Source organism: Amphiura filiformis, chromosome 1 (assembly GCF_039555335.1).
Source record: "Amphiura filiformis chromosome 1, Afil_fr2py, whole genome shotgun sequence".
Lineage (NCBI taxonomy): Eukaryota > Metazoa > Echinodermata > Ophiuroidea > Amphilepidida > Amphiuridae > Amphiura > Amphiura filiformis.
The window spans coordinates 53,690,803-53,746,249 of record NC_092628.1 but is presented as its reverse complement, the minus strand read 5'-3'; the positions used below and the strand labels follow the sequence as shown (position 1 = coordinate 53,746,249).

Genomic DNA, 55,447 nt, shown 5'->3' with positions numbered 1-55,447 from the left:
ACAAAGGTGGAATAAATGCGCGCGAAGCGAGCAAAAATTGGGTTCTTTTTTATGTATGCCAGTATATCGTTGGATTCGTCTATAGACGAATCCAACGAACCAAGTCATGGTCAGGATTTGGTCGGCCATTACTGGGTCCCCACAGCACCAAACTGGTGTTGTGACTGCCCAATCGAGTGGATTTAAGCCGCTTAAAAATCGATGTTAGATTATGTTGTGTTGTAAACTGTCATTCTTTTGTCTACGCGTAACACGGGTGATAGAATGCAGTTTAAAATACCCTTCAAGGCCGCATCATTTCACATTTTAGGTGAGATGGAGCCGACGGGGACGTGAACCAGCTATGGCTGCCATTGAGGTGTAGGAATGCGTGAAATTGGATTCGTCTATACAAAATAATCATTTACCTAGTTAAGGGTACTTGCCCATCAATTTCATTCAGGGGCGTGTTTGAAAAACGGCACAGCGCATTAGTAAAAAGAATAAAAAATACTAAAATTTACACCAGGGTTCGAACCCGGGTTCGAACCACTGCCAAGGCACTATGAATGCTAAAGATGCCTACTGTGACACGGTGACTGTGGTTAACATTCGGCGATTTTCAAAGATATACATATCAACACGTTTCTAGTGTATTGAAAATCAGATTTTGGTAGGAATACAGTCATAGAAAGACATTTGACTCTACTTGTCTGTTTGTTTTTCATTTAATACAAATTAATTTTGATGAATTGAACTGGTATGACTCGTGATAAACGACGATTAATTTTGTAATAATAAAATAATAATGCTGGGTCATTCACGACGCCATTTGTAATTCTTGTCAAAACCTGGGGAGTGACCACACTACAATACACACATATTGCACATGGAAAACACTGTGACAATACGTAGTGTATTGTCACGGTGAAGACCGTGCTTGGAAGAGTATGCTGTGTGCTAGCATACGTATGGTCACGGTGTATAACGTTGTCAAAATACCACGTACTTTAGTACAGTAATAGCGCCCTCTGTTAGTCATAATTCACTTTAAGGGGGCGCAACACTAAATCACTACGCATTTTATGTAAGAACGAAATTCGGCTAATATAGTCCATAGTGATTATGAGATTGTAGCGACCATATCTACCGACATGTTCACTTTAAATCACTCAATATCAGCTCATATGAATTCGACAAGTGTCTTCAATGATAACATGCAGAAAAAACCGGACATTTTATCTCAATAGCAATTCTCTGTGGCGGATGAAGACAACTTCCGATTTTGAAATATGAGTGGTGAATTTAGTATATTTTTAGGCCATATTTTTTGCACCGCGAAATAGCGGAAAAAGTCAACGGTCATCGATATATGTCGACAAAAGTTTAGGAATCTACAGAAACAGAGCTTTAATTTGATACCAAATTTATTTTGTCAAGTATTGCAGGGACGCCAGGAATGGCGCTCGAAGTAGGTCAAAATCACACGTTATCCTATGGGACGCTTATTTAGTGTTGCGCCCCCTTGTAACGGCCGTCGCTATGAACGCGTTCTTTTTACATTCTTCGCGTAAAATAAGAAATGCGCGTCATGAAATGTGTTCTATTTCAATCATGATGATAAACAAGGATTACGAAAAGTCACCCTGATGAATTATTATCGGGAAAAATGCTTTATTGGCCGAGCAGGCGCCTGCAAAGTCTAAAAATTGTATCCAAAAATCTTCAAAAAAAAAAAAAAATGGGTTTTAAAGTTAATAGACATTGTTAATCTGCATGAAGCCGTTTTGCTGCATATTCAGTAGGCCTATGCAAAAGACCATAATTGTTACTACTGAAACGGGGGGGGGGGGGGTTTGTACTTCACACTCATTAACAAGTGCTTTCCAAAACAAAATGGCAAGACAGATAATCTAGAAAAGAAAATAAACTTGGTTCAAAGACGTGCTTAAATTGTTGTCTGTCACTAGTTTTAGTGAGTTTTGTGCAAACTCTCGCATATTGGAGGAAAAGTCGAAATATGCGATTTTCCGCGTTTCGGCACTGATCTTTAAAACAACATTTCTCTTGAACGAAATGTCGCAGAGACATGAAATTTTCGGTGTTGAGCTGCAAATTGTCTCTAATTTAATTAATAAGTGACAAATGTGGATTTTGACAAATTTTAAATCCTTATAAGGGGGCGCAACACTAAATCACTACGCATTTTATGTAAGAACGAAATTCGGCTAATATAGTCCATAGTGAGTATAAGATTGTAGCGACCATATCTACCGACATGTTCACTTTAAATCACTCAATATCAGCTCATATGAATTCGACAAGTGTCTTCAATGATAACATGCAGAAACAACCGGACATTTGATCTCAATAGCAATTCTCTGTGGCGGATGAAGACAACTTTGAAATGTGAGTGGTGAATTTAGTATATTTTTAGGCCATATTTTTTGCACCGGTCATCGATATATGCCGACAAAAGTTTTGGAATCTACAGAAACAGAGCTTTAATTTGATACCAAATTTATTTTGTCAAGTATTGCAGGGACGCCAGGAATGGCGCTCGAAGTAGGTCAAAATCACACGTTATCCTATGGGACGCTTATTTAGTGTTGCGCCCCCTTAAGGCCAAAGTAATGGAAGACAAATGTGGTGTAAACAAAACAAAAATTTGCAGTCAAAATGCCACTTAGATTTTTTAATTATTTTGAATTTTGGCGCACTGAAAGCAGACATTATAGATTCATTGGTGCAAAAAGATGCATATTTAGACCATGCACCAGATACAGCTTTTACAAACGTGAAAGTCTTACCGTTTTAAAATGTAAGGACGTTTTGTGCATAATTTTGACATTTTTTTACTAAAACGTCGATTTCTCAGAGTTCACCTTCGACAATATTGCACGATTTTCGAAAAATATGCAAGCAAAAGGTAAACTTTTGCACTATCGTTTAGAGTACATCAAAGTCTAGGGAAGGTTTTCTCATTTTTTCAAAATATTTGTTTTAAACAAAAATATACACCATTACGTGCAATTTTTAGCTTAAGGGGGGCTGTTAGCTAAGAAGGCATTTTTGGCTATTTTGGACTTTTTGGATAAACAATCATCACTGGTGTATACCTATAGCAATTCTAAACACAAAAATCTATTTTTTTTTTGGTCGCCGCATACACCGTTGCCATGGTAACGGCGGTCATATTGGATTTTTATACACTTAGTTATTCAAGTTTTTCAGAAAAATTAAAACAACATTGAGTCTGAAACCACCAATATTTAAATGTTTGAAGCATAATAAAGAGAAGTACAGAGCCCTTTTTCACAAAATTTGCTCCGTTTTTGCTTTTGAGACGTTTTAAGATTGTGTTTATGCGAAACGTTCAAAATTTGGCCATTTTTGGGAAAAAATCACCATATTTCAAATTTGGAGGGGTTTTGTTAAAAAAGGGCTCTGTACTTCTCTAGATCTACTTAAAATACACCTTTCTGCCAAGTTTCAAGTCATTTGGACTTATAATGGCTGAAAAAAACTTGAATTACTGATAAAATTACCATTTTGAAATAAACGCATTTTAAAAATGACTAATAATAGCCAGGTGAGGAATTATGAAATATAGTATAAATATACTAGAATATAAATTTGTTGAAGCAAAAATAATAATAAAGTATATATAAATAATAATAAAGTAAATAAATGTTAAATTATGATTGCAATTGCCAGGTAAATATTTTTGTTAGTAATTCTTTCACATATCGCACCTTGAAAAACAATAAAATACATTAAAATTCAAATGCATGGATAAGAATAGGAAACGAACAAATGTTACCATATTTCTCGACACCTTGTTCACTTCAAATAGCCGAAACTTGGCAATGCAACATCCGATTTTAATGGGGTAAAAAATATTTTAAAGCTAAAACTCTGCTGAATTTAATAAGTAGCAAAACTCAAATTACACATATATGCTCATTTTAGTCATTTTCTTAGGTAACAGCCCCCTTAATAGAGTGACAAAATGGCTTTTTTCACATGTTTTTTTCAATATTTCGAAAAAGGAGACGAATTTCAAAAAAATAAAAAAACCTTCCCTAAGTTCATATCTTTCTTCATGAAAAGCGAACTGCATTTATTTTACTCCGAACGGATTTTTTTCTAAATTGTCACAAAAAAAATGGGGTAAAAAAGTGATGGAAAGGTCCATGTTCTCTCCCATTACTCTGCCCTTAAAACGTATTTTCAACGTAGTGAAGAAATATTTTAGGTAATATAACACTATAGAATATAAAAACTAGTATTTTTAGATGTTACATTTCAAGGTCGTTACATTAAGGTTATTCAAGGTTTTAACATTAAGGTTAATTTATTTTTATTTTGTTTTAATTAGAGACAGCCTGTCACCCTTAAGGTTACTTGTTGTTGTTTGTTGATGCTGGGGCCCAGTATCAACCAAAAACATCAAGGCCGCAGAACCAGCAGGCCAGGCCAGAGACTCCCATACGACGACTAAACCCTCCAAGTGGGACCCCAACATAAGGGCCCCGCAGGGCAAGAAAGCAAGAGTAACCTTAAGGATGACGAACTGATAACGAAAATTATGTTATATTACGGACAGCTCGTCACCCATTTCATAGGCCTACTTTTACATTTTTTTACTCTTTACCCCATAATTTCCCTCATTCTTCAGGCCCTGCCCTCTATCGGGGCTAATTTATAGTTTAAGCTTGTTTGCTATTGTTTTTGGAGCAACATTGTTTCTTTATAAGCCTGCGGCGCAACCTTGAACAATATTGTCTTAGCAATATTGTCTTTTGAGCATACAGCATACTCTTCCAAGCACGGTCTTCACCGTGACAATACACTACGTATTGTCACGTTTTCCATGTACATACGTGAGGATCAGGTGACCACACACATCCGTGTATACGTACGTGCGCAATCGATACTCAATGATCCAGACAATACCATTTGAATATACCGCCCTTATGTATGCACCTGCTTGGCACATCTTGTCACTTGCGGGAAGATATACTATACCCTATAGCTTACAATAGATACCCCACCGTAAATAGCTCTCTTCATTACCTCGTTTCGCAGTATATACGCGTAGTATACGTACTTTTGAACCATATTTTTTTCAAAAATGATAGGAAGGGACTGTTTTCAGCTAAAATGTTGGCTATCAGCGGAAGTGCTGCAGAAAGATAAGCGTACTCATTATTTATTTCAAATTTGGAGGGGTTTTGTTAAAAAAAGGGCTCTGTACTTCTCTAGATCTACTTAAAATACACCTTTCTGCCAAGTTTCAAGTCATTTGGACTTATAATGGCTGAAAAAAAACTTGAATTACTGATAAAATTACCATTTTGAAATAAACGCATTTTAAAAATGACTAATAATAGCCAGGTGAGGAATTATGAAATATAGTATAAATATACTAGAATATAAATTTGTTGAAGCAAAAATAATAATAAAGTATATATAAATAATAATAAAGTAAATAAATGTTAAATTATGATTGCAATTGCCAGGTAAATATTTTTGTTAGTAATTCTTTCACATATCGCACCTTGAAAAACAATAAAATACATTAAAATTCAAATGCATGGATAAGAATAGGAAACGAACAAATGTTACCATATTTCTCGACACCTTGTTCACTTCAAATAGCCGAAACTTGGCAATGCAACATCCGATTTTAATGGGGTAAAAAATATTTTAAAGCTAAAACTCTGCTGAATTTAATAAGTAGCAAAACTCAAATTACACATATATGCTCATTTTAGTCATTTTCTTAGGTAACAGCCCCCTTAATAGAGTGACAAAATGGCTTTTTTCACATGTTTTTTCAATATTTCGAAAAAGGAGACGAATTTCAAAAAATAAAAAACCTTCCCTAAGTTCATATCTTTCTTCATGAAAAGCGAACTGCATTTATTTTACTCCGAACGGATTTTTTTCTAAATTGTCACAAAAAAAATGGGGTAAAAAAGTGATGGAAAGGTCCATGTTCTCTCCCATTACTCTGCCCTTAAAACGTATTTTCAACGTAGTGAAGAAATATTTTAGGTAATATAACACTATAGAATATAAAAACTAGTATTTTTAGATGTTACATTTCAAGGTCGTTACATTAAGGTTATTCAAGGTTTTAACATTAAGGTTAATTTATTTTTATTTTTTTAATTAGAGACAGCCTGTCACCCTTAAGGTTACTTGTTGTTGTTTGTTGATGCTGGGGCCCAGTATCAACCAAAAACATCAAGGCCGCAGGGCCGGCAGGCCCGAGGCCGGAGACTCCCATACGACGACTAAACCCTCCAAGTGGGACCCCAACATAAGGGCCCCGCAGGGCAAGAAAGCAAGAGTAACCTTAAGGATGACGAACTGATAACGAAAATTATGTTATATTACGGACAGCTCGTCACCCATTTCATAGGCCTACTTTTACATTTTTTTACTCTTTACCCCATAATTTCCCTCATTCTTCAGGCCCTGCCCTCTATCGGGGGCTAATTTATAGTTTAAGCTTGTTTGCTATTGTTTTTGGAGCAACATTGTTTCTTTATAAGCCTGCGGCGCAACCTTGAACAATATTGTCTTAGCAATATTGTCTTTTGAGCATACAGCATACTCTTCCAAGCACGGTCTTCACCGTGACAATACACTACGTATTGTCACGTTTTCCATCTACATACGTGAGGATCAGGTGACCACACATCCGTGTATACGTACGTGCGCAATCGATACTCAATGATCCAGACAATACCATTTGAATATACCGCCCTTATGTATGCACCTGCTTGGCACATCTTGTCACTTGCGGGAAGATATACTATACCCTATAGCTTACAATAGATACCCCACCGTAAATAGCTCTCTTCATTACCTCGTTTCGCAGTATATACGCGTAGTATACGTACTTTTGAACCATATTTTTTTCAAAAATGATAGGAAGGGACTGTTTTCAGCTAAAATGTTGGCTATCAGCGGAAGTGCTGCAGAAAGATAAGCGTACTCATTATTTATTCAAAATGTATTTATTTATTAAATCCGAATGGGAAATCCGAAAAAAAAATGTCAGGTCAAAATTCTCACCCTAGAAATATTGTGAAATAGAATGGAATCAAATTTAGGCTCCCCAAACAACGTCCAAATATTCCCAAAAATACACCGAGTGCACCTTTTTTGACCAAAAACCTCGACAATTCAACACTCTGTAAAAACAAGTCAAGAATTATCTGGGATAATTGCAACTAAGTATAAGAACGTTATGATCTAAGCTACCAGATGCATCATTAATTTCATGACTATGATATTTAGTTGTGGAAAAAAATATTTGGCGGGATTATTTCCCGCCAAAAAATTCAACCAAAAAGAGAAAGTAACCTTAAGACGGTGTGTGTAGTGCCCACATGTGTTGGGATGTGCAATAATTACACGGGTGGAGAAATGGAGGGGGATTTGATTTTTGGCCAGTCAAAGGAGGGGTGGTCAAGCAATTTTTGTCACACGTTATCATATACTCACTTGTTTTTTCTCTCAAGGCCCCTGTTCTCACAATGAGTTTTTGGTTTTATCCTTTTTGATACCGGAAGAGAGTTTTGCAACTATAGCTTGGATGAGAGACACTCAAGTTGGACTAGCTGGGATCTGAGGGGTAAAGGAACCAAGTGGACTACCTGGTATCTGTGGTGTAATGACATTATCAAATGTATACTTAGGAGAAAAGTAAATAACCAGATTGTACAAAGGTCATAAATAAAATTACTCTGATTTGCATAAAATGATGAAAATTGCTCTTCTTCCTAACAGGAAAAGAAAGACATTTGGTTCATTTAAGCTTCGTGATCTAAATGTTAAATGAGAGGCAATGGCTAATTGATCTTTGTCACTTCATATTCTGGTAACTTAATATTGCAGATAATAGAGCTAACTACTTTTCTAACTTAATTCTGATATAGACGAAATATGTGTAGCCATTTGTAAGACAAATTTGGAACACTTTTATTTTTTACTCTTGACAATAACCATATTGTGACAGTGACATTAGAGGACTTCTGATTTTTGTAAACATGTGGAGTCGCTTTTTGAGCCATACCATATAAAGTGATATTATCACTTGGATTCTTTGACAAACAAGAGAACTGAAAGAAGGCAAAACAATTGTGCTTTGTTTGCACAGGATATTATGTTCTTGTAGATTGTGTGTTATTTTATGTGAATTAAATCGTAAATGGAGTAGAATACAATAGCTGCCATTTGCAACATTTCAATCAATATACTTACTTTTAACCAATAACACTAGAAAAAACACCCAACTACATGTAAAGGTGATATCTTGGGGTTAGCTTAGTGGCTATCAGGATTTACAAAAGGCAGCTATTACATTCCATTGCACTTACGATAGTTTTGCACTCTACCGACGAAATGGTAACAACACAAAGTTACATGAATCTTTATAACATTCTTTTGAAGTGAGCCATAGAGTAGAGATTTTAAAAAACGACTTTTTACTCAACATGGAAGGACCTGCAGCTATTAGTAAACATTTTGACCAGCATACATCCATTGTATTACTCAATATCAGTTGAGTCAACTTCTTGTTGCTCAACAGTTGGGCAAACAGTCTGCTGAATATCGGTTGAGTCAAATACATGTTGCTCAACAGTTGAGCCAAAATTTTACTCAAATACAGAGCAAATAATACTCCTTATGGATTGAGTATTAAAGGTTTTACCATCGTGTTGAATAAACAAGGTCACAGCTCAACTGTTGAATAAGGTTGAGTAACAGTTAACTCAACAAATGTTCAGTCATTTATTGACCCCTTTACTGAGTAAAATGTTTACTCAAAGGCAGTAAGGTTGTAAGGTTGAGTAAAATAATTTTTAGAGTGTAATAAAAGACTACACTCATAGAAATTGTTCGTTGGCATTACTCAGTAAGTTGATGTAAGTCGTTGCGTCAACTTTCCGAGTAATGCCAACGCGTACAATGTTGAGTCTTGAGTCTTGAGATGATTACTCCATAAGTAAGCTGACGCTTGTCCTTGGAGAATGTGCTGTGCAGAAGTGCCTCGGGTGCTCAAAAATTACATTGGTGCAAGTAAAAAACCATGGCTGCCTACAGCTTCTGGTGGGTGGAGGTGGGTTGCATCTCCCTCAGCACTGGAAGGGCCAGCGTCTGAAACTGCTTTATAGAAGATGCTTGAACCACTGTTGTTGGTAGACGGTTCCAGATGGGTATGGTTCGAACAAAAAACGAATACTTGTACGTGTTCACACGAGATTGGATGTTATTGTAGCTCAAGATATTGTTTGCTCTTCCTTGTCGGGTAGCTGGTATGACACAAGATGGGAATGGTATGTTCACCAGGCTAAAATGGATCTTATAGAACATCGAGCACTGGTTGAGCAGCCTCCGTGTGGCGAGGGATTCCCACTCCAGGATTGTTAGCATATCAGTGACGCTGGCTGTTCTTTCATAGTTGTTACTGACGAATCTCGCCGCTTGCCTCTGAATAGCTTCAATCCTGTTCACCTGATCTTGTTGGTGGGGGTTCCAGGCAGCTGAAGAGTATTCGAGTTTTGGTCGAACTAAGGCTTGGTAGGCCCGTGACTTGACATCAGACGGGCAGGAGGAAATATTTCTTCTAAGGATGGCTAGGGTACTCCGAGCACTGGAGGTGATGTTTTGAATGTGTTGTTTCCAGTCCAAGTTACTGTTGATGTTTACTCCCGAGTAACGCTGACTCGATATCATTATGTTGGTCGCACTCATTTGCACTTACTCTATTGAGTTGTTATAACTCAGAAAATGAAACTAGCATAGGTTAGCATAATTTTCTAGAGGTGTGCTATAGTATACAAAATTTTGCACTGATTAAAAATATAAATATTTGAATACTGCTAATTGTGCAGAAAATGATCCAATTACGTGAATTAAGTAACAAAGTACCAAATTGGAATAACTCAAAACAATAAGTACCAGTAACTTATAAACGAGTTACATCAACTTACATGTTGAGTTACAATAACTCAACTAATTGGTTCTTTGAACCTTGTTTATTTTTCTAAGTTCCCTGAACTTGAATTCAGAAGTTGGCATTACTTAAAAAGTTGACGCAACGACTTACATCAACTTTTTAAGTAATGCCAACAAAGTTGATTAGTTGACGGAACTTTTTGAGCTTTTTCAGCATTTCTTAAGTTCGGATAACTAAAATGAATTTTGTTTTGGCAACTTTTACACTATTTTTGAGTTGTCCAAACTTACTCCTTTTGAATTGCGCCAACAAGGCGAACAAGTCATTTCTATGAGTGTATGAAAGTTCTACTGACTAGATAAACTAATATTAACCGTACAACTACGAAGAGGAAGTTGTACCAACATCTCCCCCACCCTAAGATTTTTTATCCGTCATAAAAAAAATGCACGCCTGTATGCCCAAACGACCTAAGCTAATCGTAGAGTCATCCTTTCCGCTCATTTTAGTGATAAAATTGTTACCCCAACTCCTTACCGGGAGGTAGGACCGGCCATCAAAGTTGACCATACAGGGGTGTTGGTGAGGCCCTAATGCTTTTCATCTCGCCCTTGTGAAATTATTCGAAGAGCTACTGACTTTTTACTTCTTAGTTAGGTGAAAATCGTGATTTCCTTTTGTATTTGGGAGAAAATTTGGTGAGAATCAAATTTTTGTAGAATTTTTAGCCAAAATCAAGTTTGCCTGTAATTTTGTACATAGCCATAATTTCTGAAATTTGCATGGGTGCCCTCACATTATGACGTCATAGCAACTGTGTGTGGGGAATATTTCAGGCGGCGAGAGCCAGGATGGTCGGAGAGATCCGGCAAAACCGCTTGGCCGTATGGCATTTTGTGGGGTTTTAGCTTGTATTTATATTATTTAACATTAAAATGTCGGGTTATATAAAGGTCGAGAAATCGTTTTAAAACGTTTTGTATGAAAACACACCACAACAATATTTTAAAAATGTTTTCGAAATGTCATTGTAAACTATTTTTGCAAACATTTTTGGCCAAATATTTTGTCAACACTTAAATAACATTATGTTAAAATATTTGCACCAAGCAAACACAGAAATGTTCTTAAAATGTTTTTTACAAAACGTTATTGTAAATATTTTGGGCAAACATTTTTTGCAAAATGTTTTTTCAACCCCAAAATAACATTCTGTTTAGAATGATTTGTTTCCAAGTTTTCACAAATGTTTTTGGAATGTTATTAAAACGTTTTTATACCCTTTATATAACCCGACATTTAAATGTTTTCTGTAAAACATTTGTGTTTGCTGTGCAGTAAATTACCAACAAATGTTATTTCATGTTATAAATACGTTTTATACCATTAATGTACCCTTTATATAACCCGACATTTAAACGTTTTCTGGCAACATTTTATAACCTTTTGCGAATGATGTCGAAAACGTTTTGTGTTTGCTGGGTTGTTTGTGATATTTCATGCGTTTTAAAATTTCAAAATAATCCCATTCAATTACACCCATAGCTGTAGCCTAGTACCAAATATAACGGTATATGACGTTTATAATTGAAAATTAGTGGGGGTTGCCACAATAATATTAATAATAATAATAATAATAATAATAATAATAATAATAATAATAATAATAATAATAATAATAATAATGAAACTTGGTAATAATATAATATAATATAATATAATACAATATAATATAATATAATATAATATAATATAATATAATATAATATAATCCTAATAAATATATAATTTTGATAATAACAATACTTACAACGTTTGTATTCAATTATCAGTAAGATTTTGATTTTTATATTACTTTTTAAAGAAAAAATCAACAATTATGATTAATGTTATCAATATTTGCAGATACACATTAGCAGGTTTAGTCATCAAAATATTGCTTATATTATTTCAAAACACTTCACCGAATGTATACACCAAGTTAGCTCAGTCAGGGCATCAGACGTCAAACCTGAAAGTCCCGGTTCGAATCTCGGTAGGTACATTAAGGTAAGTGACTTGTATAAATGATTCGTTGTAAAATAAAGCGTCATATAGGCGTCAGTATAAACTGATAATTACTATGTTTAATGTTGGGCTGATTGGGTTTATTTGCCAATGGTTGTATCAACGATGGCTCATGGTTGGGTATTATAACGTAGTAATCCACACGTTAAATTAATGTGCATTTGCAACCATGGGACAATGTCAACCAGACGTCAACATAGGATTCAATGCTGACGTAAATATTTCAATATAACTGCAACGTCAAAGACTATGTTGTTATAACATTGTAATCCACACTTTCAATTAATTTGCATTTGTAACCATATGAGAACGTTAATATAACCTTAGTAAATGACGTCTTTGACATTATACCAACCATTTGTGTACACTACTGGGTAATTAAAGGAAATAATAATAGTTTGATTTGAAATGAATACAAACAATTCCATCTAAAATTATAACCTTAATTGCCGACATCATAAAACGTTTTCAAATAATATTCTTATTTCCTGTTTATTTATTGTACACTTACCTGCTGCATTTGCCAGTAAATTCAACAGCAAAATAAGGTTGATGAAACCGGTCGACATATTTTACGTGCATTATAGCAAATTTAACACGCTAAGATTATATACATGCTACCAGGAAGTAAGAAGTTGGTGACCCGTATCAAAATTAATTTTGACAACAAGTTCACGTATCAGAAACGTAACTATAGATTGCAAATAAATTCTCAAATGAAGTTGCCTAACATTGCGGTGACCTGATGGCTACACGACAGTACTTCTCTAGCTGTGCGCATTGCCAACTATTGAGTTAAACATTCTTTTGTTATTCAGCATTTTTTTAATATTCAAAATAAAGTGACCTCCACAAGGTTATCTACAGTTAGGGGTGGTGCAATAATTATGTGTACCCTGGGGTGAATTATAGGGGGGCAAAGATTTTTGGCAGGCCAAAAGGGGGGGGCAAGCATTTTTGGCAGGTCGAAAGGGGGGTCAAGCGATTTTGGCAGGTCGAAAGGGGGGCAAGCAATTTTGGCACAGATATTTTGGGCACCGTTTCTATATTACGCCCTAAAAAGGCATAGGAAAACGTTACGAACACGTTCAAATATGCAAAATTTCCTGCTCGCTGCGCTCGCATTATATGTTAAGACAATTTAAGGTTTTAAATTCGGGTTCCCCAAAATCTTGCATGGGTAAGGGAGGTGCAAAGATTTTTGGCACGTCAAAAGGGGGGGGCAAGCGATTTTGGCAGACCATTTTGAGAATTCACCCCGGGGTACACATAATTATTGCACCACCCCTTATATTAAAGGGGCATTTCGTGATCCACAGCCCCCCACTTTTCCCAAAAAAAGTTGAGATTTTTACACCACTGGATACCTCTGGCTACATAATGTTTATGTACCAAATGTTTCTTGCAGATTTATTCGTTTAGCAAAAATATCGTTAATTTGAATTTCGTTCTGGTGCACCAGAACGAAATTACAACACATTGTCTATGGAGCAGTGTAATACACATAATCATGCATAACTCGCAAACGCAAAATCGGAATCAACTGAAATTTTGGAAATAAGCTTTTTCGTGGATATCTACTGAAAAATGTCATAAAAAGAGGATGCTAGGATCACGAAATCCTCCTTTAATGTGTAACATTGACGCAATATTATTTCATATTATAGAATCAACGATATAAGCAAATGGGGTTGTTAAAAAAGTTCTTCTTTAAATAGTAGCCCTCATATATTTAAAAAATAAAGGGTAATGCAGTATCCTTTACACCCAAATGTGTCCGAGGCAGTAAAAACGTAAATAATGGGTGAGGCGCAGCCAAACCCATTATTTAAACGTTTTAAACGATTTAAAGAGAAAATATCACATTTTTGCCCAAATATTTTAGATTGTTTACTTCAAGGTGGATCGCGTATGCGTACTGACGGCGCGTATCGCGGAAATATTGTACGCGTAACCAAGCGTAACGCTATGCGTAGAATGTGTTACGGCGCTTGACCCATTATTGCGACCCATTATTTTGATGACTTATTCCATATTACAGACAAATACAGAACTCATTTTTTTGAATAAAAAAATATTATCCTGTATTGCCAAATGAAACATAGCTAAATCCTAATCATTTCATAATTTAGTAAGTCATAACTAGCAAAAAAAGTCAAATTTTAATATTTAGCCAGTTGTTGGAAATAAGGGCCAAAACATGTGCTTTAGGGTGTTTTTTGTATGCTGTGACAATCAAGCCCAAAGACTTGTACTAAGGCTAATTTCAGTTTATACATTCTAATTATTGGAAAAGACATGTTTCATTCTTATAACCAACCATTTAATTCGTTATGAACACGGCAGAGTGCCCAATACGCAAAATTGCTGTTCTGATTGTGGGATAGGCTTTTACGACGGGAATTCATAACAATTAGTGGGTTTTAGCGGGTTCGCCGTCGGACAAGTTTAGAACTGTCAAGCTTTCGTCAGGAGTAGCTCTGACTTCTTCAGGACAAAGTACCTAAGAATGAGACATGTAGACCGCCCCTTGTCTACTGATGACTCTGACAATAGTCGTTCACTGAAGATTGCCCCTTGTCTACAGAGAACTAGCAGATCTCGCCTATCTGCTAATATAAAGGGTTTTGGTGGCTCTGAAAAGAGCCGTTTGCTGAAGACTGCCCCTTGACTGCAGATCTCGCCTATCTGCTAACATGAAGGTTTTGGTGGCTCTGAAAAGAGCCGTTCACTGAAGACTGCCCCTTGTCTATTGCTGTTCTGAGTAGACGGCGTTTGAAATCTTGGTACCATTCCATTGGTCCTCCTAAAAATTTAGAACATTCATGAGCACTCATTTGAAATGTATATTATAGAAGTGAATATGATACGAATTATATGCAATACTTGCATGTTCTAAAACAATCGATATATCCCTCAAAACGTATTTTAACAGCTATTCGGCTTTATGCTGTATCCAAAATGTCTATGCTACTGCACAGAGAGTCGTATTCGCACATCCTTGATTTGGGGGCTTTTATGTAGAAATTACTGGTTGTCCTAAGGCTATGTAGACTTAACTTGGTATTATAAGTTCTAAATAGTCATCCCTGTGATATTTAGCAAAAACTCGAGGATTTTAAAGCAGAAATAGTAATATTGGCCTATATTTTGCGTATGATTTTCTGGGATTTTCCAATTTCACGGGGTCGCACTCACATTATAAAGCCATAGCTATATCATGTGGGGAATGTTTGTACTTATTTTGGTACCAATGGATAGAAGATGCCTACAGCTACTACGTTGGTTCACACACAGTCGGATTTATGTCACTTAATACCGGTAATAAGTCACTAATACCAATTATAAGTCGCTTATTACCGGTAATAACTCACTTATATCCGACTGTGTGAACACGACTTACATTTAATATAGAAAATTCGGGGTTACCAGCTGTACAATACCATAGATCAACCTGATTTGTACAGCTAAGTATACGATTCGTCTCTTTGCCGAATTCAATTATTCAAGTCGAGTGTCTTGGGCGACACTCTTCTTCAGAGTGAGCTAGTGTCCACACACCTCCGGCAAATTTCGGCCTGTAGAGGGCGCACTACTCGCGAAGATGATTGGGTCATAGAATGTGACTAGAATTAGACTTTGTATTCTGAATTTCTTTGTATTCTGAACTTTGTATTCTGAATTTCTGCAAACCTGATGAATTTATTTACGGAGTCACGATATCTTTGCTAAACAAATTAATCTGCAAGAAATGTTTTGTATAATTATAAACATTATGTAGCCAGAGGTTTCCAGTGATATAAAAATCTCAACTTTTTTGAGAAAAGTGGGGGATGATGCTGTGGATCACAAAATGCCCTTTTAAAATGCGATATCCTTCGAATGCTTAAATAGTTTCTGCTCCAACCGAAGACTAAAACAATGTAGCCAGGATAACTTGTCTAGCATGTCTAGGATAGAAATTACAAAAGTATGACACCCCCTTAGACTCATCAACTCTTACTTATCGGGGGACCAGGACTGCAGTTTTTCTGCCGCTGAACTTAAACGCTCAAATAAGACCGAAAATAAGCGACCAAATGACTCGGACTTATTTTAGGACACCATTTCTTGACCACCAACATTTGCTGTTATAAATAAACATGACAAAAGCGATATTGAATTCAAACTTGATATTTAGATTCGATTGGTGATTTTCCTTCATATTTTAGTAAAAGTTCTTGATAATCGCATGTTTGTACGATTTTGTAGCCAAAATAAATAATGTTGGTCCATGTTTGCTTAGCTAGAATTTCTCAATTTTGCACGGGCGCACTAAAATTGTGATATCAAAATGACATCATATGGTTAGTGTTGGTACTTGTTTGGCATCACTGGTCAAAAGAGTCCTTTCGCTATTTTGGTACCAAATAGAACATTATAGTTTGGTGTAGAAGATCAGAGTGGACTGTTCTAACCCAGCGCGTATAACCAAAAACAAAATACCTTATTCATACACTTATGTGCGTTTTATGAACACATGGATTTTGGTAACTTTGTCATGTTTATGTACACAAAATGCGTTCGGGATTCGGCAAATTCAGTAAGCTTTTCAATTCTATATTGCTCTATCATATACGTTATTGTTTATCTATTCATTCTTAGTTTATAGCCTATACGTGCTAGGAATAACTACCAGTTTCTTGATTGAAAAAACAAATGTCGATGAAGCATACTTCACCAACGAAAATGCAGATTAGTGAGATTGTGTAAATTGTGGTAGCCAAATACTTGTGAGTTTTGATTAGCACAATTATACTGATATGTTTGCAATTTATTTATCCACCAACATCTTCAGCATGTTCACTAACAAATCATCACATTCTCGTTCTAGTTAATCCGATCGTTATGTACATGGTATGTGGCCATAATAATTACGCATTAAGCTATTTAACTGTGTCTGTAATTTTAAATTGTACAATACAGGGTGAGTCATAAAAAGTGCAATAATACAAAGATGTCATTTTTATTTAAGAACGAACAAATGTAGCAATTTTAAAAAGTTTGGAAAATTGAAATATTTAACTTCGAAGCTTCGTTCTCAAATAAAAGTGACTTTATTGCACTTTTTTGACTTACTCTGTATTAAACTTTTTAAACCGTAGTTCATTAAAACCGTACTACTCTACCATTACTTCAATATTACTTATAATTTTAGAATTTTTGATTCCTATAATAGGTTTGATGCCTTCAAGACTATACACATCCATGCATATCATGGATTGAAATTCTCATAGATACTGTATTCCTCCAAATTGGCCTGCACAGCTTCGTACAACATCTTATACTGTCCCTGTAATAAAATTAGATAATTTAAAGATATTTGAAATTCGGTTTATATAATTTAACATAATAAAATAATAGTATACTGATTTTAAACACTGCACTGATTCAAGTCATATAAAATGATAGCAAGGCAACGTGGGAGAGAGTGACTCAGTGGTTAGATCTGCAGATAAAATTCAGATTCCCGCTCTCCACATAATTTGTGCATTTATAGTAGGGTGTATCCAGAAGAGACACACCTACATTGGGCTATTCCATTTAAAATCCATACTACCCATGTGAAAGATTTTGGACATATCTTCCACAGGGGGAGTATGAATTTCAATTGTAATGAACACATTAGCTGTTCCATTTGTAACTCATCCTTTCTCATTGGAAGATTCAGGTTGAATCTTTCTCAGAGTGTATGAAATTCAAATGGAGCTTTCTAATGTGTTCATTCCATTTGCAATTTATACTCCCTCTGTGAACGATATTTCCCAAATCTTCCACATGGGTAGTGTGGATTTGAAATGGAATAGCCCATTGTCATGATTGTAGCGCGCAGTCAGTCAATTTCGAGAGGAGTAGGTATATGTTATAATTGAAGACAAAGATAAAAAGACTAGTTTGCGTCTGACGTCACTGTCAATGAAATTCTCTACGATCCTTGATTGGTTAATTAGCGCGTAAAAGGAAGGTCGATTTATCTGGTGCTGATCGGAGAAAAGGAATAGCAGTGAATGGCGAAAAATTACGTACTTTTACAAGGCAAAAAGCAACTTTTCTAGGCATTGTTGACATGGTGCCTTCGCGAAAGAAAGTTTCCTAGTATAAAGACCTAACTTTTGAGATGGTTTGTATGTTTGAAGGTTCAAAATTAACAATATGGCGCCCGGTTTTACCGCCGTGTTCAGCAACTCATATCGATCATCACGACACTGACTTGTAAACAATCCGTGCTCGACTTTGATTGACAGATGACGTCAGACGCAAACTAGTCTTTTTATCTTTGTCTTTCATTATAACCCCTGAATGTCCCAACCCCTCCCCGTGTTCTAATAGACCCAAAAGGAAATAGGATTCGCAAGATGTTTTCTTGGGTTTAATATCCAGTGTTGTCAAACCCGAACAAATTAAAATAAAATAAAAGTATAGTTCTTTGTCCCATTTTGTTTTCGAATGATATAACAATATACCTACCAATGTTTCCACCATGCCAGGTCGACACTTTCTCATTCCTCTGACTGACTGAAACACATCTATCATCTTCTCTTCATTTATTCTATCCAGCTCTGACATCAGAGCACAGAATGTCCCAGATCTGCCTACACCGTCCCTGTGGTTGAAATATGATCTTACAAATGAAGCATGCTATTTGTTCATTGTAATTAATTTGGTATATTTATTACAATTTAAATTATATAATATTCGCTAACTCTAAAGTCAAATATTATGTCACCAGAAACGATACGTGTTTCAGCCAAATGTGTACTTTTTTACAGACAAGACAAGCAGGTTGATGGTCTTTAAAAAATTATCAGCATGCTATCTTTCAAATTGTCTCATCAAAGCAATATCTCTTTGCCAAGGTCTTCAGACAAGTACGCGAATATAAAGTCCAGCATAAAGCACTAAAATCATTGCACATTATATCATGACTTGCGATTAATATGTCATTTGTCTTTTGCAGAAAGTTATTCGTTAATAAGGTGGGTCGAATTGGAGTATGACCTTGTTTGCACTCAAATATGGAGACAAATAAAGCTGACACACAAAAGAAATTGTATGGGTTACGAGGTATGATTTCCGCCCCATATGGATGATTTTTCATGGGGAGACGCCCAAAACTTTAATTTTGATATATTACTGGTCTTATGAACCGCAAGATGAATGGAAATATATATGTGATTAATGGCTTTCTTGACTCTATTAGATCGGTGTATTAATATTAAGAAGTACGCTGCAGTTTTTGAGATAAATGGCTAAAACTGGACAGATATGCCTCTTGCTATCCCACTGGCCTTTTATTTTCTGAATAAACTATTTTAAAAACACATTTTGAGTAATTATAATTGTTAAAACAAAAAGGGAATAAACAAGCTTTCAACATACAGGCAGTGTACCGTGATTGGGCCATCCTTGTGCTTCTCCTGTACCAGGTTTGCCAGTACAACTAATGACTCCACCTTGTCAGGTACATCATCACCTGACGCCCAACCTAAGAACTGCAACTGTTCAACGGTCATCTACACATTGGAAATAAACTTATGAGATATAAACTGTCATTTTATAAACGAGTTCACAAGACTCTACTAAAAAAATGTCGACTATATGTAGTGCGCTTTATTTCGTAAAATATACAATGTGAAGGCCCGGTGTCCCGAATTGCTCCCAGTTGTTAATCATGTTTAAATCTACTCATTCATGTCAGGTTTGAGTGGATTAGATTAAAATTAGTTTCAAAATCAGGAGACCGAAAACTGAGATTAATATTCACACAACTTTTTTCTTACTTGGACAGATATTCATAGAGCATTCGTCCCCTATGGTATACTATTAGGCTACTATTAGAATTGCTAGCGGTCACCCGTCTTTACAATTATGATTAACTACCTTCGACTACATATTAAATACGTATTTATAAATACGCACGTGACCAATGGGTACGACATACCAAGACCAACAAGCGTGACCAAATCCTCATGCCATTGAAAAGGATAGGAACTCTTTAGATAAATGTCATCAAATTTAAGTATTAATTGAATAGCAAAATTATTACATATGGGAATTCCGTATATATAATATGTTATTAACAACATTTTGAAAGTATTTGCCAACGGAAAATATCTATCGACGAAAACGTTAACAATAGTCACAAAGTTGAACAAAATAGATTACTGTGCTGCACAGTAGTCTCGTGTTGTTTACCACCTCGCGCCTTTACATTCAAATATACCACCCGCTACGTTGAACTTACGTAGACTTACTGTGTACCAACTGTTATAGCGCGGAGGTCGTCGCATGCGTTTTTATTAATACGTATTTATAAATATAGTCGAAGCATACTGATTGCGGTAAACAATGGTATAAAGTAAACTTATCACCTTTTCATTTGATATAATGGTACAACATGACACCGTTTTCCAGGTAAGATTTTTAAAACGTCCATATAGAATGAAAATAAATTGAGCATATGGGTCCATTGGTTCACCCTCTAATATACAATTAATATTTATTATGTTGTATTTTATGTTTGAGTATGAAAGCATACTTACGGTAGAATCACAAAATTGAACATCAAATGTCCTGCCAATAATATCGTCTTGATATGTCGTTGTAGATTTCAATGTGACCTTGATTTCTCCCATCATTTGACTACCTGATTCTGGCCAATACTGAGCAACGGTCTTGAATCACAAATAAGATCATTATTCAACATTTAGATGCGAATTCCATTTTTATTTTATTGTTCAAAGAGTCTGCCGCTTTTAAAAACCCGATTATATAATTTCTATAATTATTGGGTTCTAATCATATGATTTAGTGCGACATTGTCAAGTTAAAACTAGGAACATCCTAAGAAATTCAAACTTTGTGAATGCACCTTCACATTAAATTACAACGGCATCAGTTTATGAAAATACCTGAAATACGCTCGTAGTTGTTAAATATCCAACAGGGTCAAGTATCTGAATTGCAACGAGCCATGATCAGAGATGATCAGAGACATGACTCAACTTATTTTTTGTTACGTTTTGTGAAGTACGTGACTTTGGATTTTTCAATAAAGCGCTGTCATAGTATGTCTGTTATATCTTTTGAGGTAATTAAATTTACCGGATCACTATGACTTGCAGCATTCAGCATGACTATCGTGGTAGATTCGTAGTCATAAACCAATCTCCAAATATCATCCACTGTATTCGGGAGTGGCATCTGAGTGCCCAGATACATGGCCTTACCCTTGTAACCCTGTTGGTAAAAATAGTAGTATCATAGGTTTTACATCATTTGGGAATGTTTATATAGTAATATCGTGAATATCGTGAATACTTTTAAAAAACATTATGAAGGATCGGATTTATTCATTAGCATTTTTGAAGGCATAACTATAAAGTGTAACTTTGGGTTGGGGCATGTTTGAGCATCGTAAACATCTTTGTAATCCTGAGGATATGTTTCAAGTTTCGTTTCCTCAACAAAAAAGCGCCAAGACAATGGGTGGGTGGTGGGTTATGTGTAGGTGGTGCGTATTTATGTGTGATGTAGGTTGGATGTATGGGCGTGTGGGGTGGGCGTGGATATTATATTCAGATAAACAGTGGAAACACAGTCAACCGTGGACGTCCACGTTCTAGAGTAAATAGAGTAAACGTAAATTTAAAAGTGAGTTCTCTATTGCTGTATGCATACACATAGTCCACGGTTGACTGGTATAAACCGATTGAGTCCACGGTTTAATATTAAATTTCTGTCCTCGCTTTCCTGTGAGCTTTATTAGTCGGCGGTTGACAGGTCATGTATGCCATCGGGTGCGTGTCATCGGGAATATGTCTACATTTGAGTGGCACACTATGCTATGAGAATGTTAAGTTTACCTCTACGTTGGAAAAATTGTCATTAATTATAATAAACAAAATACTATTTTGACTAAGAAAAAAAATTCGGAAATGAATCGCGTCAAAAGAACATATCAAAATGTCTTACATCGATAAAAGCTGCGTTGATGTAGTTAGTGCTTCCAGCCTTTCCCGGTGACATTAGGTAGGGGCGAAAGCGATCAGCTAAAAATGGGCAAAAAGTGATAAGAACCAAACAAAAGTCATTTTCTCTGAAAGCAATGTTTGGACGGGTTTTTTGGTGGGGCATGAGAGCACATCAGACATATCGTCTGATCAAATTTTAATAATTTGTCATAAAATTTGTATTGTATCGCGAAAAAAATCAAAATTATTTGATATCAGAAGGACATTCCTCGTATTCAGAATACAATTCGATATGTCGGATGTACCTCAGCTCCTACAAAAATACTGTGCACATGTTAGGTATAATATCCTCAAACTGTATACCTAAATTGGGCAATTCCTTACAAAATAATGGCACAGTCGCTGTATTCTTTAATCATTATTTGAAAAATATGTTTGGATGTGATCACCACGCGTGACGGTGACCGTAATAAATTCCAAAACATGTTTTCTCACCGAACTTTCTCCAGAAATATCCATGAATTTGATAAATAGCCATAATAACTAAAGTGCGTAATTGTTGCATCTGATATGAAATGACTTTGTCAATAATTCTTACCTGGTATTTTGTCTTGGTATCTAGTCTTGTCAACATTTTCATCTGCTTTTCCACCTTTGCATGCACTGGGTGGGAGAGCATCAGTCAACAGGTCAAGGGTCTGTAAATAAAAGGAAGCACTGAATATATAACATATTATGTATTCGTTTATTTATTTGATTGTTTATTTGTTAATTTAGGTTAATAAATAAATAAATAAATATATAAATTAATAAATAAATAAATAAATAAATAAATAAATAAATAAATAAATAAATAAATAAATAAATACACGGGAGAAATGTGATACGACGAACGTAGCAGTAACTTAAATGCTATTGATAATTGCTAGCTTTTCGACTATGTCTTCATCAGGCAAGTCAACTACAAAGAAAATTGATAAGTGAACTAAATTTGTAGTTGAGTTGCCTGATAAAGACATAGTCGAAAGCTAGCAATTATCAATATCAATAAAGTTACTGTTACGTCCGTTATATCACATTTCTCCTGTGTATTTATTATTTTCGATATGACAACCTCAGCGTGTATACATATCATTAAATTTATAATAAATAAATAAATAAATAAATAAATAAATAAATAAATAAATAAATAAATAAATAAATAAATAAATAAATAAATAAATAAATGGAAATATTGAATCTACGAGTATATAACATAATTGCAATAGTTTTGTCTTAGTAATCGCATTTTATAATTAAATATAGAAAATACATAGAGAATCATGTGTGAAGTGTCTTGCCTGGAAATACAAACTATTGCCTAGACATCACAAGAAGGTCAGTGGCGTAGCAAGGGGAACCGGGGATTGCCCCCAAAAAAAAAAAAAAACTTTCAGGGAGAAAAGGTTGACGGCAAAGACTGATGAGGATTATTATTTCGTGTTTTTGCTGATCATTATATACTTATGTCAAAACTTATACTTGCCTCAAATTGTTCCTCTAGTCGTGATTTGCCAGTTTTCTTATTCTTTGTCAGGAGTGATGCCAATTTGCTTCTTATATCTGTGATCATGATAGACGTGTCTCCACAAAATATAGATTCTACAACGGCATCAAAAATAAACTCATATTGGACCTGTAAGGAAAGAAAGTATGCAATAGTATCGCATTACAATGGTCTTTTGGACCTTAGAAATTCGGTATATATTTTGGTGCTCTATGAAGTTAATAAGCAAAAAGCTTACAAAGAGCAGTTTTACATTACATTTGGAAATGTAATGTAAAAGTGAACATGGTTGAGAAAAATATTTTTAAACGCGGTCTACAAATGTATCAGTGCTTTTAAGAGTATTTGAAATTGCAAGGTTTCCATCCTATCTCTCATACTTCGTTTGCATAAAAAAATAAACGTGAGGGTGTCTATTTCATTACTTGCTTGAATTTTCAAATTTCTTATCTATTCTTTTACATGGTGAGGTGGAAATGTAGGCTCGTTTTGTCAGTTACTCACTGTATTATATATTGATCAGTGAAGAATAAACTGAGAATTCATTCAAGAGTATTCAATCTTTTGTTTTATCCAAAGTGATGCTTTGTTGGTGAGATATGTCATTTGATAAGGTCTCGATAAAAAATGCGACTTTGGTCAAATGTTAATGCAAAGTAACAAAGACAATTATGCATGTATTGTGAACACCTATTGCAAGACAGTATTTGTGAAATATTTTGGACGATTTCATGTAATTCGACATAAGGGAGCGATCGTTATTTATGACAGAGGGGGAATGGGAAAATTTAGGGGAACACGAAATTTTTTGGGGTCTTTAGGGGAGCCTGAAATTTTAGTTGAACCAGGAGGGGGGGATTGTTAAATTTTAAATGGAGAAAATTGGGAAAACGAAATTTTTTGTCGATATTTTTTCCAAAACGCCCATTTCCCCCCCCTGCCGTAAATAACGATCGGCCCCTAATCTCGCGTAATGCAACACCAAATTGGATGTATAATCACCTGCATAATTTTATGATGATATAAACAAAATTTGCATCACTGTGATACAATGTAGTTGTACATTTTGATAAACTTTCAGTTGTGTAGAATGTTGGGTACACCTAAACAATGACACTTCCGATTCCCCCCCCCCCCCGCACACGTACACAATAAATTAAAATATTTAAATGAAAAGTTATCACAAGTATGCAAAGTGGACATAACGTAATGTAATAAGTTACAGGCAATGCTAACACAAAAGAAATGTTTAGTCAAGTTGATTTGGATTAAAATAAGTAAATATAACCGAATCACTAATAATTATCATTACGCTTTATTCATACTTCAAAATGGTAAATAAATTGTATTTTAAACAGCCATACACATTGATCTATAAATGGCCATTATAGCCAAAAAAGGGTTACTAAGTATTATTTCGAGTTCACGGATTCCAAAATAGTTCACAATAATGTTTACTTATAACGACAAAACAAATGGAATATAGCAGTACCTATTCATGCAATTATAAGCTGGAATTAGTCATTGGTAATAAGTAGAATACCAACCATGCCAATACAATTTAGTAATATACTTTGAGGAAGTTATGAGTAAATAAAAGTCAAAGGTTGAAGCACTGTTAACTATACCTATTTTTTAACATTACTTCCTTTTTCTATACAGATAATTACATGGGAAAGAAAATAATTACAAATAATATGTATTTCAAAATAGGCAACATAAACACACTAGGAATTTTAAGGAAGTTTGATTTTTAACAATAATTCTTTCTTGTTATAATTGCATACTATAGTATGTCAAATTAATATTATTTTCTTTTTAGAAGTAAAAGATCATTTTTTGTAAATTTTTGCGGTTTCAAATAACTGGTTTAAATAATTTTATCCATAATAGTCTTTGTCAGAGCTCCCTCTTTCACGCTGTAGAGTTGACAGAATGTATTATTGGTTTCAATAGAGGGTATATTGTATAGTTCAATTATATTATTTGGTTGCTATCCAGAGGGTGTCGACAACCCTATAACTTTAGGGATGAAATCAAAACTTAACCGGCGGTTGACCGAGTTTTGATTTCATCCCTTACCCAGTTTATAGATCTGCCTCTTTCACACTGTACAGTTGAATGATTGTATTGTTAGTTTCAATAAAGGTATTGTACAATTCAATTAGCTCATTTGCCTGCTATTCAGAAAGTGTCAATTGACCGAGTCTGTGGATGACATTCCAAACTTGAAGCAGCAGTGTTTTTGAGAGACAAAAGAAAATGATGTTATGGAAAACAAAATAATGACGTGATTATAATTTTTGAGGTCATCAAAGTGTATATCGTAGATTCATTGCTGATTATGAGACGGGTTAACATTAAACGAGAATTAAGAGGGGCCGATCTTTTGTCAAGGAAAGAAAAAGGGGTTAGCATGACAGAAAAGGGGACTTTGGCGAAAAGGTCTTCTGCATCATTTCCTTTCCTAAAGTGATCCTAATAGCATATTACCTCAGTTTGAACCATCTGAATCCTATCTTTTCTCAGCTGCGATACCATAGCATGGACGTCGACCTTCTTCTCCTCCTTTGCCATTTCTAACATTGCCTCAATTACGATATAGGTACCAGTACGTCCTACACCGGCACTAAAATACATTCGAGGAATATTAAGAAATTGAAAACATTTTATAACTCATGTATTTCTTTCCATAAAAAGAAGCATATATCTGAACGTTAAACAATTACTAAGATAATGGGACAGAAAAATGAAGAATGCTTATAAGTTTTTGGTCGCCGTCTACGGAGGGGGGTTCGTTATTAAGAGTATACGCTGGCGAAGTTACGTAATAAATCGGATTAACTACCATAGCAATAGGTTAAAACAATTTTTAATATATTGCGCTGCACTATAAGCAGGTTACACGCATCACCTGTGTATGTCTGCAATCATAGATTGAATACAATACGGTCTTTTCAAAGATACTAATCTTACAGGTGCAAGTGATCAGCATTATATGGTTCAATGCAGCGGTACCGTGTGAACGTACCAGTGCAACCCGGTATATTCAGAAATTGTTTAAACCTATTGCTATGGTAGTTAATCCGATTATTACATAACTTCACCAGCTTATAGATAGGCCCTACCTGCAGTGTACAATATCTGGTCCAGCGCCCTCTTGTGGGTAAGCCTGAGCTACTTTCATAAAGGTCAGTAGCGGGGTGGCGTACTGTGGTACCCCCATGTCAGGCCAGGTGGTGTAGTGAAACTGTTTGAAATCACGTACGGGAATATCGTCACCCTATAGCAAATTAAAACAAAGGCATAGAAGAGGCTATGATATCACAATAATATCACAAACAAAACAATACAGAGAACGCCATCATGACCGTACACAACTGGAAATAAATAGTGTTACTTTTACAGGGTGTATCAAAATATAGTATACAGTTTGAAAAAATGCCACTACATGTATATTAAATAAGTATGAGGCATTTTGTCAAAATGCTATAGTTGACAGCTGAATCAACATCTTGTCCTCCCATAACTGTAAAATCACTGGCGCGTGACCATTAATAAGGACAGGTTAAGTGGCTACTCTTACGAGCCTAGTAAGAATGCAGTTGCGCGAAGTCAATTAAAATCAAAGCAACATGAAAATCACATGTTTAGCCACTTTCTTGACAGTAATTGACAGTCTTAGTCTTTCGAATGGCCACCAGGGTATAGCCACAATTCCTCTGTATGCAGATATCAGCTCTCCTCAACATGGCATGTACACCACGTCGTATGAGAGACCCCCTGTCTAGGGATGTCAATTTGAGCAATTGTGTGTCTCTGGAGTTCATCAAGGTCTGCAGGAGGACATGTGAAATCCTTTGATTTCAGATAACCCCACAAGAAGAAACCCATATGTGTAAAACCAGGAAATCTTAAATCAGGATCCACTTGGTGCTTCAAAGCAATCACACCGTGACGATTACCAAACAATTCTGCAAGGCGTTCTGTCAATTACTGTAACGAAAGTGGTGAAACTGCTCGTTTGCACATTCTCAGATTTTAATTTAGACTATGCCATAGTCGATTTTTGATAAATAAAAATGTTATTAATCATGATGAACGCATTCAGTTGAACTCGAAATTATACTGATATTTAGTACATCAAAATACTAGTATAAAATGGTTATGAAAAAGTTTAGGCTATATAATTATATTTGTGACAGTAAAAGTAAAGTATAGGCCCTACGTAGGCTTATATTATTGAATGCAACATATCATAATGGCATAATTATAATGACACTTCAATACTGAACAATTCTAATTTTAGAATCTGCCAGTTTATTATCCGAAAAACCGACTATGGACTTTCACTTTTAAGCAGAACTTTACCCTGGGACTCACACACTGTCAATCATACTTGTTTATCAATAAAATCTAACCACAAGACTAAGCATGGTGGTACAATACGCGCTAGATGCATACGTTCATCCACCAGCACAAAAGCGCCGCATTCCCAAGATAGTTGTGTACCATGTATAGTTATAATGGTACCAGTACGCGTCGGGAGGATTTAAACAATAACGAGATCTGGGCGACCAATCACAAGCCAGATTAATTTTTAAAGATGCATTACATCATCACCAATTTTAGTTAGGCCAGAAATTGGCCTAACTCTCAAGGCAAAGTCAGTAGTCCACTTGGGAAGCTAACAAACAGAGGGCGTACGGTGACTGAAAAGATCAGTTGTGAAAATCTATCAATTGTGCACTCATTAATTAAATCAGAGTTTTAAGCTTAAATGTAATAGCCAGAGTAGTGCACAATTGGCAAGTGGACTACGGAGAAGTCTAATTTTAATTAGGCTAAGAGTATAAAAAAGAAAACATTTGTTCACAATAAAACGTGGATTATTCGACGACACCGCACTGTAATACCGTAAAGAATCGCCCAATGGCGCTTATTGGTACCTTTACATAACTGGAAGTTTGGGTAGGAACCAAAAGTGCCCTACCGTACAAATTCCAACAGCAAATAAGGGCATTGTTGTTGTTACTTCAGAGGAGGGAGCTCTCTATTTGTACGCGAAATTTACCCTAACGCAAAGGAGCCCATATGCGCCATTAGGCAAATCTTACGGTAAGTAATGATGAAAATGCAAGTAGAAAATTAAACTGATAAAAGTGGACCTTTACCTTGCGTATTTTGAAGGTGCGAATTATATAACTTCCATAGCATTCTTCTTGTATCAATTTCACTCCTATGTCACCATGCATGTCTTCCTTGTTCAATACTCCAGGCCAGTACTGCTCACATTTCAACTAGAAGCAGACACATTGAACACCATAGTATTGTAATATCAAAACGATGTACTTAATCATGGGGGCAATTAATGCTCATTATTCGCACGAAGCAGGTTCTACAATACTGAGAAGTCTTAATCTATCTTGTAAAACAAACCTTTCCCTTCTCTTTGAGGTTGGTCAGCATGATCACTTTTGCCGAATTCTGCTCCCAAATCATTCTCCACATATCCGCAATTGTCGTCGGAAGTGGTCCTTTATAGGAAATTGAAAAAAAGCACGTTATACTAATTATGGGGGGACAACCGTCACTCAGAAGACCCGTTACTCAGAATGCCCACTATTAAAATGACCCGCTAACCAGAAGACCCGCTAATCAGAAACCCGTTAATCAAATCGCTAAAACGGGCCTTCTGATTAATGGGCCTTCTCTATTCAGACAACCCGCTACTCAGAAAACCCAGTTCTCAGGGTTAGGGTCAGGGTTATGGTTAGGGTTAGGGCTAACTCAGTTCTATCAAATGATTAAAACAGCCCACTAGTCAGAATTCTGAATAGTGGACATTCTGAGTAGTGGTTCTTCTGGGTAACGGATACAGCCAGCTAGCCAGAAAACCCGCTAGTCAGAAAAAATTCAGAGTAGCGGGACTTAAACAACAAAAACCCACTATTAAGAAAGTCCGTTATTCACAAGGCCCTCTTCCCAGAAAATTCTGACTAGCGGGCATTCTCAATATCGGGTCTTCTGACTACCAGGTCTTCTGACGGGCTGCGCCCATTGAAATGCATCAGCTTGCGCTGGGCAGGAATAATCTCATCTATTCATATGTGCACAATAGCTCACAATGGGTCCAGTTTCAAAACATCGTGTGTGTACAATTACATTTAGTATCAAAACTGCTTGAAACAAAGAATCATTGTGTTTTGAACATTTGGATGTGAATTTTTGCTTTAAGAAATGTCTCCGTTATAATACTTTGGTTTAAATAAATTTGAATTATGAGTGAATAGAGCGTTTTGCTGTGGGACCGTAAATTGCACGTAGGAGGTTTTAAAACGGCCGCCTACGTTTACAAAGCATGTTTGATTTCAAAGGCCATATAATGAGGTTATTCCTATACAGCGACGTAATGTATAATATGAAAATGGTAAAACAAGGACTTTTACATTTGATATCTAATAATTTCTCTTGAAATATTAAAGTATAATAAAAACTTAAAATGCTGATGTTGTTACGTGGTCCCAGTGTGCTGGACAGAAATCTTCAGAGGAAAGTAAAAAATTGTCAAGCTATAACTTCAAATTTGTCAGATTAAGATTATATGCACTACAAAAGTCATGTATTATACAGGACAATATAGCCCAAGGTAGTAAAAAGAACTCCGCGTTCTGGGATGTCAGTTCAAGTGTTTTCATATATTTCACGTAAATAATATCCTCAGACATTTGGCTGAAGAAACAGCTAAGCATTTGACTAATCATGCTGTGTGTCATTTTGTTTGTTTTGGTTCACAACTGGTTAAAATGTATCTGTGTTTAACATTAAAAGTATTATTAAAGAGGAACATATATACATGAAAAGTTGTGAAACAGGATGTGGCAACAGTTTTCAGAGGGCTATAAAAACTATCAATTATATTTACTTTCCCATTATTATTCGATAAAGAAGCGCCCATATTGCATGTATGATCATTTGTATCATATAATATGAAATTGAAACTTATATTATTGTTTTACCTTGGCATGCAATGTAGGTTTTTGTCTTGTAGCCCTGCAACCGAATATTAAAAAATCAAGTTTATTTATAGGAACATATTCGAAGGTTTATTTAGCATGTTTTAATACCAGTTGAAATGTATTTGATTTCGGATATGATTTTCATTGGTGCCACTTTAAGGTGGTACTACACCCCTTGATAAATTTGTGACTATTTTTGCATTTTTCTCAAAAAATAATAACACACCGGTAACAACAGTCATGTATACCATAGGGGCAAGGAATTTCAGTGTCTCAAGACAAGTGAGTCGTTATTTATAGTATAATAAGAAAAGAGGTACCGCTAGAATGTACCTCATTTCTTAACTAATATAATAAAGTAATTGGATTCCTTGCCCCTATAATATACATAACTTTTGTTACCAGTGTGTAGTTATTTTTATTTATCAGGGGGGTGTAGTTCCACCTTAAGTCTTCTAGCCTTACACATTCTTAACTGTATAATATAAACGTTTACTCTTGCATACGCATAAGAGTACTAAGAATAGGTTGAAATTGTGTTTATTGTGTAACAAATGTTGAATGTCTAGATCTTTAGAGTTTAGATAATATTTCTACACAATCCATTTACCTTCACATGGCATGCATTAATGTAATCAGTATGGGCTTTTCCTTCTACAGGTTGCAGCTTTACACGAGAATGATCATCTTAAAACAAAATATTAGAGTCAAAATGAGCAGAAATACCTATTAACGTCAGTCAATAAGACACAAAATCACCAATCAACCATTAATTGACCCTACACTGCAAATTTCTCAAAACACCCCAGATGTGTTCTGGATTCTGGAAGATTACCATCAGGAGGTTTTCCTCTTGAACACTTCAAACGTATCCAGAACACTTTTAAGGTGTTTGCAGTGTATAGTATGCCAGAACACGCTGAACTTCAAAGCAAATACAGACTATGTATTACACTGGAAAGGGCATCAACGTATAACATTCGTACGTCTGACCCTTTTTATTAGTTAACATTATTATCTAAATATCTTGGTGTAGATCCTTATATATTATTATCTAAAGCCTTTAGTTTTGATCAAAGTTCGGCGAACTGTCCTGTCCATAATTTGTAGTTATTATGGACAAAGGCCAGATTATCATGATTATCTAGAATATCAAACAGTTCAACCACGCTCTCTGCTTCAACAAACATTGTACTAGAAACTACACTTAATCCTAGAACACTTGGTTATACCATGGAAGTGCATTAATAATGCATTTCGAAGTCAAACCACAATAGCGTTTAACAACTTGTTATGTTTATTTCTATGACCACGCATCAATCGAAAGTTATGATTTGAGGAAATGTTTGCTGTAATTACACCATACAATTATCCAGAAATGGTCTAATAGAAACAAGTATGGTTGTTAATGTTGAATGCCATCATTTTTATATGTCTATTCTGTATCACGTATTTATAACACGCGGCGAAATGCCAGGCAAACCCAAATGTTGGCAGCCAAAAAAATTGACAGGATATATCCAACTCACATGCAGCAATATTTGTATATCGGTTCTTCTTTATGTTACTTGGATGTTGTGAGACATGCCAACGATGAGTTTGTCCAAAAGGGATACTCTGAAATTGAAAGTTGAATAAACATAATACGGCGAACGTGAAAACAATGCTAACTTGATAAATGTGTGTTTTCATGATAATAGAACAATTAGTTTGAAAAAGTTGCAAAAAACGTAAGTTCCAGTATTTGATTTCATTCAAAATCTTGTGATATTACAACAATGTCAAACTAATTGTTCTATTATCATTATATTAGTTAATCATGTATGATGATGTTACATTACACCGGACATTACTGTGTCTATGCCAAATCGCTTCCAAGTGTTTCCAAATCACAATAATTAGAATAGAATAACAGGGGGTTCCTCGAGTGTCATCACACTGTGCATGTACTGTAGCATATTATCAGATTGTCATTGGAAGTGAAATAATATACAAAAAGAAAACCCAAGAACATATTATTATTTATATAATAATGAATAAAGATGAAAATGACAATCCATCGTCGAGATAATATATAAATCAGGCAACACAATCATGTAAGATTCCTAACTGGAAATACTAGCATACACAAACCACATAATTTAGCCTACACAATATTTCACCATGAATATATTTTGGAGTTCATTATCAAGTGACTTGTAACCTAGGGTCTGATCGTGATATTTACAGCTATTTAGACATAATCTGAGTATCGAAAACCCTATTAATTTCATTATGTCCAGCATTAGTTAAAAATAAAAACAAAATAAGTTATGTCAATGACACTGTACTCACATTGTATTCCTCTTCGAAGCCACCAATGTCATCATCGCCAATATCATCAGTAGGTTCTACATCATCTCTACCAAAACGAGTCCTCTTTGTACGAATATATTCACACAACCTATGAATGGGAACTGCTTTGAATTTCAAACATTCTTGTTGTTGTATTGGTTTAACACTGACAACTTGTGTTGTGTGAACAGGTGTTGTGTCTTTCTTTGTTTGTGACTTCGAAGCTGCTGCTGGGAATACTCTAACCAATTTAGGTGTTGCTTTACCATCTATATAACAAAAAGATAACGTATTAGTATTAAAAATATTAGACATTTTAACATTGGACATTACCATTTATTTCAATTGTTATGGTTAACCTTAAATGTTTGTATTATGGCATGTTTGTTCTATAAAAAAAAGTAAGTAAAGTCAAAAACCCGAGTTTTGTCCGACATCTCAAAATTTTGATACAAATGCAAATGACCTGGACAGTATGTTTATCTGTTGGTGGCGACCTTTGGGAGCTTTTGAGTACGAATTAAAGGCATCACTTCAAAAAACAAATATAGAAATGAGATCTAACCATGGTCCTACTTATAGTTAGTCCTACTATGGGTGGCCTTGGGGAAATCAGGCCCTAGTTGCAAGACTAGTCCTGTGCTCAAGGTGAAATTACACCTACTGATGCTACTCTCTGACCATTTTCCTGGGAAACGGTGAATTCCAATGTGTGGCTTTAAGCCATGTTTAATATCGATACAAAGACCTATATTTACCTGTGCCAAGAATTGATTGATCCCGGTTATCACCAGTATGCTGGTTCAATTCAATAGGACTCTCGTCAATGTTTTGTGATTGTGATTTTGTACGTCTGTTAAATAAAAACAACAACATAATTAAGAAAAAAGCGCAACAAACTTCATATCATATACAGTGCGTTCCATATGTAGTTCAGTTTCAAAAGAATCTTGAAATGAATCTTTTACATTATATTTAACCTCGCTAGTCTTTAATCAAAATTTTGATTTCGAATAATAACCAGTTACATAATCGTTCCTGACACCCCAGAATTAACACATAAATACCGTTGTTTGTATATAATGCCAACTATCACCATCAACACTATAAGTAGTAGAACAATAGGAACTGTTGCTCCGGCCACTGCATTGGTGTTCTGTGCAGCATTCTTTGCGTTTTGATTCCCTGTAAATTGGAGGTGAGATATCTAGGTATTGTTAATTCAAACATGGGAAAAACAATGCTTTACTCGCTTACAAATCAGAAATTACAACTGTTGTATTAGCGAATGCCCGCCATTCTCGACCTATAACCAATATCTAATGTGAGCAATGTAAGAATAATTCTCTTCTATTAAACGTATCCATTTAAGAACAGGTAACAGGTATTATGTGATAGATATGCACACTGCAAACATTTCAAATTGTTTTAAAGACATTCTTACCATTAAAGATCATTGCTTCGCCCCATGCAACATACGATTCCTTGAAATAAAAACAGACATGCATTCAGTTAGAGAAAATTAAGGTAAACATTAATGGACTTTATACATTGGAGTTTTCATATGCATTATATAGATGATATCATCATGACAGGTAATATATCATTAGAGGAAGATACGTTTACACGTATTGTAAGGTCCAGATAACATTACAAGTTTCTGCTACGAATCTAAGACATATAATACGTCCTACTTACAACCACTAGTGTGTGTTTTCATGGAACCTTTGTAAAATGCTCCAAGATCAATTTTGAAATTCAACCCCCGTATAAAGTTAGTTTTTCCCAACGAAAGCTATTCCGATTTAATTGCGACCATTCATTTGCATACCCGTGATGTAAAGTATCTCTGGGAGCAATGCAGGTTTGCCCGGCTTCCCTTTAAAAACATGCCAGATGGCGTATAGCTCTTTCCGTAACTTCTCTTATGACTTTAATATAATGGTAAAACACTCATATATTTTTTCTTCCATTAGGATATTGCTATTAATTTAGATACGAAGGAACAAAATTTACATTTGTAGTTTTGCTAACAGCCCCTACTACGATTTCGCAGGCCACGCCGTGTTGCAAAGGTGCATTGTAGTAGCTCTCGTAAGTCATATTGTCTCCAACAATAAATGGTTTATTAACGTCATTTTTGCTGATTTCTGCTGCTATGTAGTCATCGGGGCTATTGATGTATGTCATGATGTCTTTGGTAGATCTTTTACTAGGAACTTCTTGCTGCTTGACAACCTTGACCTGGTATGATCTAACAATAAATGATATTCAAAAACATTATTCTACAGTTGAAAGTTCAAAACACACATAGATATTTTTCCCTATGAAAGGAGAAACAGAAAATTGTAGGAATGGTCTATACAGAACATACGGTACGGGACACTGCATCATCAGTTAATTAACACCAAGATTACCTGTATTATCCACTGTCATTAAAAAGCTGCGGGCTTAACTGTAACAATCACCTATCCTGGATATATTTTCAAGTGAAGTTCAAGCTAGGTTATGAATAAAATCAAACTCGACCAAATTAAACCGAGTTTCATTGTTTAGAACAATAGAAACCGGTTCCAACCGCCCGGAACCGACGGTCGACCGCCGATCGAGTTTTGATTTCATCCCTTAAGTCATTCCCTTTCCACTGGAAATAAAACACGTATCAAACATTCATGGAGAATTCCGTATCTTCATAAAATAATGACATGATTGATATGCCTAAATATCCTTAATCTTTATAGAGTCCATTTTAATAGTACTTGATATACTTACACCACATATGTTGATGTAACTGTTGGTATATTGATGGTTACCGTCGTTTGCGTATATGATATCATCTCCGCTTTGCCTGGTTTACCGATATCTGTTCAACGATATTTATACCTTATAATTATTACTGAGCTCTTTGTCAAGAATATGACACAGATTGCAAAAGTAGACAAGATTTATTTCGCCTTATATTTTTTATATTCATCTTTTGACCGTATCATAGTGTATTAGTTCCTATCATTAATTGTTACAAGTGGTTGATACAATAATTGTTTCAAGTTACAACATACCTGTTGCAGGCATAGTTGATATCTCAATCCTAGCATAAGCCCCTGAACCTGCCGATGTTGAAGCTGATACCAGTATCTCATATTTAGTCGACGGAAGTAGCGATTCTAATAAAACATCCAATTTAGAATCCTCCTCACCATACTCACAATTCTTTGTACGATTTTCAAATTTCGCAGAATCAGGTTGAAATGAATTGTCATACTGTTTCTCAATAGGTCTGAAGGCCACCTAAAAAGATATTTTACCATTAAATTTAAGCTTATATTTGAGGTATACATGTAAACTGTACTCTTTAATACTTATTAAAACGGTACTAGAGTTTCTAATTACTTACATTATAGTGTGTGATTTTGCCGTTTGTAATTGCAGGTGGTATCAACAGGAAAGTAGCTGACATTTCATTTTGTGATTGTAGCTGTAATTGTGGCTTGCCAGGAACTTGGGAATAAGCGCAAGCGACGAGAAGAGAAAAATAATGTTGTCAGTGAAAACGTTTGCCCGATAACTTTTATGTTGATAGCATTTAGTCTATTATGCTTCTACTAACGACACTTATTATAATTGTATTTATTCTATATTAGTTTATTTCACTTTTTTGAAGATTGTAACAGGAAAGGTTCTACAACAGTCAGCAAATAATTCTGGGATTATAATGCACCTTTCTGTTCTTTTTTTAATTTCCAATTTTGCAGCCCTTTTCATGACAGTGAACTAATCACGAACAAGAACACTTACTTCCTTCTTGTGTATTGATTGTGATGGTTTTACTCCATGTTCCTTCTCCTGTTATTGTGTGAGCTCTGACCTGAATATTGAAGGGAAAAGTAAAAGGATTTTGTTCCATTATATTCAGAGTGATATTCTTTTTGTTGTTCTCATGGTGCCATGTATGCAGTAATTCTATAGTACTAGATTCATCATTAATAATAATATACCGTATAATTCCATCTACAAGCATATTATATGCCTACATGAGTATTGTTGTTTTATGACAACAGAGACGAAAGGTAGACACCCCAGCAAACACAACAATGTTTTAAAAACGTTTTAAATAAGTTATATTTTGGCTTTTGGTTTAGGTAAAACGTTTTAATAACATTAAAATGTCGGGTTATATAAAGGTCATGATAACGTTTTAAAACGTTTTGTATGAAAACACACTACAGCAATATTTTTTAAATGTTTTCAAAAAATGTTATTGTAAACTATTTTTGCAAACATTTTTGCCAAATATTGTGTCAATGCTTAAATAACATTATGTTAAAATGTTTGAACCCAGCAAACACAGAAATGTTCTTAAAATGTTTTTTCAAAACCTTTTAATAACATTTAAATGTCAGGTTATATAAAGGTCATGGAAACGTTTTTGAAACGTTATTGAAAATATTTTGGGCAAACATTTTCGCAAAATATTTTTCAACTAAAATAACATTCTGTTTAGAATGTTTTGTATCAAGTTTTCAAGAATGTTTTTGGAATGTTATTAAAACGTTTTTATACCCTTTATATAACCCGACATTTAAACGTTTTCTGTAAAACATTTTTGTTTGCTGAGCAGTAGATTATCAAAAATGTTTTTTAAGGTTATGAAAACGTTTTATACTCTTAATATACCCTTTATATAACCCGACGTTTAAACGTTTTCTGGCAACCTTTTATAACCGTTTGCGAATGATGTCGAAAACGTTTTGTGTTTGCTGGGACCCTCCACATAAATTACAAGAGATTGGGTTTACAATAATACATATATGTACAGCCGCCTGTATCAGTAATATAGTTGTTCAAACTCCAAAATATTTGTGAACGGTATCTGCCTTTCGTCTCTTTTGCAATTCTACGTTATGTTGCGAGATAAATACCTTAATCGTATAATTAGTGTCACTGTCGAGCTCATCAATGGTAGTGTGGGTGAACACACTTGTCACGGTAACATCATTAGTCCAATCGGCTGAATCATTTTTTGTTTTCTTCCAGTATTCAATATCATACTTAGTTATTATTCCACGAGGTGGGTTTGGTTCTGGCCATGCTATTGTTACAGATGTACTATTAGCGTAAACGAGGGTAATGTTGTCAGGAGCTGGTGGTCCTGTATTGTATTTAGAATCATATAAATTAAATCAGTCATTCTATGGTCTACATTACTTAAGCATTACATTCAATATAGCTACGTGATTAATCACGGTTACAAATAGATTACTCTAAAGAGCAGCAATGGAAATACAGTACATAACCTTAATAAATTTGTCGGGTGACTTGTAGAACTTTATGTAGGAGTCAGTTTGACCACGGACCAATCTGTGCATTAGTACCACAGCTGCAAGAACCCTTTTCAGTTTTATATAACTCATACAAAGATTCTTATCATTTGATTGGTCAATTACTATTGATTATTTTTGCCGTTATTTAGAAAAAGGCTATTGCACTCCGCGGAGTGCAATAGTCCATTTTTCCATTGCACTCACGCGCAGCTACCTTGGCAACGCTAAAATAAATAAACTTTATATATTGTTATTTTGTTTTCCTGGTGATTTATAAGATGGAAGAAAAGGAATTTATATAATTATTATGAGTTTATACAATGTATACAGCGAGAAACGACATTCTCAACTTTATGCACCACTTAATACCATTGACATTGTTTATCAATATCTGCATTTAAAAAAAGGAATGCACAATTGTTTTCGAGTAGCTCATAGCTGTGGAGTATGTGGATGAGATTTATTTACACCAAGACTATTATTATGATTATTATCATCGTTTTCGTATACTGACGAACCCCACATAAGCACAAACCGTCCCTTTGTATTATACTGAGTTCAAGACTGTGTAAAGGGTATCGTTAGGAAAGTTTGCAGTGCAAAACCGGGTTTGCAATTCCCATTACTATTCGTATAAGGCACGTAAAGGGTTACCCTGGAGGGTTACATTTATGCCAAAATTATCATTAAATAACATACTAGCTTCTAGTGTCCTTGCGATAACTGCACGGCTATACGGACCAATGCCGATTTTTGTCATTGCGCCAACTTCAAATGTGTAATTCACATATGGTGTTAATCCTTCAAATGCCTTTTCGGTTCCATTAACAGTGTTCATTTCAGGCAGTCCTGTCCTCATATTTGTGAATCTGTACTGGTAACCAATAATAATGCCACTTCTTTCATTCCGGTTTGGGAGTCCCCATTGAAATGCCAACATTCGTTTGAGTGACGTTCTCAAAGTAACATTTACAGGAGGGCCTGTAGGTACTAGAAATATATGAAAAAACGATTGACAAATTAAATACAAGTACTAAGCTCAAGTATTTGCATAAACTATTACTATTCCCGTTTTCTGTATCTGTTTACTGAATTTTAATAAATGAAAATCGAAGGAAAAAACAGAAAGGGTATGTTGTGATACATCCATTTGTCCTGTAGATTTCATACGCTCAGTCATCATAAAAGCATTATATATTTTCTTGGTCACATAATATTAATAATTGCAGCAACATCGATGCAATAGAATGTTTATACTTTTGTTGTATTGCGGTCATATATTACATACTGAAATAGTACTACTTGACCACATAGCAAAAATGAATTAAACTGAATCAACTTCGGTAATTTGTTGAACCTACTTCCTTCTTTAGTACCGGCAATAATGATATCGGTCCAATTCCCTGCTCCAATTGTTGTAAAAGCTCTGACCTGTAGGGGATGATGATGATGTAATGCGTGATGATAAATAATAATAATAACAACAATAATAATAATAATATTAATAATATATAATAATAATAATAATAATAATAATAATAATAATAATAATAATAATAATAATAATAATAATAATAATAATAATAATAATGATAATAATAATAGTAGTTGTCTATGGGTGTCGCAGAAGTGCTGACAATTTACAGAGTAGAATATTTCGGGTAAAGACTCTTCTACAGGTACAAAGGAAGAAACATGTCACATGTCAAATACACAAACAAATGCAAAACAGCTTAATATGGTTAAAAACGTGGAATGTTAACAAAAGAGCCAATTGTAATTTAAAAGATCAAACTTGGTATTGAGTCCTGGCGGTTTAATAGTCTGTAGTTTGTGGATTGTTCAGCTGTATGACGTTCCTTGTCTGTGTTGTCAGTGGTGGATAATATACCGGTGATGCTAACATCTTCCAAACTGTGGTTCTGGCTGTTAAAAATTAATGTGCGGTTACTGGTTTACCGGGTTCATTGTTCTCAATTGACCTACGATGTGCAGAAAAGCGAACAGACAGAGGAGTTTTTGTTTCACCAATGTAGACCTTGTGGCATGGTTTGCAAATAATGGCATAAATCAAATTTTAAAGTTGTGCAGGTGAATCTGGAGGTGATGTGGTGTTTGACGCCGTTAGGTCCTGTGACATGAGGGACCTGAAGTACATAGGTGCAGCACTTACATCGTAGTCTCTTACTAGGATTGGTGCCAGGTGTGGGTTGAAGGTCTGAGGTATGAACCACATGATATCTGATGTTGCGTTCGCGACGGTATGCCGTAATGGGAGGTTTGCTGAAGATGTATTTGGTGCTGGAATGGGTTTGCAGAATGTTGAAGTTTCTGAAGATGGTGTGCCGGATGGGAATATTGCTAGGATGATAGTTCATGACCAGAGGGATTCTGTCCATATTATCTTCTTTAGAAGCAGATGGTTCTAGTGCTTTGTCTCTATCTGTTTGGCTAACGCGTTCTGCAGATGATGTTGGGAGGGTAGCTGCGCTTTTAGTTTGTTCGCAAAGTCACTGTCATTACTGCATATGCGGCGACGGCGTCTGAACAGGGCGTAAGGAATGGATTGCTTGCATTTGTTGGGGTGGCTGGAAGAATACAAAAGAAAGATGTGCGAGTCTGTGGGCTTGTAATAAACCGTGGTAGTAAGCTTGTCAGAGTTGATGCTAATGGTGAGATCCAAGAAATTGACGGAAGTATCTGATATTGTCCAGGTGAATTTGAGGGATGTAGGAAAGGAGCACATATATTGAATAAATTCCTCCAGAGATTCACGAGGTCCATTCATGACTCCAACAATGTCGTCGACGTACCTTCTGTAAAAATAATAATGATGAAGAAGATGGGCTGTAAATGATAAACCTCTGGATGTTTTATATCTTACTTTCACGTAGTAGTCGCGGTTTGCTTGCAATCCTTCCAACACAGCTTCGGTGACATTTTCTATTCTGGTCTCATTTGAATCCTTCATATTGATTGTAAGTCTATCCTGTTTATTCCAAATCATAATCTGATAATGTTTCTCGACTCCTAGAGTTGGGTATGGTTTAGTCCATGTTATTGTTATTGACGTGTTAGTACTGTTCACCATTTTTAAATTCGATGGAGCCAACGGTCCTGGGAAAATTATTTGAAAAAATAATAATAGTTTAATTAGTGGTGGTGATGGAGGTGGTGGTGGTGGTGGTGGTGGTGGAGTTGGTGGTGGTGGTGGTGGTGATTGTATACTTGTTCACAATCAAATATTTCTATTAATATGCTTGTTTTTGAGTCTCAACATTAACGAATAATTTTAAAAGGGCGCATTAAACACATTTATAATATTTTAGTTTCATACTTTCAAAATAGATAAAATAATAATAACTAAAATGTTCTCATTTATGATACGATGAAGAACTTACTTCCTTCCTTTGTCTTGGCGGAAGTAGCAACGCTCAGGGGTCCCTTTCCAGCTCCAGTAAAGGCTCGAACCTGGATATATCCCAAATGCACAAATGATAAAGAAACAGTCTTTTATAATGAGCGAAAGACTTACCACTATATTTGCGATATGTCTAGCTTAAAATATTTTACATAAGGTCCACAACGTAAAAATTGTGTTCATTTGAAACGGTGCAATCTAATTTGTTTGTTTTTTGATTGTATGTTTGCAGTATGGTTGTTTGACTCAATTAGAAATTAGTCAAAAGAACTAAGGAATTCATACCTTGAACGAATAATTTGCATATGGCTGAAGATTGTGTATTGTAGCCATTGTACTTGTCGCGATAACGGTTGATGAATTGCCGCCATTTTTCAAGTATCTGACAAGGTATCTGTCTATAATACCGTATGGAGGCTCTGGTTCATTCCACGTCACTGTTATGGATGTGTTAGTGGTATATTTGTCTAACACAAGCAGGTTTATAGGTGGCGGTGGCTCTGTTATTGTAATTTTAAAAAATGCACAAAGAATAAAACTTCAGGGGTTTGTATTCATACGTAATACAAGTTTACAGCAAATTTGACAAATACGAAATACACAGGTTTCAGGACACTTAATTTCTTTCTGCAATCGTGATGGGCCGCAATACCACTAACCGTTAGGGCTTGAGCTAGGGCTAGGGGAATGGTATAGGATTAGGGTTCAGTGTTGGGGGTTAGTGTTAGCGTATTGCGGCCCATTGTGCTTGCATAAATAAACACGCTTCCGGGACACACTAAGGCATCTATCATGTTGTTGGTGATGTCAGGTTAAAGAAGTTGGGAATAATCAAATTGAAAACATGAATTAAACAAATGCATTAATACCATGAATACCATCAAGTTACAAAATTTCAAAAACACAATTTATTTATTTCACAGATATGTCTTTCCAAATCATACTTACTATCTTCTTTTGTCATACCAACCACGTCATCGCTGTAAGGACCCATGCCAACGATAGTACTTGCAGCAACAGTAAATGTATAGTTGACGTAGGGTATCAAGTCAGTGAAGTTATAAGATGTTTCAACTGTGGTACCCGTTTGCTCTGCTGTTCTACTATTTGTTAACCGGTAGGTATAATTATTAATAATGCCATTTGTTTCGTTACAAGAAGGCTGATTCCATTGAAATTGTAAAGATCGTGATGTCGAAGATGCTAAAACTAAACTTACTTCATGTGGTGGCCCTTCTGGCTCTATATGTAATGTGCAATGTATAACACACAATTAGTCATGATAATTTCAATAAAACTGTGCAGACTTTCATTCATCTGGGTATGTTGAAATTAAGATTTAATTTAAATCTGGTCAACCAGAAATACCTATTTTTGACGGACGAACCGACGTAGCGACTGAAACCTTCAGTCTTCAGCTGTGTTGTGATGCAAAAGACCTTCAGTATTTATTTATAACATTCGGCCAGACTAAATCCAATAGTGCTCAGAGGCTACTTAATTCAAGGGATGCCTCCAGATATGACGGGACAGGCATATGGGAAGAGGTCCGATTTTAGAAGCAGGAGGAAAACCAGAGCACCCGGAGAAAAACTTGCGAGGACGAGCATGGATCGGCAACCAAACTCACATGTGGCACCGCGGGGAATTGAACCCGGGCCACAGTGATGAGAAGCGAGTGAGAAGACCACTGCACTAGTACCGGACACTTCCGGTATAGATGACAATCGGTGAGGATTGTCCTTTATGATTCTGTTCCAACCGTGGAGGAGGCGTCCGGGCCAAACTTTCACTCGGCTGGGACAGAATCATAAAGGACATTCCTCGCCGATTGTCATCTATACCGGAGGTGTCCGGTACACAAGGTCGTTTGCATTACAACCCATCCCAGCAGAAGACTGAAGGTTTCAGTCGCAACGTCGGTTCGTCCATCAAAAATAGGTATGTCTGGTTGACCAAATTTAAATTAAATCTTAATTTGATATTTTCAATAATTTCTCAAAGCTGAGAATTTGTTTACCATGAAAGTTCGGAAAATAGCATTTTTCCTGGTTCCTTATTAATTATTATTCATTTTTTATTAACTATCATTTGCAGCAGCGGAAGCATCAACATCAAATTATGATGATGATCGCCATGTCTTCAAACTGTACCTGTTGGCATCCAGCTTTTAAGCTTAAAAGCATCATTACTTAAACTTTAATATTAAATGAAATCGGAAATATCGTTAAGTTTCATTCTCACCCGATTGAGCTGTTGTAATTCTTTTCTCCTCGGGGTCTCCAACTAATACGTAATTGTGACTCCAAATTACCACGATATATGTTGAGTAAGGAAACAAATTCGTGATATTGTTATCATGACCTGAAATCCATCCAGTTTCTTTTGAAGATGTGTCTTCCACCCCACATGTTCCTCTGCTGACTAATCTATGGCTTACTTTGTACCACATGCTTCGGAAAGGACAACCTTGGTCATACGGTGGATGCCATGTTAATGAAATACCGGAGCTGAAAGGTATACCTTGCAGCATTTCAACAACACTGGGTCCTTAAGAAAAGAAATAAATGAACGCAATAAATGACGAGAGGAAAACGAAGATAATGAAACACAAATTAAAGTGTCCTAGGAATGTGATCCTCTCGTTAAAATTATATTCATCAGTTAAAGGGGGGTAACCCTATTGGTTTTGGATATGGATTGTCTTTAAACTTACATAATAATATCAAATATCTCCCCCTTTATGCTGCTTTGTGAAAAAACGAGAACATTTTCAGCGTAAATGTGAATAAATAGCCAAATTTGCAATCCAATACCTTGTATACGTGAATTGCATTCTGGGTAGGCATGCAACAACAACAATTCCCGTTCGTATGACGAATGCTGACATGCTGCAATGCCCGGCCCGTATTGAACGGAAAATATTTGTTGTTTTTTGTTTTTCGTACCGTTTCAGAAAAAAAGGAAACAAAATATATTTCCCCTTGCAATATGTACATTTCAAATGAATATAAAAAGTTTGGGTTAAAAATGGAGAGGAAAAAACCTTCCGATACCGGGTTTTGAACCGGTACCTCTCGGTAAAAGAACGGCGCGCTAGCCAATTGAGCTATTTCACCAACTGAAATAATCAAGGAATTGTTTTAATTATATACGGCGGACCGTCTCCTCAGCACTTAGCGTAGTCTCCTACACAGCCAGTTTGTGTCGGTCTGACACTCGTCGATCCTCGTGATAGCCACATACAGTCTGGCCGCGAGACTACACTTAGCGTAGTTCGCTTTTTTCTCTTCCCATGATCCGAAGAAATTTTTATTGTTTACAAACTGGTAACCTGTAAAACCGCTGTGATTCATGATTTCTCCGGAAATACATCGACTTGGAGCGTCAAATTTCAGGATAGTAATGAGAAAAATAGTATCTATTATGTGATACCAAAACCTCATCAACAATGAAAAAAATCGGGGGATGATGCTGTCGATCGGGTTACGGACCTTTAACGGATGACAACGGATTTATTACCCACTTCATAATAAAATTATTCAACGGTAATTGGCCATGAAATTTAAATTTAAATTTACACGTTTTATACCGTGTAAATACAAAGTGTCCCAAAAGTCTCCTGATGTCATGTTGAACTTGTAGAATTACTTTAGTAACCAGGCATGCTTCATCTTCTACTTTTAACTATTGAGCGGTCAAGTCCGGGGGTAAAGTATCATTTCCAAATCGCTCAAATTGAGAATTCCATAGAACTCATGAGCCTCACACTACATACAAATAAGTCCCTTGTTACCAACGTTCAATTGGAAAACTATCATATAAATAATAAAAACCAAAATGCTTCTAGCATGACACATATTTTAAGACTAATTGCCTCAGACGAAGGTAACATTTTGGAAAGCTGGATTGAACTCATGAACAAGTTACTAACTGATTCACTGAGTTATAATTGCCCTTATTGTGCATAAGACAAACGGTGGAAGCTAAAGCTGTCAAGAAAATGATTGAAAACTGCAGCTGTAAAGCAAGAAGATTAATACAGATATTTATGTCATGAATGCCTGACTTGTTTTAATGGGTTCGACCGCCCAACAATTGCATTCGGTCCCCTTAAATGAAGCCTCAATGGACTTATTGGGCTATTCCAGAAAATATATGCACACTTTTTGTCCAGTTGCGATTTTTGGAAATCCAGACTTTTAAAAGTGTCGAAAGGCGAAAAATTCCAGCAGCAAAATAGTTCAAAGTCAGAAATCCTCAATTTGAAAGCTCATTTGGGACATTTCCGCGATTTTTCCTTTTCAAGTGACATTGGCAAATGGAATTCCAGTCGTTTTCAGAAAGAAGACTTAGAAATCCAGACATTTCTTTGATTGAAAAGTTACTCCTCTATAGGGGGGTGCACTTATTTTCTGGAAAAGCCCATTCCGAGGTATTGAGATTGGATCATATCCCTGATTGGATTACGAATTTTCTTTCTCTTGACCCAAAGGCTGATAATACATTGTTCACTTGATTTGTTGGGAGTGGCCTTCTTTTCTTAATCGTCACCGTATGTGTCGCTTAGCCTGGCTTAAATATTTAGTTATATATAAGCCTGGTCTCATCAGGACCCAAGCGTGTCACCTCATGGAGCAACCGTTTAAACAAACACGCTGTTTTAACATACCATAAGCTAAGGTAGATCCGTTTCTCATAACAGACTTTCCTGTGACATCTGTTATCGCCGTCACTATTACAGCATACGTAGAGTTTGGATATAGACCACTTATAGTGACGTTCGTGGCCAGTATTCCTCTCAATGTTCCGTTGTTTGCTTCAGAAGACTCTGCTTTTGCACAAGAAGCTTTGTCGATGACATAATACTTCACATCATAGGTGACACGCTCTATAGGACAGCCTTTATAAGACGGTGCTATCCATGTAATGTTCAGATCACTTGTTGAAAGTGCATTAATACGAAGTTCCCTTACCGCATCTGGTGCTGTTTAAAATATAAATAATACATCTGGTGCTGTTAGAAAATAATACATGTTTATGTTTTACGAGTAAGTTCTTTGCGTGCTTGTGAATTGCTTTTAATAACAAGACATTCTCAAATCTGTTTTTCTCTTTTCTTTCCACATAGATCTGGCTTGAATATTTAGTTAAGCCTGGTCTCATCAGGACCCAAGCGTGTCACCTCATGGAGCGACTATTTAAGCAATCTTTTTTAACATACCAGAAGCAAAGGTAGATCCGTTTATCATAACAGACTTTCCGATAACATCTGTTTTCGCCGTCACTTTTACAGCATACGTAGAGTTTGGATATAGACCACTTATAGTGACGTTCTTGTCCAGTATTCTTGTAAATGTTCCGTTGTTTGCCTTAGAAGACTTTGTTTTTTCACACGAAGCTTTGTCGATGACATAATATTTCACATTATAGGTGATACGCTCTCCTGGGCAGCCTTGGTAAGATGGTGCTTTCCATTTAATGATCAGATCACTTGTTGAAAGTGCATTGGCACGAAGTTCCCTTACCGCATCAGGTGCTGTTAGAAAATAATACATATTTATGTTTTACGAGTATGTTCTTTGCATGCTTGTGTTTTGCTTTTAAAAGAAGAAATCCTCAAATATGCTTTTCTTTCCATATAAGCCAGCATTCTTAGCTTGGCTTGAATCTTTTTGTTTGAACCTGTTCCCATCAGGACCCAAGCGTTTGACCTCATGGAGCAAAAGAAACAAACTTTTTTAACATACCAGAAATGAAGGTAGACCCATTTTTCATAACAGGCTTTCCTGCAACATCGGTTTTCGCCGTCACTATTACAGCATACGTAGAGTTTGGATATAGACCACTTATAGTGATGTTCGTAACCAGTTTTCCTACAAATGTTCCGTTGTTTGCCTCTGAAGACTCTGCTTTGGAACAAGGAGCTTTGTCGATAACATAATATTTCACATTATAGGTGATACACTCTCCTGGGCATCCTTGATAAAATGGTACTTTCCATTTTATGTTCAAATCACTTGGTGACAGTGCATTAACACGAAGTTTTCTTACTGTACCTGGTGCTGTTAGAAAAAAATACAGATTTATGTTTCTGTTCTTTTATGCTTGTGTATTGCTTTTTGATTTATACAGGGAGGTAAAACAGAATAGCAAAGAACATTTGTGCTTTGAGGTAGTGCTAAATAGATCCTTATTATTGATAATAATCATAAAGGTAACAAGACATGCATCTGTATTTGAACAAGTTAATACTTCAATTAATGACCGTGATGGCATTAACCTTCGGGCACCATGTACCCATATAGAATGTATAAGAACGTAAATACTTGCAGTCTACCAAGGATAGCTTGTTGTGCTGCTTTAATTACCGTAAATCATATTTGCCTTCACTTTGTAAACACGTTTAGAAGCTAAACATCATGTGTCAAATTTCTGAACATTGGTCAGTGATGGTGTTTGATTTCTAAACATCTGACATTATTCTAAACATAACGTATCTACTAAACACATTCATGTCATCAGTTTCTGTTTCACTGTTTTTGCAGTTTACATATTCTCTCAATTATAATATAGTAAAAACCATTCTTTTAAAGATGAGCGACCACAAAACACACAAAACATAAAAACCAAGAACGAAGAACGAAGAAAAATGCTATAATAGAAATAATAATGAAGAAAGGAAGGAAAACTGACAAACAAAACGAATGAATGGAAGGAGGAATAAATAGAACGAACAGGCAACTTATTACCTGATTTTTTAGTCACTATGTGTCTCATTTCACTTTGCCCACTATCTTCTCCATTCCTTGCTGTTACAAAAACATCGTAGCCTGAGAAAGGCTGAAGACCATGGATAGTAATATATGTATTTTGAATTCCTGTTAGTGTCTCATTAGCTGATGGATTGTCTTCATCCCCACATGAATTCGGCCCAATGATCTTATATCTCACATCGTAAGTCAGAATTCCCTCGGGACAACCAATATCAGCAGGCATTTGCCACGTAACGTAGCATTCATATGGGGTGGTTGCATTCACACTCAGAGATTGAACAGCACCGGGTGCTAAAATACAAATATAACTAGTGGCAAATGGTGGTCATAGACCACAAACCTAGCTGGGGCATGTTGGTGTTGTGGAGGTATCTGACCCCTACAAAATGTTCCAAAAATGCTCCCCTGGTCATGGGGTTTGTTTTCACCGAGTTTGAGTCCTGTACTCCTAACAGATGTCCAAAAATTCAATTCTAAGATTTGACCCCAGATGACCTTTGACCTGACCTATGCATGATGTTCCATAATGTTCCCCTGGTCTTGAGGTTTGTTGTCACCATGTTTGAGCCCCGTACCTCTTACAGATATCCAGAAAATAAAATTCTAAGATTTGACCCCAGATGATCTTTGACATGACCCTTGCACAGTGTTCCAAAATGTTCCCCAGGTCAGTAAGTTTGTTGTTGTGGAGTTTGAGCCCCGTACCCCTAACAGATGTCCAGAAAATGCATTTAGAAAATTTGACCTCTACATGACCTTTGACCTGACCCCTGCAAAATGTTCCCCTGGTCATGAGATTCGTTGTCACTGAGTTTGAACCCCATACCCCTTGCAGATATCCAGAAAATGAGGTTATAAAGATTTGACCCCAGATAACCTTTGACCTGACCCCTGCAAAGTGTTCCAACATGTTCCCCTGATCATTAAGTTTGTTGTCACCAAGTTTGAGCCCCGTACCCCTTACAGATGTCCAGGAAATGCGTTTCTAAAATTTGACCTCTGCATGACCTTTGACCTGACCCCCGCAAAATGTTCCCCTGGTCATGAGATTTATTGTATCGAGTTTGAGCATATTCTGTTTGCACCATATGGGCACTGGATATAGGCGATACATATGTGCAAGTTACGTAATTGTAGGGTGTAACATGTAGGAGGAGAAGCATTTTGAAGTTTGTTGCCAGAAGAAGAAGAAAGAAAGAAGAATCGGAGAGCATTACAGTACCCCCCCCCCCCAGCTAGGTAACAACAACAAAAATGAAGAAAAATACATTTGCGCAAACACATAATATCTGTATGGCCCTAAAGTATTTTACGTTTTTAATTTTGTCACAGAATGCCAACACTTGGGAAATAAACGCTTAAAAGAATATGGCAATTTCAGAGACATGTTGTAGGTAATTTGAATTTCATGACTTCCATTTTCAATAATCGGACTCACTAAAATGTTACTTGCGGAAACTATAATTACAAATGCATAATACTATATATTGTTAATCTTTATAGGACATGATATTTTTTTTTCATATGAGAAGACATCGTTGGTTAGTAATTTTTTTAAATCAAATTAAATTATAACTATTAACAAAAGGATATTCACTTACGTCTGGTTAACGTAGTTGCATCCAGTTTTGCATATGGGCCTGTCCCTGCACTATTTGTCCCTGCAACCTCAAATTTGTAATCTCTCCTACATGTCAGATTGCCGATAGTAACTAGGCAAGTAGTTACATTAATATCACCAGCAGAGATTTCTTTATATTGTCCAGAATCCTGCATTACTTGAATAACATATTCATATCGAATGATATCACCTTTCCTTCCTTTACAAGGCAGAACATTCCAGGAGAATGACAAACTCGTGTCTGTTGCGTTAGAGAGTTGGACATCTTGTGGCTTGGATTTTGGTTCTTTAAAGCAACATACATCATAAAATAATTAAAACAAGAAACCTGAACTCCATTGTGTTATAATCAAATACCCTTAAACCCAATTTTTTCATCAGACACCCAATAACCCCCCTTTTTTTAGAAATTTACGCCAAATGCGCAAATTTGGGTTGTTAACACTTTTGTAGCAATTTTGGCTTCAAATGGCACATTTTCGTAAAATGTTGCACATTTTGGCCCAGAAAGTTATTTTTCACAATCAACATGATCAATGACATCCAATTATTAGCGTTCCCACACATAATGACACCCTTTTCTTGGAGCCCACACTGAATGACCCTCATTTTTTTGACAAAAATCCCACCGATAGACCCGTAGTGTCGTACTCCGGTATCCACAGGCACGTCACTTTCATATTCGAGTGTCCCCTCCTCCACATTTAGGGGCTGTATAATATACAGCAACGGTGTACTTTCAAATTTTGCTTGAGGGTGAGGTCTTGTGATTTTTTGAAGTGATGAAGAATCCCAAAAGTTTCTAGATCGAATAAACATCTCATTCTTATCACTTACCTCTTTCCGGTGTTATAGTATCGATATACAAAGTTGCGCTTTCATCTGCGGTATTTGCCGTTACAAAAAATCTGTATTTGGAATAGGCATACCAGTTAAAAGTAGACATAACGTCAGGCAAGTCAGTCCCCTTGGTGCTGTTGCGAAGTTCTTTTTCTTGAGTTTGTTTGGCGTTGGTAGTCCCGCATTGACCTTTATCCATCAGTTTCACCTTGACAGCGTATTCGATGTCTTCAACTTTTTCCAATGGTTGACACCATGACAAATGAACATATCCTTTGTCCTCAGATACTGTAGTTTGAAGGTCGCTTATGGCAACAACAGCTGTAAAATACAAAACTTAAAATTATAAAAACAAGATGAAACATGTTTCCAATTATGTGTAGAAGCACAGAAGTGTAAATTCTAGGCTGCCGAAGCTGGTATACCACCTTACCCTTAGCGTTTCCAATATGACATGTTAAAGTACTCGAATGTGCGACCAAATAACTATGGTAATTTTATGGCAAATTATTAGGAATTGATATTTTAAGACAAAATTTTACAAACAAGACAAAACATATTTCAATTCTGTGTATAATTGTAAATCCTAGGCTAACGAAGATGGTGTACCACCTCGCCCTTAGAATTTCCAATATGACATGCTAAAGTTCTCGAATGTACGACCAAATAACTTGGGTTATTATGTAAATACTGGCACTTAAGGTTAGTAAATGGTTTTTCAGGTGTTTGATTCCAGAGGTGCGTTGTTTATCATTGAAACAGCATGCAGAAAAGAATGAATTCAGATCGCGCCAGAAAAATGAGGCGGAACTGAGATGATTAGATCTCGAAGCTTATATCAAACCACTAAAAGCTACTAGACCATGAGCCTTTGAAAAATCTGGCAAAATTAATCAGTGATAATTATCTTAAAAGGGCATTTCGTGATTCACAGCCTCATCCCCACTTTTCTAAAAAAGTTGAGATTTTTATATCACTGGAATACTCTGGCTACATAATGTTTATGTACAAAATATTTCTTGCAGATTAATTCGTTTAGCAAAGATATCGCGAAATTTGAATTTCGTTCTGGTGCACCAGAACGAAATTACAACGTATTGTCTATGGAGCAGTGTAATACACATAATCATGCATAACTCGCAAACGCAAAATCGGAATCAACTGAAATTTTGGGAATATGCTTTTTTCGTGGATATGTACTGAAAAATGTCATAAAAAGAAAGAAAGAGGATGCTAGGATCACTAAATACTCCTTTAAATCAATGCTACAATTACCTTGATTACGCCATACAACAATAGTTACAACAACAATAACAACAACAACTACAACATAATCAGTAAATCAAATTTCGGGAAAATAGTCATATACAAGTACTCCAAATACGGTATACCATAATCATGGATGTTTTATTACCTAGATAATTAACAGGGTTCAAGCTCATAGATGGTGCAAGCTATTCGTAATTTAAAACAGTTTTACAAGAGGAAAATTTGAGACATCTGTGGTTAAGGGCTCGCTGAACCTTCTTTGCACATTATTTTTGTGGGACCTGAGAACACATCAGAAACACTGCATTCTGAATACGACGCATGGCCTGATGATATCAAATAAAGTCTGTACAAAAAGTAAATCAGCTGTTATAAATACGCCTATAGATTCCGAACTAATAATTGTTTTCACAATATTTCAACATAAAAAAAGGATGATTTATTTACGCGCATTTTTATACCCCATTTGTCCAATTTTGTTCAATATTGACAATACAGCAGTGTTTTAAGCGCTAAGATAATGGCGGGTTTTACGTGCTTACAGTGCTGTCATTATAACCATCACTGTAAACTGCAACTTTTAAATTCGGGTATTTTTCTGTAAAAGCACTACTGTGTTGTTAATATTGAACGACATTTGACGAATGGGGTATCAAAATGCGTGTAAATAAAGCCTCGTCCTCGCCATGTTGAAATATTGTGAAAACAATTATTAGTTCTGAATCTATAGGCGTATTTATAACAGCTGAGTTACTTTTTGTGTAGACTTTAGTTTGATAATATAAATTTTATGGGAAATGATCAAAAGTTTATATTTGATATGGAAACAGACCTCGAAGTGGGAAAATTAAACTGCTTTGGCAGATAGGTAACACATTTCGAAATTTTGATAATGAAAAAACTTTAATATTTCGAAATTCTGTCAAAATACCGGAATTTTTAACAATGGAAATTGACAAAATTTCGAAATTTTGATGACAATTCCTAGTTTTTGACGCAACACATTTCATGCCTTTTTGGATTTGATTCCCTTTCAAAAACTGTGTAATATTTTGAATATTATTATTGCGTATCATTGTTTTACAAACCGAACTATGGTCTGGTATCGCTTTCTTTCGCGTAAAGAATTTGGTCTAGGATAAGACATTATCACTGATAAATTGATTACTGTGTTGAGCTTTGACCTTGAATATGGCTGGAGTGCCGGGAATTATTTTTTGTTAACATCTTGAATGTGTTATAGGACCATAAAAGGAAGCTTAAAAAGCTTGTTTTGTAGAGTCCTGGGGGGATGAACATTAAATCCCGGTATCATAGTATCCTGGACTAATTTGCATCACGTTATGCATGAAAAATGGGACTCTTACCCTTAGATTCCCCTACTGCAAAGGAGTATCTAGCCTCAGTCCGTCTGACTTTTTGGTCACCTTCGTCCCTTTTCTTTGCTTTTATTGTAAGTGCAACTTCCAGTAATGTACCCTTATCAAATTGAGTCACATTTATATTAATCTCCGATTTTTCAGACCAATCATTGCTAATATAGCGACCAGAAGATGGATGTTTTATCTTGTATCCTACTTTATACTGGATGGTTCCGTTGGAAGAAGGTTTCCATTCAAAATGAAGATTGGATTGATTTCGGTCAACATCGATACCTGCGACCAGATCAACGCCTATAATATGGAAGAAATTGTGATAAAAAAATAATATCGGGAACACGTGGGTGGGGTGGGCGTATACGGGTTGGTGGGTTGAGGCGGTGGGGATTGCGTGTGGGATGAGTGGTGGGTGGTGTGGGGAGTCAGCGGTGTTGGGGTGTGTTTGCAAACATGATTAGATAAAAAAAAACAATAGCTTAATATGAACTTGGGATAACCAAGAGCCCCAAACCAGCTTTTTTCGTGTTGCATGGACAAACAGGGGGTAACTAATAGTATTGCTTTGTATTTTGGATGTTTACATGAAAATAGTCAATCGTTACATTTTTGTGAGACCTGCGGTTTTGAACTATAACTTCTGAGATAATCAAACCCAGAATAAAATGTATGTTTTGACATGCAATTTCTCCCATTTTTTGTACCAATTTATTCAAAATTGCCTAAATTTTAAGATAAGAGAATATATAGAGTTGCGCTCAATTTGAATATTTCACTTTTGTGATTCAGTCGAAAATGCAAACTGAGTCTGTAACTTTTGATATATTAAAATAGCAGTTTTTACCTTCATGTTGGTCATCTAGTCGACAATCTGCTTCATCTGTCATAAATGAAAGTTGCAGAAAATTCAATATTCACAACTTTATCCCAATTATTGAAAACTAGTGATTTAAGATTGTAAGTTTTAAACTGATATTAAATATATATCTTGCGACACCATCACCATCACGAACACTCACGAACACACATCAACAATATTCCAAAACAATGTTACAACTACAAAAGTAAGTGTTTTATCTCTAGAAACTGTTTTTGCTGTTATAGGAAGCTGCACATCGGTTTGTGGCAGAGGAAATCAAAAAGGAATTTTAATCTATTGCGTACTGAAATAATTTCATAAAACTATGAGAATATTGAAACAATAACGATTATTACCATGATTACAGTAAACATGCAGTCACTCACTTCAATATATGATCATGTGATCCAAAGGAAACACTCACCAAATAACAAATATGACCATAAGAACCTACTTTTGAGATGCTAAAATTATACTCATACCACGACAGTATTTTAACTATCACTATATTGAGCTTTTAGTGTTTTTTGATGTGAAACAAGTATTAGTTATCACACCACAAAATAATGATAATTGTTTTTGTTCCATGTATAAAAGACATTATACTTCATGTCACTAAACTTCCACTTACTTTTGCCTGTACTAGACTGCACGATCATAAGAATGGTATAAAGCAGAAATAGATTCGATAACAGCGACTCCATAATGCCTGTATTGTGATTTGTAGCCTACGATGCTATTAAAGAGACCGTGTGTGTTTCACACTACTCCCAAGGCAAATAATTGGCATAAGGAAGTATTATTTATTAAATACTATCAGTTTTCTTCAAAGACCACGTCACTTCCTAACTTACTTTCTATTCAGATGCACGAATATCGGTAAAAGCAAGTGTCTAGCGAAATGCGCAACTGTGTATACACTCTTAGAAATATTTTACTCAACTTGAGTAAAAAGGGTCACAACTCAACAAAATGAGTAAAACATTACTCAAATTGAGTAAATAATACCCAACATTGAGCTCAT

At 35.7% G+C, this 55,447-nt stretch overlaps 2 protein-coding genes across 2 annotated transcripts; both read right to left on the bottom strand.

Annotated features, from left to right (window-relative positions):
- Positions 1-9,099: 9,099 nt before the first annotated feature.
- On the bottom strand, positions 9,100-9,738 carry LOC140161633 (uncharacterized). The gene has a single exon (XM_072184935.1). The coding sequence runs from the start codon at positions 9,736-9,738 to the stop codon at positions 9,100-9,102; it is 639 nt and encodes a 212-aa protein (XP_072041036.1).
- Positions 9,739-17,242: 7,504 nt separating this feature from the next.
- Positions 17,243-55,127, bottom strand: LOC140161621 (receptor-type tyrosine-protein phosphatase T-like). Its single transcript, XM_072184930.1, has 34 exons — positions 55,055-55,127; positions 54,409-54,444; positions 53,556-53,861; positions 50,917-51,240; positions 50,060-50,365; positions 48,435-48,749; positions 46,355-46,669; positions 42,631-42,924; positions 41,968-42,182; positions 41,663-41,732; positions 40,435-40,722; positions 38,961-39,251; positions 37,860-38,089; positions 36,000-36,228; positions 34,957-35,213; positions 34,385-34,424; positions 34,008-34,125; positions 33,699-33,793; positions 32,941-33,209; positions 32,136-32,223; positions 31,217-31,293; positions 30,607-30,640; positions 29,027-29,124; positions 28,762-28,887; positions 26,716-26,870; positions 26,081-26,216; positions 23,567-23,716; positions 22,640-22,739; positions 22,043-22,119; positions 21,173-21,307; positions 20,611-20,742; positions 19,448-19,581; positions 18,536-18,671; positions 17,243-17,360 (listed from the first exon to the last, which is right to left on the bottom strand). Exons 1-34 carry the CDS (start codon positions 55,125-55,127, stop codon positions 17,283-17,285), a joined length of 5,727 nt encoding a protein of 1,908 aa, XP_072041031.1. The 3' UTR covers positions 17,243-17,282.
- Between the last annotated feature and the right edge of the window lie 320 nt (positions 55,128-55,447).

Excerpts from the sequence above, each read along its gene's own strand:
- LOC140161621 (XM_072184930.1), bottom strand. The coding sequence starts at position 55,127 with ATGGAGTCGCTGTTATCGAATCTATTTCTGCTTTATACCATTCTTATG. Across the intron at positions 54,445-55,054 it reads GCAGTCTAGTACAGGCAAAA|ATGAAGCAGATTGTCGACTA; the intron begins GTAAGTGGAAGT and ends CATTTATGACAG. Across the intron at positions 23,717-26,080 it reads TTCAGATGGTTCAAACTGAG|GTCCAATATGAGTTTATTTT; the intron begins GTAATATGCTAT and ends CTTTCCTTACAG.
- LOC140161633 (XM_072184935.1), bottom strand. The coding sequence starts at position 9,738 with ATGATATCGAGTCAGCGTTACTCGGGAGTAAACATCAACAGTAACTTG.